This window comes from Perognathus longimembris, chromosome 22 (assembly GCF_023159225.1).
Source record: "Perognathus longimembris pacificus isolate PPM17 chromosome 22, ASM2315922v1, whole genome shotgun sequence".
In the NCBI taxonomy this organism is placed as follows: Eukaryota; Metazoa; Chordata; class Mammalia; order Rodentia; family Heteromyidae; genus Perognathus; species Perognathus longimembris.
Window position 1 is genome coordinate 6,383,751 of NC_063182.1, and position 69,982 is coordinate 6,453,732.

General features: G+C 55.0%; 1 protein-coding gene across 2 annotated transcripts; it reads left to right on the forward strand.

Annotated features, from left to right (window-relative positions):
• The first annotated feature begins 12,287 nt into the window (after positions 1–12,287).
• Positions 12,288–38,304, forward strand: Pcdh1 (protocadherin 1). 2 transcript variants are annotated; one of them, XM_048331158.1, is made up of 6 exons: positions 12,289–12,516; positions 20,819–21,681; positions 25,220–27,415; positions 32,467–32,686; positions 33,648–33,686; positions 34,838–34,971. In XM_048331158.1, the coding sequence occupies exons 1-5, from the start codon at positions 12,468–12,470 to the stop codon at positions 33,671–33,673; spliced, it is 3,354 nt and encodes a 1,117-aa protein (XP_048187115.1). In that variant the 5' UTR covers positions 12,289–12,467; the 3' UTR covers positions 33,674–33,686; positions 34,838–34,971. The 2 variants fall into 2 exon arrangements, with proteins under 2 accessions (XP_048187114.1, XP_048187115.1); XM_048331157.1 differs by lacking the exon at positions 33,648–33,686 and having other exon boundaries at positions 12,288–12,516; positions 34,838–38,304.
• The last annotated feature ends 31,678 nt before the right edge of the window (positions 38,305–69,982 follow it).

The window sequence follows — 69,982 nt, forward strand, 5'->3', positions numbered from 1 at the left end:
TGGCCCTTTTCCTATTCTGGGATTCTGCTTTCCGGCAGCACCAGAGAGCCGTGCTCCAGGTGAAGGCATAATTGCTCCTTACTTCCCCCGGTTCCCCCAGTGTTAAATTAGCTTTATGTCAATACCACATCGGCAACTGGGATGAATTATTGAAGCTCATTCACTGCAATGGGCCTCAGTTCCACTTGCTTTATGGAATGGAGGTGAATGTGAGCATATTACTTCTGTTTGTCTTATTGCAGTCAGTACATCTTCAGTCTGTGGTTAATTCAAAGGGACTGGATACTGACGGGCAGCTCTTCCCACCCTCTTCTATCGTGAGAGAAGCAGAAATGGGCAACAATAGGAGGGCAGAGCTCCTGAGTGAGAAAGGAGCTGCCCAGGGACACAGACACTGGCCCCTAAGTCCAAGGGGATCTTAGTTATCACAATTCATACTGCAGGGGGCTGGGGATATGGCCTAGTGGTAAAGTGCTCGCCTCGTACACGTGAAGCCCTGGGTTCGATTCCTCAGCACCACATATATAGGAAAAGCCAGAAGAGATGCTGTGGCTCAAGTGGCAGAGAGCTAGCCTTGACAAAAAGAAGTCAGGGACAGTTCTCAGGCCCTGAGTTCAAGCCCCAGAACTGGCAACAAAAACAAAACCAAGCAACAATTCATACTGCAGTCCCAAACACTCGTTCAGATATACACAAGTACATGCCATCAAGACACACACACACACACACACACACACACACACACTCTTAAGTTATACTTTGCAGGGCTGAGTGTAAAGAATGGTTTATGAGGTTTTTGTTTTGTTTTGGGGGGGGGTTGTTTATTTTTTGTCAGTCATGGGTCTTGAACTCAGCGCCCAGTTGCTGTCCCTGAGTTTTTTGGGGTTTTTTTTTGCCCAAGACTAGTGCTCTACTACTTTGAGCCACAGTACCACTTTCAGTTTTCTGATTGATTGGAGATAAGCCTCTTGAACTTTACAGGCTGAGCTGGCTTTGAACTGCAATCCTCAGATCTCAGCCTCCTGAGTTGCTAGGATTACAGGCCTGAGCCATTGGCATCTTTAAAGAAAGGTTTCCAAAAGGTTTTAAGTGTTTAAGCCTTTTCCTCCTTCTCCTTCCTTCAACACCAATGCTTCTGTAGAAGTGCTAGCTAATTTGCATCCCATATTTTCAGGAATGGATGGCCTGGAATTCAACTGCTAGAAGCTTCTGTGTGCATGTGAGAGGACGAATACTCCTGAGATTTATATATATACACACATACATACATATATATATGTATATGTTTATTTATTTTTACAGTGCTGGGAATTGAACCCAGAGAACCTTGCATACTATACAAGTACTCAAAACCACTTCAGTAACATCCCTAGCCCTTTTGTTTATATTTTGTCTTTGAAATAGGATCTGATAACTGCCTCAAATTCCTCCTCCCTCTGCCTTGAAAATAGTTGAGATTACAGACATGCACCACTACACTCAGTTGTGTTCCTGAATGTCAAGATGTTTCTGTTCTTGGACTGAATGAGGCAGGCTTCCTGGACTTACAGTGTGGTTGGAAGGCTGATGAAATCTCTTCCTGACTCTATCAGCTGGCCACCTGCCTCTCAAAAATCCCATCATTAAATATTTATCCCTTTGGGAGTTCCCAGTTGAAAATCAAATGCCTCTGGTTGAGGCAACACCCCATAGGTTATCATTTAACAATTTGGCAAGCACTCAATTCTGCCCAGAAAACCTCCTTTGCTTTGCTCTGCAGACTCTTACTCCTTCTTCAGGTCAGATCCAACCTTTCCTGCCCGCCATCTTCTCCTGACTCATAAGGGAAGGGAAGTTCTTCCATTAATACACTCCATTATTCCCTACCATGTCCTCCAGCAGCACCTGTTACAACTATAACTAAATAGGTATTGGTGTGGTTATACTGGTATAGTTTGTGACTTTGATCATGGATGGAGGCCTTCGATGAGCTAGCTGCTTTTTTTTATGTTATTGTTTTGGCGTTGGTACTGGAGCTTGAACTCAGGGCTTCGTGTTGTTGCTTAACTTTTTTGTTCAAGGCTGTTGCTCTACCCCTTGAACCACACGTCTACTTCTGGATTTTGGCAGGTTAATTAGAGTTAAGAGTCTCTTGGAATTGTCTTCCTGGCCTGGCTTTGAACTGGGACTTCTGATCTCAGCCACCTGAGTAGCTAAGATTATAGGTGTGAGCCACCGACACCTTGCCATTAGCAGTTTTTCTCTCATTTTTCACTGTCCCCCCAGTGCGATCTACAGAAAGATTATTCAACAATATCCATCTATTTGAGGAAGGGGGATGGGGACACAGGTGATCAGGGCAGATCATTTTAAACCCTGCTGATCTGAACCTACAAACATCATGTCTCTGCCTGTGTCACATGGTATCACTTTCCATATGTCATGTTAAGAGACCTCAGGAAGAGACCACACTAAGATGGAAGGAGACAGAGATTTCTCAGTTCAAGGACACAGGCCCAAACAGCACCCTGGCCGACTCTGGCTCCCCTCTTTTCCAGAATATAAAGATCTCATAGTTCTAGAGTAAGTAAGTCTTATGTGAGAAACTTTCTCTTTGAGATATTTCCTGGTAATTAAAATCAAGGTGACTTGTTGCTGAGGATATGTGGTATTGATAGTGTTTGAAAAAAAATTATCAACTATCATTTATCCAAAATTTACTATATGCTAAGCATTTGGGTAAGAACCTTATACTTATTTATATATAATAAATATATGTAAAATCATCTCAGCTGTCTTACACATTGGTACACAGTAATTCTCATTCTACAGCAAGGGAAACAAGCTCAGAGAGAAAAACTAATTGGCCTAAAGTCACACCATAGGAAACACCTGAGCCAGGACAGAATTTAGAGCCTAAACCTTACTACCAGGAGAGGCTGCAATCCGTTTAAGCTTTCAACAGAAACTGGTGCCATTTAATGGATTGGAATATAGAATGGGATCTTGGGAGATGGCACTATCCCTCTATCTTAGAATTACCCCTACTGGCTCCTGACTCCTGGAGCCAAAGATGAGAGATGTCAAAACGTCTAGAATTGCTTGAGAAAGAAGTTATCAACAGCTGAAAGGTGCTAGTTGCTAGATGTTCCCCAGCAAAACAGGTCCTATACTCTTGGTCCCCTTGCTTGAAAGAACAGCCACTATGAATCTTTTCCACCTATACTTCTCTTCTCTCAGTGGTAATCCTGGAAGCGTGTTTCAGAATGATGGAGGCAGGTGACAAATGAGTCACGCAGGGTCACACAGAGCAAAATTAGCTAGTGGGAGAGAAAAACTGCCACTGTAGATGGGCCCTATTCTTTGGGGGCTACATTCAAGCCCTAGATTTCTGTGTATTGCCCCTTGCAGGAAATATATATTTTTTGGTGCCAGTTTGGGGGCTTGAACTCAGGACCTGGGCCCTACCTGTGAGCTTCTTTTGTGCAAGGCTAGAAGTGCTCTACCACTTGAGCCACAGCTCCGTTTCCAGCTTTTTTTTTTTTTTTTTGAGTAGTTTATTGGAGCTAAGTGTCTCACGGACTTCCCTGGCCAGGCTGGCTTCAAATCACAATTTTCCGATCTCAGCTTCCTGAGTAGCTAGAATTACAGGCGTGAGCCACCGGCGCCTGGTGAAGTGAAGGTTTATGACACGGGGGTGGGGTGGGGTGGGGGGGGAGCATGGTCTCTTCTGTTTCCTTTCTTTCCCAGTATACTGACTTTAACCTCATGTCTTCAGTGATTCTCAGAACTTGGCCTTCATAGCTCCAAATCGGATGTGGAAACCCTATGACATTGTGATGGTCCCCGCTCATGGCCCTGAAACTTGGTCTGAACCAGACACGTCGTGGCTGAACCTTTTCACCTGCAGGGATTCTGATGTTATCTCCTCGGGCCGGTGGGCTCCTAAATGGTAGGATCCCAAGTTGGGGTTGACTGTGGTCCACCGGCATGTATCTTCTTTCGCTACTTTCTCCTTGCGTGTTCCAGAGCCTGGAGAGCTAGCGTGCATTCTTCTGCCTCCCTTCCCCTTAGGTGCACTTGAGTGACTGGATGGCGGAGAGAGAGAGAAGAGGCCATCTTTCTGCTATTTTGGTCATTTTGCTAGCAAGTGGGACCCTGGAGACCTGGGATTCTCTTACAGCAACCATCTCAGCTTGCTGATCTCTGCTTCCTAATCCCTGGGTGGCAGCTCGCAGACAATGTGCTCTTTAAATCAATAGTTCCAGCGGTGGCCTTTGACTCTGCCTCAGTGGTGATGGCAAACATGTTAGTACTCCTCGTGCACTTTCTGGGGAACGGAGCTTACTCCAGAAGTTATTTCAGTGATTCCCTCTACTAGATTCCCTCCAGTTAAAAATGCCTCGCGTGCTTTCTGGTTCCTGGCTTGCACCAAACCTTCACATGGTTGTAAAAATAGGTCCTAAATTGAAAGAAAAATAAAGCCAGTGTTAAGGAGAAAACATTTCTTTTCTCATCCACTGGAAGGCTCATGGCTGAGATCTCTAGGACAAAAGACAGATTAACAAGAGAAAAAAAATCCACATTTATTTAATATAAATTTTATATGACATTGCCGGGCTTAGCTCTACACCCCCCCCATCCACGTTGGGGGGGGGGGGTCCTGGGCTTGTCTGCTTCTTCTGTGGGTGGTCCTTTCTTGCTCTCTCACGTCCCCTGGCCAGTAGGGATTAATCGCAGAAGCGGGGACCCCAAGTAGCCTCAGTTCGCGTGTGGATGCGAGACCCCTGTCCCTTCCCCATCTCAAGGAAGACACGGACACGTGGGAGTCCTGGAGAAGGCCTCAGGGCGTTCTGGTTTATTCAAAGGAGGAGCCAACAATTTATACCCCCAAAGGCGGGCACAGGAGAAGGGCTACTGGTTGGCTACAAGGACTGTCCCTCAGGTGATGTCACCGAACTTCCTCTATGGGTGGACACCACAGCCCCCAAGGACCGGGTTTCTGGGGTCTTCGCCATTGCACACGTGCTCGCCCCCAGGGGCGGGGCCTTCTCTTCAGGTTGAAGCCGGAAAGGTGGGAGGGACGGGCTAAGTGAACCATCCCCCCTTAAAGGCGCAGCTGTCCCCAACATGACATCAACATCTTCATAAGGATACTAAATAGACCCAAGGAAACAAGGACATGTGTAATTTTATGCTTAAGTTTAATGCAGAGTGGACAGTCATGCACAGGTATGATTGGACAGAGGAAGAGATGACCTAATGGAAATAAAATGGGGTTAGGGCTTAGTAAGGCTTGTTTGTTCAAATTCTTCTTGATAATTCTGTCTTTGAAGACAAGGTTGTTCCTTCCAGGGGTATCTGGAATGAGAGTTTTATGACTTATTTCAGGAGAGAAAGGACAAAGTCTAAGGTATGATGGCCTGCTTCAGGGAAAAAGAAAGATGGGGGCAAAAGGAGCATGGGAGAATAACCTTCCTTGTTGTGAACAAAATGCTATGTTTTGGAGCAGCGTGTCTTAAATCCATTACTAGAATAATAAAAAGATAAGAGGCCAGTGCTAAGTAGACATAAAAATACATTATCACAGAGCTGAGGGTACGGCTTGGTGGTAGAGTGCTTGTGTAGCATGCACAAAGTCCTGGATTCTATCTCCCCACTCCCCCCCCCACCCCCGAAAAAAAATCAGCCTCTCTTACTAACAACTGGTACGCTTTCTCATTCAGATTATAACAGTGTTATCCAAACTCCTCAAATAATACATATTAAATGTTTGCAGTTTTTGGTATATCAGTTATATCTCAATAACAATGACTAAAACAATAATAAATCCCAAGTAAAGATACAGCTAGGGGCAGAGGAGAATGATAGGTAGGCAAAGAAATTAACATATTTCAAAACTGGATGGCTTATTATAGGAGTTCATTTTATGCAGATAAACAAGCTCACTCTTCACCTATGAGAGTTCAAAAATATACTATACATTCAGTTAAATGTGAATTAACATTTGTCTCTCCCTCACAGACACACACAGTGTGACTTTTTCTCCCAAACATTTTCATTCTGAAGGCCACAAATGACATGAGGTATGATATAGAAGGTAAAACACATGTGTATTAGAGTCAGAATCCAAGTGATAATCCAAGTGATAAGCCTTCAGTGAAAAAAGGAACCATGGAAATGAACAGTGAAGGGACAGCTAGAAGTAGATGAGAGGTATACTGGGAATGAATTAAAGTTGAAGGGATGAAGGAAGGTGAATTGAAGGGTGTTTGAGGGACAGAAACAAATGGGAGGAACTACTCCCATCTCCCTCACTCTTGGCTAAAAATTGTAATTGCACATATCTGCAAAACACAAAGCCCTAGACAAACATTTACTGAACCAAAGAACAAAGTCGGGGAGAATGAGAGAATCGGTATGACACCGTGGAGTATGTGTGCATTAATAACTGCTAACAGCTACTAGGATCTATCATGAGACAGGCACTTTACTAAGCATTTTTAAAGCATCATTACTTCAATTCCTCAACAACACTTCATGGAGAAATTAGTAGCACACCCATTTAAGGGGCAAAGAAAGCAAGGCTCAGATACTTTAAGTAACTCATTCACATGGGCAGTAAGTGAGCATCCAGATTTGAATTCCAACTTGTTTGATTTCAAAACCACTCACTAGTTTATTTCTCACTAGTTTCTCACTAGTATATTGTGTATGTTTCTCACTAGTATATTGTACGTTTTTCCCTTGAGTCAAGTCTTCCACCTCTCCTCATCTGTGTACCCAAAAGTTTAGAGGAAACCCCCAAAAGATATGGTCTCAGACCTGACCAATCAGTGCTAAGAATAGTAAGAGAAAAGGGATAGGGGGGTAGGTGCACCCCGCCTGAGGAGGGACCATATTAAAACCTCATCTTCCACAACAGAAAGAAAAACAATTTGAAACTTAATCATCTCCCAGAATTATGATCCCTCCCCGCAGCGGGGAGCACATTAGCAGAGCCGAGAAATGATAATTCAGCAGCCCCCCAACCCAGCAGGGAGGGAAGAAGAGGGAGGAGAGAGGGAGGGAAACCGAAGCAGGCTTGGAGTGATATGAAGGGGGAAGGGGGAAGAGGCAAGGTCTGACCTTCCTCGTTCTGTCCCCTGCCCAGGTCTAAGTCGAGGTTCCCCGGGATTGGTCTTAATGCTTTGATTCTGCTCAGATAGGAATCCGTTCTTAGCAGGAAGTAATCCCCACGTCCAGAGCTGCATCCAAGTCCCCTCAGGCCAGGTAGGGTTTGAGGTCTCAGCCGGCCTGGGTGGGGAAGAGCTTCGGAGGCACTGGGGCTGGCCTTGTGCGCCCCTGGTCCAAAGGCACCTAGGCGAACAGGGGCCCGTCAGAACCACAGCTGCTGGACAGCTCCCGGCCCCTGCCCGGCTGTCCCGTGGCACCCAAGGGGTGGGGCGGGGCTTCCCAGCAGCCCCCCCCCCCAGGGCCCCACCCTTAGGGGAAGCGCAAGGGCTGCTGGGGGAAGGCTGGGGTCACGAAGGGGTCCTGATGGATATCTGGTGGGGACTTTGAGACTGCAGCCCCCGGGGGCAATTTCTCCAGACACATTCCTTCCTTCTGAGTCGAGACCCCCTTACTCCCCACAACACACTCCCCCCCATGCGGGGGACAATGGTGCCTTCAGCCCCCAGACATGAATGGGGCCTTTGAAAGCAGCACGCCATGGGGTCAGCGCCGGCCACTGGGTCCATGGGGCCGCCCAGCCTGGGGAGGGAGTGGGGGGAGCTCTGTCCCTGTCTGGTGGGTCCTTGGGAAGAGAGCCACCCCGAATCAGACAGTTCCTGGTAAATATTCTAAGAAATATTGAAGAGGCTGAGGGAGAAGGAGTACCCCCACTGTGCCAGGGGAGGGGACAGTCCTCCGTCCCCTTCTCAGGAGCAGCAGATCAAACTGCATGAGGAGGGAATCCACCAAGATTCTGCTACCTCTTCTCGCCTCTGCCCTAATCAGGGTTCCACCGTTTGGGGTGGGGGAGTCCCCCCCCCCACCTCCTCTCGTGCTCATGTCCCTTCATCTGGGGCTGTCCCTGTGGCCTGGTCCCTTCTTCCTTCTGTCTTCCCTCTGGCTCCTGCACTGTACAGGCCTATCACGTTTCTATGGAAACGGGCTTGGAAGGCTCTGCCAGAAGGCCAAGGCCACTACTGTTCTTGAGGGGAGGGGAGGTTAGAAACTGAAAGTGGGGAGCAGGAGGTGAGTTCTAGTTATTCCCAAAGCCGATGGACACGTGTGGGGAGTGAGACTTTGATGGAGGTGTGGGCCTGGAGGAGAGGGTCGGTCGTTGGGTAGGGAGAGGAGAGGCACAGGAGCAAGGGACAAAGATGAAACCGTATGGTTGAAAGGTTCCTCGGTCCCTCACTTTCCAGTATCCCAGACATCTACACGAGCTCCCTCAGAGGGGAAATCAGTGGGTGACGGAGGGAGAACTCTGACCATTCCTCCCTTGCATGAAGCTCTATGTCTTTGACTCCTCTTGGGGAAGGAGGCCCCCCAGGAAACTAAAAGGTGCCTAAGAAAGGGGAGAGGAAATCAGGGTGCGGAACAGGTTCAAGAGTATTGAAGAACTTCCTCTGGTCGGGTGATGGATGCCAGGTACTTTAATGGTATCTGTCCCTGGAACTTCCAAGTGAGGGAGACCTGGAAGGTGTCCATTCCCTCAGGATATAAAAAGGCTATAAAAAGAAGCAAGTGGGGGTGGCAAAGTGGGGGGTTCAACAGAGAGACAGGAGGGCCTGGGGAGGGAGGTGTGCAAGGGTGGGTGCGGACAGGCCATCTCTAGGATGTGAGCCCTTGTCCTCGCTCCTTCCCAAAGTTCCCTCCTGAGGCTAAGTTGCTTTTTGGCCAGGGACTGTTGGAAAGTCCTAAGTCCTGGGAGAGTGTGCTGTGATGCTTTGGGAAGGGGACTCGCAGGTTATCAGGAGGTTCAGCCACGCTTCCCAGGGGGGAGAGGGGAGCGAAAGGGATCTCCTGGGAGGCCAGGGTTCCCTGGGTCAAAGCCACTGGCTCCTCTCGGCCACAGCCCCTAGCACAGTCATCTTGGTGTTTGCTTATTTTGGTTATTTTTTGATCAGATATTTTGGCACTGTGCACACTGCCTCCTGTTACCATGGCAGCCGTGACAGGGGCTGAGGCACCGTGAGAAAAATACCAAAATTAATGAGTGAGCGAAAGTGCAGCCGAGAGAAAAACAAGGTTAAAAAAAGAGTTAAAACGGTAATGAAAACAGGCTTCCCAGCTCCACAGCAGAGCGGCTGGGAGGCCTCCCTGGGGCAGCAGCCCCCACCCACCCTGGGGCTCCCCGAGTCTCCCAGACCTCAAGATTCGCTCTCTTTCCCTACCCAGCTAGCCTCAGATTCAGCCAAGCCACTGGGGGACCATCCTAAGCAGATCAGTTCCCATCACAAGTAGCATCCTGCCTGCGGGAACAGCATCTCAGGGAACAGCTTCTCATCTCCTAGACAACAGAGTCCCAGATACAGCCCCCACACAACAGTGGTCCAGCTATATTACCAAGAAATGGCCTCCCAGCTACACCCGAGCGTCGGAGCTTTCACTGCAGGCATAACAGCATCGCAGCTAGAGTCCTGCACATAAGAACAGCCCAGCTACAATGCTGGGCAATAGCATCCTAGCTATAGCCAATCCCCAGTATGCTGTCATCACAGCTATAGCTTTAGGACCAATAGAATCCTAGCTACAATCCTATACACAATACTAGCTCTGCTCTTATCCCAGGTAACAGCCTGCTTCCTAGGTACAAGCTCCTAGCAACAGCCTCTTATCTCCTAGGATCTGGGCAGTGGATTCGGCTACAGTTCCACCTACATCTTGCTAGCAGAGAACAGCTTCTTCGCTACAGCTAGTCTCAGGTGTGCCAGCCTCACACCTATAGCTTCAAGCACAATGGCATTTCATTAGAGCCCTCCCTCATGCACCTACATACATGGTTTGGCAGTAGCCTATGTGGTCATTGGATTCGCCATAGCTTAGGCACATCAGAATCACATCACTGCAACAGTGTCCCAGCTGCAGTCAGAAGCAACAGACTTTCTAGTAGTTTCAGGCCCTACAAGTACCCCTGTCCTCCGAGCTACAGCTCATCCCACATACCCACGCATCTCCACACCTGATATCACCCAGACTCCATTCTCTGGATAGCGTCCCAGCTAGACTCTCAGTCACTGTCAGATTCAGGAGCCTCCCCCATGGCTTCCCTTGCCAACCAGTCCTCCTCCCAGTTTGGTACTAGGCCAAGAGCCTAGCTTCTCTCTTCAGATGCCACCTCTTTAATTCCCCAATAATCTTCCTCCCAATCCCAGCCCTCTTTCCCAGTCCTCCTTCCTAGGGAAGACAGAACCCCCCACCCCCACCCCATACCTATATCTACATTGCTCCAATCAGGTCCCCACACAGAGCCCAGCCTGGTAACTGGAGCAGGAGGGGGACAGACAGCAAGGAAGACGGGTGGACACACCCTGATGTGGCTGCCTTGGCCCAGTTCTGCACCAACCACTTGGTGCAGGATTTGGGTTTGATGGTGATGGAGCAGGGAGGACGGAGGAGAACATCTGGGAGATTAGCATTTCCTGCCAGGCTCTGTGGCGGCTGAGCCTGCTCAGCCCGCTCAGCCCTGAGCAAGGGAGGAGAACAGAGGAGCCTTTGAATGGCTCCCAGCAAGCAGCCCGGGGAGGGTTTGCTGCAGTGGGCAGCAGGCACATACTGGGGGCAGGGAGGCCGGGGCCAGCTCTGCTGTGGAAGAGATTTCTCCTCTCTGGGCCACTGATTTCCTCCTTGGCGCCATATCCTCAGCCACAGGAGCAAGTAGGCTCTTTGCAGGGACCGAGAGGCCACTTAGAGGGCAGATCCTCCCTTCACGAGCCTATGGCACTGCCCACCCAGAGTTCTGCTAGGACTGAGGGTGAGGCTGGAGCGAGAGACTTCTCGGGGTGCGATCTTGGGCAAGTTCTCGCTCGTTTCCTTACCTAGCCCCAGAGTGCACCCTTACCTGGAGGCCGTCCAGAGAAAGGCCAGAGAGCTGGGAAGAGGTGGAAGCAGAAGGAGGAGGCAAGGGATCTTGGAATGGTAGGGATGGGGCACGGAGAGAGGAGCTGTGGCGGCCACCCCAAGGCGAGTCCTCCCGAGCGCCTTTTCCACACCCAGTACCAGGCCTGGCTAGCAGATCGCCCCCGTCGTTGTGACCTGGAACACCCTGCCGGGGACCACAGGTGGCACCGGCAGGAGGTCTGACTGAATTGGGGCACTTGGCAGCCCGGGGTCCAAGCCCGGAGGAGGAAGGCGCTCCCGATCCCGCCTCGAGACCTCGAGATGGCGCCAGAGAGCCGGAGCTGAGCGCGAGGACGCGAGTGCCGGGGTGCGTGAGACACTGCGTGTGACACCGTGTGTGACTGCCGAGTGTGAGTGTGTCACCGCGAGGGCGGGGGGGGGGCACGGCCGTGACACTGCGCGGCCCCGGGGGTCACGGGCCCGCGGGCCCCGCCAAAGGCCTGCGCGTCCCGGGCGAAGGCGCGCGGTAGACCGAGGGCAGGTGATGGGGGGGGGCGACCCCGGAAGGACCTGCGATCGGGCGCGCCACTCCAGCCCCGCACTCGAGCCCCTTCCTCCCCCTCGCTCTGGAACCCCCGGAGCCCACCCCCCCTCCCGCGACTCCCCCCCTATCTCCCCGCCCCACGGTCCCCCCCCCCCCCGCGGCTGCGGGCCCCGGGGCTGACCGCGCTGCGGCTCCGGCCGCAGGGGGAGGGGCGCGCTTCCCCGGAGCGCGGCGGGGAGGGAGGGCCGCGCGGGGGGCCTGGGGTGGGGGGGTGAGCGGACCTGGAGGGCCGGGTGCCCGGGCCCGAGGCTCCGGGGGAGGCGCTTTCCCAGCCCCGACTTGGCCGGGGGAAGGGTGGGGGACAGGTGTCGGCGAGCGCCGGGAGGGGAAGTCGCCAGGGTCCAGGACGGGGCTGGGGTGGGATCCGAGCGAGGTGAGGACGGGACGGGGGTGGGGTGGGGTGGGGGGGAGGACGCGCGTCCCCCGCCTCCCGCCAGGGAGCCCGCAAAGGGGAGGAGGAGGTCCGGCCTGCGGGAGCGGGGCTCAGGGTCCCCTCCCAGCGGGACCCGAGCGGTCCCGAGCTCCACCTCCCGGCCGGAGGGGGGGGGCGGGAGGCGGGCGGGAGGCGGGCGGGCGGGCCAGGAGGGAGGGGGAGGGAGGGGGCGGGCCGGGCTGTGCGCTCCGCTCGCTGCTGGCTCCGCCACCGCCGCCGCCGCCGCCGCCGCCGCCGCCGCCTCACACACTCGGGGAGCGAGCGGGAGCGCGGCGCGGACGCGGAGCCGCCGGGCTGCTGCGCCCACCGCCAGCCGGAGCCGGAGCCGGAGCCCGAACCGCAGCGCCAGCCCCCGGCGAGCAGAGCCGCCGCAGCCCGGGCCGGGGCCGGCAGCGGCTCATGGACAGCGGGGCCGGCGGGGCCGGCGGCCGGTGCTGCCCCGAGGCGGGTAAGGAAGGATCCGGCCGCGGAGGCGAGGGCCGGCGGGAGCCGAGGGAGGGGCGCTCGGGGGAACGGGGCCGCGGTGGCCCGGTGGCCGGTGTCCAGCGCGCCCGGGCTGCGGGTGGGGGGTAGCGGCCGAGGCATCGCGGCCTCGGAGATCCACGGCGGGCGGGCGGGAAGCCGGGAGGAGGGGAGGTGCCGCCGAGCCCGACCCCCCCCAGCCCGGCGTCGGCTCCCGGGGCGCGCCGGGAAGGAGCCGCGAGCGAGGGCGGCGAGGCTGCCCGCGCGCGCCGGGCGGAGAGGGTCCGGGGGAAGCGCGCGGCCCTCCGCTTGGCGTGGGGGTCTCCTCGGGGACGGAACCGGCCCGGAACATTATCCACGACACACACACACACACTCACACACACACACACACTTGTTGGGCGACTGGCTGGGCTCACTCCGGCGCTGCCAGCCCGCCGCGGGCACCTGGACGCCCCTACCACCGACACGCGCGCACACACACACGCATACGTACACCCGTGCCTAGAGGAACACGCACCCACCTCCCGCACACCCGCGCCCGCCGGGGGACCCCCCCCCCCGCCACCAGCCTCGAATCCGCTTCGGCGTCGGGACGCACGACCCGCGGCCAGCGAGAGCACCGCACCCTCGGGGTGTGACACCGGGCAACTTAGACACATCAACAACCCCCGCGCCCTGACGGGTGAGTGTGACAGCTACAGCCAGGCACACGCACCCCCAACACGCTCCTGGAAGGCACACACCCTAACCATGCACGGTTACCCCGAGCCCTTGGCCAGGGCGCAGGTACCCAGCGCCGGGCTCGTGGGCTGCGGGCACACACACACACACACACACACACCCCAGACACATGCAGCTCGGTGTGTCAGCACACGCCTCCATGGCACACACCCTACCACACACGGCAGGAGGCACCGACAGCGGCAGGCGCCTCCCGGTCACCACCACCCGACGCTTCACGCTTCTCACACGCGGGTCGCCACGCACCTTGCACCGCCCGTGTCACGTTACACCCGGCCGCGCGTGCCCACGAACTCACCGGGCCCCGCTCGGCCGGGTGTGTGTGTGGGGGGGGGGGAGACTGGGTCGTGAGGAGCCCCCGCCCCGCGGGGTCTCCTCGCCGGGCTCCCCCCCCCCTCCATCCACCCTCCCCTCCCCCCCACCAGGCGCTCAGTCCCCGTCATGGGGACATTGTTATGGTCCATGTGGGCGCCGCGGGAACCCCGGGGCCGGGCGGACCGGCTTCCTGGCGGGCACCTCCCCCACCTCCAGCCCGGGCCCCGGACCGGCCGAGTGTTCCCGGAGCCAGCCGGACCTGGCAGGCCGCGCCGGGCCGCGCACCACCCGCCCGCCCCGGGGCTCCCGAGCCTTGGGCACCGCCGCCCTGGGGGGCGATGATTGCAACCCCCCCCCTCCTCCATTCCCCGCTTTCCGGGCCTTTCCACGGAATTATCGGAGCCGCCGAAGTGCCGGTGCACCTGGGTGCAGCACACCTGGGTCCCCCACCCCCCTCTCCAGGCCCCAGGGCTGGATGGAAGGGAGGTCGAGGTGGGCTCGTCCCCTCTCCTCACCCCGGCGACCCCTCCGGTAGCTCAGACTTCTGGCCTTCGTTTCCCCCGGGGTGGTCGGCGGCGGAGGCCTCGGCCGAGCGCGGGGCCGGTGGGGACCCCGTCTCCCCCACTCCCGCGGGGAGCGAGCGAGCGAGGATGGGTTTCCTGGGAACGTCCCCGCCCGCCCGGCCGGGCTCGCGCTCTCGGCTTTGTGATTCCGGCGCCGGTTTCCTCCCCACCCCCTTCCCCGGCGCCCGCTGCGCCGCTCCGCGCCGGCGCCGGCGTGCGGGGGGAACCTAGGCCGAGACCGGCGGCCGCGGGCGGGCGGGATTCCCCGCGGCGGCCCCGGAGGCGCGGGGCGCGAGTGGCCGGCTGGCCCGGGCGCGTCCTGCGCCCCAGCGGAGCCGCGCCCCGGGCTCCGGGAGGCCGGGCGCCGCCGGGGTGGGGGTGGGGACACCCGGCCCCCGCACTGGGCATCCTCCGCGCGCCGGGTGTGTGCCCCGAGCGCCCGCCCGCCGACCGAGGCCGTGCGTTCCCGGGCTGCTCGGGCCGGTGGAGCCCGGGACTTCAGGGTGGTGGGCGCCGGGCTCCTTCCAGTCCCTGCTCCGGGGCAGCCCAGGTGCCAGGGGTCGCGGGGCGTGCGTGCGGGCAGGTGTTACTTTCTCTTTGTGGGGGGGGGGTCTTCAATAGACTCTGGCAGGTAGTGGAATCCAGGGGAGAGGCGGAAGGAGCGGCCTCCTCCCATGGCCGGAGCCAGGGTGGTAGGGGACCAGGCCTCTGTTCTGGTCCAGCAACGTTTAGTTTTCTCCTCACACCCCCTCATTCCCAGTTCTGCTGGAAAGGGGGTGTCTTGCTGGTCTGGCATCTTCCTAGCAGAGGAGAGGCTTGCTGTGGCTACAGAAGCTTGCTGTGGTTACTTCAGCCCAGAGGTGGGCAAGAGGCGATGGGCACGGCTGGAAAGAGTGGGTGGCTGGTAGCTAAGAGGGCCTGGTGAAAGGAGTGGGGGACAGGGCCGGCCCTTTAATGCAGGGGTGAGGGCTGTCCACACCATGAGCAAAGATTCTGTTTACCTTCTGTCTGACAGCGTCCATGGCAAATGGTGAAGGTGCAGTCTCTCTCTATATGTGTGTGTGTATATATATGTGTGTATATATGTATGTATGTATGTGTGTGTTTATGTATGTAATTTGCTTTGCTAGACTTTGCTTGCTGCAGGGCATTGCTTCATAGAGTCATCGAATCAGCAAGCACCTACTATGTGCCCACTGCTGGAGGAAATAAAATGCTCTTTTCTGGGGTTGGAAGACTATTTTTACATCTGTTCTTCACAGTATAACAGATCTTACTTAATCATCAGATTGCATTTAATCCTCCCAAATAACTTCAAGAGGCAGGAATTATTTCCATTTCATCACAGAAAATGGGTTTAGAAAAGTGACTTCATGTGGGTAAGGTCAAACACACACACACACATACACACACACATGCACACGCATCTAGGAAATGGTGGAGCAAAGGATTCAAATCCAACAATCTGGCTCCAGAATGCAGGTGCCCAGAAGCTTGCAGAGGCTAATGGAGGGTTGTGGAAGATCTGGGAGAGGAACTGAGGGCTGCTCACTGTGGGAGGCCTCTGAACAGCTCCACCCCACACAGCCCCTCTTGCTTCCCAGGCTCTCAGATGGTCCCTTTGCCCCTTGGTATTTTCTGCCTGCAGCAGCAGTGGCTGTTGTATAATAGTGCTGGAGTGAGGATAGGGGCTCAGAGCCAACCTGGTCACTAGGGCAGTGCATCGCTCTCATCGTACCCAGCAGGGAGTGAACCTTGGACCCCCAAGTAGACTGGAATTGAAGATTCAGAGAGAACGCACCTGTCCTCATCCCTGGTTAGACGTGGCTTCCTTGAATGTCTCGGACTCCTGTCTTTAATGGATCTTATGCTTCTCAGTCCTGAGAAAGATAGGTCACCGTGACTGCCCTTGCTTAGGTTCTGTTTCCTCAGGGTCTGGGCACCCTTGCCCAGGAAGGTAGGCAGGCCTTGACAGGGCTGATAAGGCCCTAAGGTCTTCAAAGGCAGCCGCCTAAGCCTAATGACTCCCTGTACCAACTGCTGGGGACAAAGTTCAAAAATGGTGGGGGTAGGGATGAGGAAGGCCAACTTATTGCCCTTCCTGGCCACGTGACTCTAGCCACGTGCTCTTTCCTGGCCCTGTGACTCGGTGAGCCCCTGGGTGAGCTGGGGCAGAGCCTGGATTCTGACCTGGACGGCTAAGCCCTCTTTTCGGCCTCCTGGGAGCCCCTAACAGACATCATATGACGGGCTTGGGGATTTCTGTTGATTCACTTCCCTAACCCAGCCTTTTCCAGATCCTAGTATTCAAAGTGGTACTCTATTTCTTACATCCTGGCTCTTTCTCATATCACTTCTGCTACCTAAGATGGTTAATGTATTTTTGAATCTCAATGTGATCATCTGTAATATGGGAGGGAAGCTGTAATAATAAATATATCCCTTTTGGAGGGCTGGGAGGATTCAATGAGGTTTTGTGCGCGTTCCTTTCGCAATCTGTTAGTAAAACCTTAGTGTTCACTGAGATAATGGTGGTGCTGAGTGATGGCGTTGGAACAGGTGTTGGAGATGCAGTTTGCAGGGCCTGGGGCTAGTGTAGGTCAGCCTTGTTCTCAGGCTTTCTGGGTCCTTTATATCATGGTGGCCTTGAGGTGTTTTCCAGATTCCTCCTTCCAATCAAAATTCCTAAGGGTGGGGCCAGATAATCCGTATTTTGAAGGTGCTTCTAAGGCCTAAACCTTCCTCAACCTTTACCCCACTCTAGACAACCTTCCCTCCAGCCCTGTTTTCCTCATTCTTTCTGCCTCTGAGGAAGCTCTTCCCACCACCCCCCCCCACCTTCCTAGTCTTGGTTTTTACTCTGTAATTCTTCAAACTCAAAACTGGATACTATAATTCTTCCATGACTCCTAGCTGGAGGTAAGGGATTTCCCGAAGGGGCCAGGGCACTGTCTCAAAGCTCTGAAGGGTTAGGCTCAGGTTGTGACCTGAGATGGAGAGAAAGCCCCAAGATAGCAGCTCAATCTATCTCTCTTAGAGTAGACACAAATCAGGGTTAGCCTGACTATGCTAGGCATGGACCCCAAAATCTGCAGCCAAATTTCTGAGTGAACATTCTTCTTGGAAAATTCTGCATAATGTTCTCATAAGATTCTTAAAGAGGAATATAACCACAAAAAGTTAACTCTTCTTGGCCTGGAGATGGTGGCTAGAAGTGAGTGGCTTTGCCTTATTTCTCCTCTGGGCTTAGGGTAATTCCCACAGGCATTGCATAGAGCCACTAGCCTGGCTCATACTTACACAGAGAATCAGGGTGCCAGGGTGAGTGGGAGAAGCAGTAAGACAGGTACACAGAAGGGAACAAAGTTCCTTGGGGCTGTGTTTGGGTTGGGGTTTAACGATGAGCCCTGTACCAGGTACCAGTGGCTCATTCCTATAATCCTAGCTACTCAGGAAGCTGAGAGTTGAGGGTCTCAGTTTGAAGCCAAGGCCGAAAGTGGAGCTGTGGTTCAAGTGGTAGGGTGCTAGCCTTGAACACAAAAGCTCAGGGACAGTGTCCAGGACTCACACACACACACACACACACACACCCGGAATGAAGGCCTGTGCCAGGTTCGTGCAGGAGAGAAGGGGGTGGTTATAGGGTGGATCTGTATAAGGCACCAGATAAATTACTCCTTCCTTTAAAAGAGATTAAGGTTGCAGCTGAGAATAAATACATACACTAACCTGATAAGGGCCTCACTGGTCTTGCGGAGGTACCTGTACTTGAGGAAGGTTCCCAGGAGGAAGGGAAGCATTTGACTTGTGTAGAGAATCTGCATATTCAAGGAGCATTTTCTGAGGTCTGTTCTCTGCCCAAAGTGGAGAAGGCTTACGTTTTACCCCAGCAAGGTCCCTGGTAGAGCAGGGAATCTGTAAGTAGGCAAGTAAACAAGCAATGACTGTTGGCCAGTGCCAACAGGGGATAAACACAGGAAATTAAAATAGTCAGTCAGGCAAGAGTTATTTATTGAGTGTCTACTGTGTTTGGGTCCAGTTCTAGGTCATGGGGATGGAGGCGTAAATGAAATAGAAGCTTTCCCTTTTTCTGCTCTTATAAGAAGCACATTTTCCAAATCGGCCTATGACAATTATGCTACGTTATTTATTTATTTATTTACTATTTGGCAGTACCGGCGTTTGAACTCAAGGTGTTTGGCTTGCCATACAGGGGCTCTCCTGCTGCACTAGCTCTCTAGCCCTGTGCTAAGTACTTTGAAGCATTTGTTGAGTGCTGACAGTTTTTAGGCATTTAGCCTGCAAACCCACGAGGATATGGGTAACTATTTGACAGATAGAGAAACTGAGGTACTAAATCATTTGTTGCAAGTTATACAGCCTGGGATTGGGCAGCTAGGGTTTGTCTCAGGCCAATGCCACAGTCAGGGTCCTTCACCCCGTCACCTTATGACTGTCAAATGGGTGCCCAGAGGTAGCCCACCAGAGTGGACACACGACCATTGAGCTAGAACTGTTATCATGGCAGACTGGGCCAGTCTTTACTGCTGGATGCCCAAGTTACCAGGCATCTACTCCTGGCAGCTAGGCTAGAGTCGGGCACATAATAAGAGCTTAATTTACTTCGTATAGGAGCACCTACTTCTTCCGCCCAAGTGCCCAGTTTTACCAAGCCGCAGCGGTGGAGGTGGGAAGTTGAGTGCGTGTACAGAGCTGTGTCGCTTCCTTCAGGGTGCTCAGGATGTGGAGAGACAGAGGACACTGGACTAGGTGTACAACATCAGTTGAATAAATAACAGGGCAGGTGTTATTCCAGGCCACCCAGTGATTCATTGCCTTGAGTTTGGAGGAGACAATAAGAGGCTGAGTTAAGAGGAAGGAGAGGTTACCGCGAGAAGGAATCACGGGGTGGCTACAGCATGCCTTGTGTGGGAAGGGTGGGGTTGGTGGCAAGCCTGGGGTGGAAATTCCAGGAGTGAGAACCCTCCCTCCAAAGACAAGGCTGGGCTGGAGATTTGGGGTTTGAATAGAGGAAGGGACAGTCAAGACTGGATAGGCAACTGTCAGGCCTGGCTTAGGTGGACAGATGGACAGCCACAAAGTCAGGGGCGGTGGTGGTGGTGGTAGAATAAGGTTATTGTAGGGGAGGTACAGTTGTGGTTGGCTAGGCATTTGTAACTAGCTACAAGGCTCTAGAGGAGGGCAAGGAGAGGCAGGCGCCAGATAGGACAGGACCAGTTAGGGAGGGGAAGTAGGAGTAGGAGTGGACCGTGGGACTAGATGTAGAGGGTCAAATAGAAGCCAGAAAGGGCGTGGAAGTAAGTGCATGTGTAAGGTTGAACGTTCAAAACCAGGCTGAGCTCCCTACCAAGACCCTGTGTGTCTCGAAAAATCAAGGGTTAGAGGTCTAGCTCAGTGGTAGACAGCTTGCCTAGTAAGTCCACGTAGGGCCCTAGTTTCCATCCCCAGCCCTGGAAAATAACAACAACAAACAAACCCCCCAAAACCACAGAAGCCAGAAGACCATCTTCTAGAGGCGAGGAGGAGAGGAGGAGGAGGAGGAGGAGGAGGAGGAGGAGGAGGAGGAGGAGGAGGAGGAGGGAGCCAGGAGGGAGCCGGGGAGAGAGCTGGTGTTGTCATCCCAGCTTTGCCCCAGTTAGACCTGCTGGGCTCCCCGTTCCAAGGACAGGCCAGGGCAGCTCCCAATAGCAATTTGAGGGCCAGTCAGTCCTGACCACAGTCCTGACCCCACTCTTGACCTCGGCTTCCTTCTTCCACGCATCTTGCTCGCCACAACAGGCAGAGGAGAAGAGCCTTAAGAGCAGTCCGTGTTTGGGGGTGGGGGTGCATGTTTGTGGGGGGAGCTGGAGAAAGCTAACACCCACTCCTCTTCGATGCTGGCTGTTCTTACAAACCTTGGATGGCGTCCAGTTCCAGCTGTTGTTCTTCAAGGTAGAGGCTGTTGGCCGGTATGGGTGATTACTGTCAGAGCAGGTGGGTTTGAGATGCCCGATCTCATACATGTACACTGATGTGACATTTTAAGAGAGAGAGAAATGAGAGACTTTTTGCTGTCTCACTCCAGTGTGGTCAGTAATGACCCCAGGGTCTGGGGTACCTAGGGGCACACCTTTCTCCTACAACTGTAGGAAGTGGTGCTTCGAATACAAGTGTCCAAGGCCTAACCTTTTTACTTCTCTCTCTCTCTCTCTCTCTCTCTCTCTCTCTCTCTCTCTCTCTCTCTCTCCCTATCTCAGTATCAGGGTAATTACCATGGGTGACTAAGGCAGGATGCTAGTGAGAAGGAGGTGTTGTGCAAAGCACAGAGCTGAGAACAGGGAGGGAAAGGAAAAGAGGGAGGGAAGGCTGGTACCCAGAAAACGTCAGGTGGATCAGGGCGTTCCATGGGCGGGAACGGCTCCAGACCTGCTAGGCCTCTTACCAGCTCCTCCAGCTGGGCCAGACACAGCTGCTACACCCCACTGTGGGTGAGATTCAGGGTGCTGGGTTCTGGAATCGGGTTTCTGGGGGTGGCATTTATTGACTTTTCTGGCGGAAAAACAGTGTCGAGGAGGGAGAAGGACAGGGCGGCGTTGCTCTGGGTCGCCCTCAGGGGTCAACTTCCCGTCCTAGCGAATGGCATGTGTGTTGTGCTTTTTCTTGCAGTTCTCCTGATTCTGGAGCCTGCCAGGATGGGGCCCCCGAGGCCCAGCTCAGGCCCTGGGGGGCAGCCGCTGCCGTGGCCCCTCTGGCTGCTGGCGCTGCTGCTCCTGTCGGCTCCGTCCGCGGGCCAGGCCGCTCGGGTCGTGTATAAGGTGCCGGAGGAACAGCCGCCCAACACCCTCATCGGGAGCCTCGCCGCCGACTACGGCTTCCCAGACGTGGGCCACCTGTACAAACTGGAGGTAGGCGCCCCGTACCTTCGCGTCGACGGCAAGACGGGCGACATCTTCACCACGGAGACCTCCATTGACCGCGAGGGGCTTCGCGAGTGCCAAAACCAGCTCCCCGGCGAGCCCTGCATCCTGGAGTTTGAGGTGTCCATCACAGACCTTCTCCAGAACGGCAGCCCCCGGCTGCTGGAGGGCCAGATAGAGGTCCAGGACATCAACGACAACACCCCCAACTTCGCCTCGCCCGTCATCACCCTGGCCATCCCCGAGAACACCAACATCGGCTCGCTCTTCCCCATCCCGCTGGCGTCCGACCGCGACGCGGGCCCCAACGGCGTGGCTTCCTATGAGCTGCAGGCCGGGCCTGAGGCCCAGGAGCTCTTCGGGCTGCAGGTGGCTGAAGACCAGGAGGAGAAGCAGCCACAGCTCATCGTGATGGGCAACCTGGACCGGGAGCGCTGGGACTCCTACGATCTCACCATCAAGGTGCAGGATGGCGGCAGTCCCCCGCGGGCCAGCAGCGCCCTGCTGCGGGTCACCGTGCTGGATACCAACGACAACGCTCCCAAGTTCGAGCGGCCCTCCTACGAGGCCGAGCTGTCTGAGAACAGCCCCATCGGCCACTCGGTCATCCAGGTAAGCGGCCCCCGCATGTAACGTATCAAGAGACCCACCTTTAGAAATAGGAGCCCTAGCCCGGTGGTTGGTGGCTCCTATCTGAAACCCTAGCTACTCAGCCAGCTGAGATCTGGGGATTGTGGTTCGAAGCCAGCCCAGGTAGCAAAGTGCCCATGAGACTCTCATCACCGATAAACTACTCAAGAAAGCTGGAAGTGATGCTGTGGTTCAAGTGGTAGAGGGCTAGCCTTGAGCACAAAGAGGCCCAGGGACAGTGCCCAGGCCCTGAGGACTGGCAGAAGAAAGAAAGAAAGAAAGAAAGAAAGAAAGAAAGAAAGAAAGAAAGAAAGAAAGAAAGAAGGAAAGAGAAACCAGAGTCCTCTTGAATCAGGTGAGAGTTCTCTTCTTCCCAGGCTCAGCAAGGTGAGGCCTTCCCACCAACCTCCCCTCCCCCACCAGGACAAGCGATATTATCTTCCTCTGTTAAGCTACTTAGGTGATTGTGATAACACTGGAATGGTACCCCTTTTATTTGTTCACCCCCACCACAAGGCAGACTCCAGTTAAGGAATGCTTCTGAACCCTCCCCCTCCCCCCCCCCCCCCCCCCCAGTTTTAAGGAGACCTTCTCTTTAGACCAGGGGAGCTGAGACTGCACAAGAGATCAATCACCTTTGATCCTGTTGACCCTCTCCTGAGACAGTGGGGGTTTTCTAACCAGGGAGAGAGGTTCCCTGTAGCCACATTATTAGATTTTCCTGAAGCTGGGGCCTTGCTCCTCAACCAAGTCAGATGAGATCATTTTAGCCAAGGGGAATCCTCAGAGTTCTAACAAGCCACACTACTGGGGTGTTTGTACACCTGCCTCTTCCCCTGGGCCTGGGGCACTCCTGGGGTGGGGGTGGGGGTCAGTCAGCTTTGTGGAAGTTCCCAACACCCCTCTCTATGGGAACTGCCCCAGGGGCTGGGTGGCTTGGTGGGGCTGGGGCCTGGGAGGGAGCAAGGAAAGCGTCCCCACAGACAGGTGGGTGTATCTCCCACTGTCATCTCGGCCTGGCCTCCTGCCAGCCCCAGCTCCTTTCTCCTTCCCCATGGGCCGAGGCTGCCTCGGTCTGTGGTGGGAGGGAGCGAGGAGGGCTTCGCTGCCCTGGATACCATTACCCACCCCGGAAGACCCTTTGCCTTCAGTCCGGGAGCTGAAGTGGGTGGGTGGGAATTTCTACCATTTGAAGCTAACTGGTAGACTGGAATCTGGAAATGAGGCTGAGAAAGAAAAGGGAGACAGTCAAGATAGCAAATAATAATAGCATAGGTCCTGGGCACTACTCTAAACATACTCTGTATAGTGTATCATTTATTCCTTGATGTATAAGTAAGCATTATCCCCATCTTACTGGTGGGGAGCTGAGCCCATAGAGGTTAAGAAACGTGTCTAATATCACAGCTGCTCTCAGAGCCCACTGTTACTCATACCCCACAGTCTGACTTCAGAGCCTGTGTCTGGAATGGCTTTACATCCAGGGCAGGTCAGAGGATGGGCTGAGACTCACAGGGCTGAAAAGAGAGTCTGAGAAGAGAGGCAGAGTCAGAATTGAGCAGGGACATGAGACAGACGGAAGTCAAGCGTCGTAGACTCTTGATAAAGATGTATGACAAGGAGCAAACAAGAATCCGGGTACCCAGACCAGAGGCCGGAGATGGTAGGAGCATAACATGTCTGGTTTAGCAAATAGGCTGGAGTCAGGGCTTGGAGAAACTGTTAGGATTTGGCCCTCACAGATGTGAGAGAACACTGTGGTAGCTCAGGAGTCTCCTCTGTAGAGAAAGCCCTAGAAGGTATAGTTGGCGTTTTCTTCCTAAGGGGAAGAAGAGAAGACTGGCGCTGACTTGAGGGCCTACTAGGTGCAGACCTCAGTACGGTGTTAGCTGCGCTGCCTGACTTTCCAGAGACAGGGAGATGGATGGATGACAGACAAAGGAGCACTTTCCCCCAGTCAGACGTTGTTAAGAATTTTTATGTATTATCCATTGAGTCCTTACTACAGCTCTGTGGGAAGTTCTTTTATGAATCCCCATTTTATAGGCTTGTAGACTGAGACTTGAGCAGGTTAAGTAATTAGCTCAAGGTCACGACATTCATTTGGGAAGTGGCTCAGCTGAGAGTTGAACCCAGGACTTTGGGTTTGCTCCCCACAGATTCTGCCAAGTTTGTCCGCGCCCCCCTTCCCGCCCCCCCTCCCCCACTCATCCCACCATCCCATTCTGGCTGGCTGTGAACTAACTGCAGTCCCTGGAGTTCTTCCTGACCAGTGGTGGCTGGCGGCCGTTCCCACCTGGTTCCTCTTGCTCCATCACTGTCCGTGTTGGCATGGACTCGGGCCCAGTGAGCGTCGGCGTTGGCGTGGGAGGGCGTGCCCACTGAAAAGGGACAGACAGGGCATTGTTTGATGCTGGGAGCCCAGCCTGCTGCCGGCAAGCTCTGTGGCCTACACCAGCCCCTCCCTCCTGGCCGCAGGCTCAGGCCGGATTCCTGACACTGGTGTCTTGCCAACAGTCAAGGAGCCGCTGAAACAGGTTTCCCCAGTTTGACAGAGCAGCGGCTGGGACAGTGGCTGAGCCAGGCTTGCTGGGCTTCCTCTGACCCACATCCCTGGCTGCTGTCAATAGAGGTCCCTCGCCTGTGGGGTCCAGGTGGACACAGGAGTCTTCACTCCTGCACGCAGATACCCATGCACGAGCCTGCCTCTTCCCACAGTTACCTGTCACACGGCCCGCACCGTCATACGTGTGTGTGTGTGTGTGTGATGCATGTCTGCACACATGGTATGTTCGCAAGTGCATGCAGGCACACTTCCTTATTAATGCACCATTTCGTCGCTTCAGAAGGTTACGTCCGGGCTGATGGAATTTCCTGGAAGGGTTTCCCTGGTGGTTTATTGTGTCCTTATGACCCTATTTGGGAGGACCGGTTCCGAAACGAGGAGTAGAGCCGGATGCCAGTAGCACACGCCTGTCATCCTAGCTACTGTGGAAGCTGAGATCTGAGCATCATGGTTCAAAGCCCGCCCAGGCAGGAAAGTTGGCATGACTCCTACCTCTCCAATGGACCATCAAAAAGCTGGAAGTGGAGCTGTGGCTCAAATGGTAGAGCAGTAGCCTTGAACAAAAAAAGAAGAAGAAAAAGAAAAGGCTTGGGGATAGCACCCGGACCCTGAGTTCAAGCCCCAGGCCAGAGGGAAGGAAGGAAGGAAGGAAGGACGGACAAAGGGACTAGTGGAGCTTCATTTTGCCCTGTCCTGTCTAGTGGTGGGCTGTATGACCAAGAAGGATTTATAGGTTGCATCTGGGCTCTTCAGGAAACTAGGTTGCTAATATCTGCTGGGGTGTCAGGACGGGGGAGACGCCATTACATGTGCTGATTTGGAAAGGGCACTGGGTTAGATGCCCTGTGTGTGCCCTGCTCGCTGGGCAGAACATTGGCAGCACACGTGTCTGTCATTTGCCCTCCTTGGCCTAACCTACGGCTGTTTCCCTTGTGTTTTGCTCCTCCTCTATAGGTGAAGGCCAACGACTCGGACCAAGGTGCCAATGCAGAAATTGACTACACATTCCACCAGGCACCCGAAGTTGTGAGGCGTCTCCTGAGACTGGACAGAAACACCGGGCTCATCACGGTCCAGGGCCCCGTGGACCGCGAGGACCTCAGTACCCTGCGCTTCTCGGTGCTTGCCAAGGACCGAGGTGCCAACCCCAAGAGCGCCCGGGCCCAGGTTGTCGTGACTGTGAAGGACATGAACGACAACGCCCCCACCATCGAGATCCGAGGCATCGGGCTGGTGACCCATCAAGACGGCATGGCTAACATCTCAGAGGACGTGGCCGAGGAGACAGCCGTGGCCCTGGTGCAGGTATCCGATCGGGATGAGGGAGAGAACGCGGCGGTCACCTGCGTGGTCGCGGGGGACGTGCCTTTCCAGCTCCGGCAGGCCAGCGAGACGGGCAGCGACAGCAAGAAGAAGTACTTCCTGCAGACTACTACCCCGCTGGACTATGAGAAGGTCAAGGACTACACCATCGAGATCGTAGCCGTGGACTCCGGCAACCCCCCGCTCTCCAGCACCAACTCCCTGAAGGTGCAGGTGGTCGACGTCAACGACAACGCGCCCGTCTTCACGCAGAGCGTGACCGAAGTGGCTTTCCCGGAGAACAACAAGCCTGGGGAAGTGGTGGCCGAGGTCACCGCCAGCGACGCCGACTCGGGTTCGAACGCAGAGCTGGTTTACTCTCTGGAGCCGGAGCCGGCTGCCCAGGGTCTCTTTACCATTTCGCCCGAGAATGGCGAGATCCGGGTGAAGACGTCCCTCGACCGAGAGCAGAGAGACAGCTACGAGCTCAAGGTGGTGGCAGCCGACCGGGGCAGCCCCAGCCTCCAGGGTACGGCCACCGTCCTCGTCAACGTGCTGGACTGCAACGACAACGACCCCAAGTTTATGCTGAGCGGCTACAACTTCTCGGTGATGGAGAACATGCCCGCGCTGAGCCCCGTGGGCATGGTGACCGTCATCGACGGGGACAAGGGGGAGAACGCCCGCGTACAGCTCTCGGTGGAACAGGACAACGGCGACTTCGTGATCCAGAACGGCACCGGCACCATCCTGTCCAGCCTGAGCTTCGACCGGGAGCAGCAGAGCACCTACACCTTCCAGCTGAAGGCCGTGGACGGCGGCGTGCCCCCCCGCTCGGCCTACGTGGGCGTCACCATCAACGTGCTGGACGAGAACGACAACGCCCCCTTCATCACCGCCCCCTCCAACACTTCCCACCGGCTGCTCACCCCGCAGACCCGGCTGGGCGAGACCGTCAGCCAAGTGACAGCCGAGGACATGGACTCCGGTGTCAACGCCGAGCTCACCTACAGCATCGCCGGCGGCAACCCTTACGGACTCTTCCAGATCGGGCCCCACTCGGGCGCCATCACCCTGGAGAAGGAGATCGAGCGGCGCCACCACGGGCTCCACCGCCTCGTGGTGAAGGTCAGTGACCGGGGCAAGCCCCCGCGCTACGGCACCGCCTTGGTCCACCTGTACGTCAACGAGACCCTGGCCAACCGCACGCTCCTGGAGACCCTGTTGGGCCACAGCATGGACACGCCGTTGGACATCGACATCGCCGGAGACCCCGAGTACGAGCGCTCCAAGCAGCGCGGCAACATCCTCTTCGGCGTGGTGGCGGGGGTGGTGGCCGTGGCTCTGCTCATCGCCCTGGCCGTGCTCGTGCGCTACTGCCGCCAGCGGGAGGCCAAGAGCGGCTACCAGGCCGGGAAGAAGGAGACCAAGGACCTGTACGCCCCCAAGCCCAGCGGCAAGGCCTCGAAAGGGAACAAGAGCAAAGGCAAGAAGAGCAAGTCCCCGAAGCCCGTGAAGCCGGTGGAGGATGAAGACGAAGCCGGGCTGCAGAAGTCTCTCAAGTTCAACCTGATGAGCGACGCCCCCGGGGACAGTCCACGCATCCACCTGCCCCTCAACTACCCACCCGGCAGTCCCGACCTGGGCCGCCACTACCGCTCCAACTCCCCGCTGCCTTCCATCCAGCTGCAGCCCCAGTCACCCTCGGCCTCCAAGAAGCACCAGGTGGTGCAGGATCTGCCGCCCGCCAACACGTTTGTGGGCACCGGGGACACCACGTCCACGGGCTCTGAGCAGTACTCCGACTACAGCTACCGTACCAACCCCCCCAAATACCCCAGCAAGCAGGTAGGCCAGCCCTTTCGGCTTAGCACACCGCAGCCCCCGCCCCATCCCTACCACGGTGCCATCTGGACCGAGGTGTGGGAATGACGGAGCAGGCCTAGCTTGGCCTGCCTCACCCGACCACTGGGGCCCAGCACAGTTAGCCCGGGGAGGCGGGACCGCCGATCTGGGGAGCGCGGAGGCCTTGGTAAGAACCCCTGGGCCTAGCCCAGGCATGGGGGCTTAAGGCTGAGTGGGAACGGAAGGAACGGATTCTGTGTTCTCCTCCCTGTCCCCTCCCCGCTGGGGAGGGGGAGGCCTGTGACTTTCAGGTGTGGGAGGCTGAAGGTCAGGTGAGCAGAAAGGTTTAAAGCTAGCAGGGGGAGAGCAAGGAAAGCGGGAACAGGTGGAATCCAAACCTAGGTCTCTGAGACCAGCCTTAGGCGCTTCTCGGGAGGGAAACGGACAACCTGAGGTCCTGGTGGGCAACTGGATGGGGGATCTGTGGGGGGAGTGACCGCCCCTCCACTTTGTGCCTTCTGTGTGTACTGTGTATTAACCTCTTCCTCGTGCCCAGGCTCCTGGGGCTGAGCCCCAACCCCCCCAACCCAGCCCCACACACTTGTCCCTGATAATAAAGTTCTCTATTTTTGGAGTTTTGGCTTCTTATTTTTCTGGAACTGAGAGAAGAAGTGAGAGAGACTGAAAGCAGCTCTTTGTCATCTCCTAAGGACCTGTTTCCCATTCCTCATCTTTACCTTTCATTCTCCGCCACCACCGCCCCCCGCCACATACCTCTATTCCCGGCCTGTTTTAGCCAGCTATTTTCCTATCCACTCCTGTACCACTTTCCATGTTTGGGGGAAATGCCTTCCAGACCAGGAGGTATCTGTAGCAAAGTCCCCGTACTCCATGTTCATGAGACCTCCCGAGGAGTGACCAAGAAAGAGCAGGTAGAGAGGCACTCCATCTTACACTGTTTCCAAGGGTCAAGAATGCATTGTTCCAGTCTGTCCACGGAGTAGCCCCTGACAGGCCTCGGACCAGGGCACCTCTGGTGGCAATCAGCCTGCCTGCCTGCCTGCCTCAGGTGAATCCAGAAAGCCTGCTGATTCCACCAGCCACCTCCCCTCGGGGAAGATCTTCCCCTAAGTCCCTTTCCCAGCTGTTGAAGGAAGCAGCGATTAGTGGGCCCTGCCCTTTATCTCCCCACCATGATCACCGGGGCTGCAGGAAGGAGAGCCCAGGATCCTAGGCGTAAGACTTGTGATCTTTTCAGTGACCTGCTTTGCACCCTAGCTCTTGAGTTCTCCTTTCTGAGAGGCTGAGACCCTTCGTCTGCCTCCTCTACATGAGGCTACCTTTTCCCCCTCGCTTCATTCAGCTCCTTGCTCTAGCCATCTTGGGCTGCTGGTTCTCACTCTCTCTCTCTCCGTCTCTCACTTCTTGCTCTCCTGGGTCTGCCTTGTCTCTGGTTGTGCCTAGGGGAGGCTAAAGTATGGGTTAGGGGCCTCAGGTCTTGTGGGAGTCTCAGAGGCCGGAGGCAACCCATCTCCATGGTGACCGAAGAGGCTTAAGACACTCCCAGGAGGTCCAAGGTGCCAACTCTCCTTGATTTCATCCACACACTTCCCAATGCCCTGGTGTACCCCCAGTGTGCCAACTCCCAGGATTTTGGAGGCATAGGACATGGGTAAGTGAGATTTAGTTACACCTCATTTTTTTCTGGGCAAATCCGGTATCGGTAGAGTGACCTCCAGCAATTCCTGGAGAAAGTCCATTTCTTCCCTTATATCCTTTTCTTCTTACTCCCATTCCACTCTTTCTTCTTTGGCTCCTGTATAGCTCCCCCCAGCCCCCAGGATCTGAAAGACGGCTCCTTACTTCAGTCCAATCCAACCCCAGCACAGTATAGAACCACACCAAATACCCCCTTCCAGTATCTGGTTATAATCAAACCACACCACCTGTTACCATCAGAATACACAAGTTAAGTTCCTACCATGTGCTCAGCGTGATACTAGACTGATGAAAAAATGGTCTTACTTGTCTAAAACACAAGTGAAACAATCCCTAAGTATCAAGTGAGAAGCCGTCATAAAGCTTTCCCCAAATTATTTCCTGACTATGTTTACAGTTATGATGACTTCTATTCCTTGAGATCATGCTTAGTGCAAGGTACCATGCTAATTACTTCCTGTGAATTGTTTATTCAGTGCTTGTAACTCTGTGTGCTGTAGATCATTTGACTACTCATTTGATAGAAGTGAAATCTTAATGACGGAGCCAGAATTTAAACACAAAGCACCAGGAAATCAGATTTCCAGACTCTGGCATTATCTACTATGCTATTTTAAAAATGCATGATTAAGTTGGGTATTGAGAGTCACTATCGCATTGGCCGATTAAAGGTTCTGCATCGCCCCTGTAATAAAGGGGAAACCTGCAAACTTGTATAATTCCTGACTTTCTGAGGATTTCCTTTTGTTCAGTGGCCTGAAAACTTGCATAGGACATGGCAGTGGTCTTCTGCTAGGAGGGAAATGTGAACGGAGAACCAGCTCGTCAGTGATGAGCAGAGTTTGGGCAGTAAGTAGACTGCCTCAAGTCACCGAGTGAGCAGACCCCTGAGGAGCCGGCCTGATGGTGCTGGAGACAGGGAGAGGCAGAAAGGGGTTCTGCACGGAGTGGCGGGGGTAGGAGGCAGCTGTGATTGGAAGAACTTAGGGAGCACAGCACATGGAGGCCTTGCCAGAAGTTCCTCCACAGGAAATGCAAGTCCTTGTAAGCTCAGGAGTTTTCTAGATGAACTGAGTTTAAAGTTCACTGGAATGTAGAGTGCAGTTAAAAGGGAGCAAAGATTGAAGTCCAGTATTAAGGCGCCGAGACGGAGAGTAGGAGTGAGTGGCAGTGGGTATGGTAGGTGGGTGGATACGACTGGATGTAGGCAGAAAGGGCTACCTGGACGGAGCGTTGGAAGACAAAGAATGATGGAGGGTCTCCCAGGTAGACGTCCATCCGCCTTGTGAGTGTGGGTGAGGGGAGAGTGATGAGATCATTGCCTGGGAGTAGCTGAAGAAGGGAAGTACAGTTCCGTTTCAGACAGGTTCAATCTGAAGAATCCGCGAGGGCAAACCAGTTAAAAAATGTCCTGCAAGGGCCCAGAACTTTGGGACAAGGACGAGACATTTTAGATCTCGACTTTTAAGATAGGATAGTCCCAGAATTACAGGGAGCAGTACGTGTTAAGTAGAACCCAGCCCTCTATTTCATAGAGAAGAATCATAGGAATAGAGCCCTTGGGACTTGCCTGGGAAAGGGGACTAGTAATGCCTTCCATTACCAGGCTGGAGTCTGCAAGGAGGGAGGGCTGCTGGCCGGAGTTGAGAGAAAACTGAGAAAAGCACCAACTGCCGGGCTACCCGGTGCCTCTTACAGCCCTCCTGGAACCTATTCGCCTCAACACCAAGTGAACTACGTAGCATAACTCCCAGCCCCAAATGTGTATGTCCTTTCTGGGGAACCTTGTCTCTGATCACCCAGGTCCTTGGGATCACAGCATGAGCCCCTGAAGATGGGAGACAGCTCTGGGGCTCTCCTGCCAGCTTCAGAGCTCCTTGTCCTGAGAGCCACCTTGCTCCAGCTGCCTGCGGTAGCATGGAGATTGGGGGCAGGAAGATCGGCGGGGGGGGGGGGGGGGGGTCTGTGAACCTGGGACCACGTCCCTGGCCATTTTCATCATGACCTGTTATGGAGGCTTACAGAGTACAGGAAAAGGAGTCTTGAAGGATTAGAAGAGCCTGGAGACCTACCAGCAGGGCCTGGGCCTTGCTGCTGTCATCGCTGGCCTTCAGGGACCCTGGGTCTGTACCCTCTGCAACTCCTCATTTCTGCTTGTTGGCAGGAAAGCCAGTCGCAGTCCCAGGTGGATGTTTGGGTGGCTGGCTGGCTGTGCCAAGCGCCAAGCCGAGGTTGCCAGGTTCCTGGGCTGATCGTTAACCTGTGGCAAGCAATAATGCTGGCTGGGATCGGCCTCTCACTACCCTCCCAACCCCAGCACCGAGTCTAAGCTCCGAGACTGGCTCCAGGAAGCCAGCAGCCCCTCAGAGGAGCTCCTTGCCATCTCCTACTGGGAGTCTCCATTGATGAAGATAACCCTCCCAATCCTTGATGGGTGCTATGCCCCCCACCCACCCACCCACCCAGTGGGGCTCCTCACAGGGTTCTGTCCTCTGCAGTCCAACACTGGTCAGTTTCCACATCTGCCCCCTCCCTCACGCGCCCTTGCTTGTTACCAGGCTCTTTCTCTTCCTTCCCTTCGCCCTCTTCTACTCCCAGGCCTCTGTGGATGGGAGTGAAAGGGGGCCGCGGAGACAGAGACGGGGTGGGAAGGGGCCTCAGCCGAGAGTCCCGAGGCTGCCTCGGATTGCACACCGGGGCTGAGGAACGGGCTGAGGAGAGAGAGGTTGGCACCTCATTTGGATGGAGGCGATGGGCGGTTACAGATGAGTGAGACAGGTGAGGAGCTGGAGCTTGGAAGGGTGCTGCCGGGATCTCAGGGGACTGCCCTGGTGTTCCGGGGACAGCGGTTTGGGAGCTAGGAGTCTACTGCTTCGAGGAAGCTGTTTCGAGGTTGGAGGCTGTGCTAGGGTGTAGAGGCCATGCTAGCCTTTCGGAGTGGGCTAGTACTGTGCTCTTCTGCTGTTGGGCTCTGCTCCGGAGGCTGTTCTGGAACGAAAGGGCAGCTGTGGCCATGATGGGAAGCTGACTTGGGACAAGAAGAGCTGTGCTATAACAGGTGGCCATGCTGGACGTAGGGGCCTCGTGGGAGCGCCGGGGCTGTAATAACACGGGGGCATGTGCTGTGTGGGGACTCTCAGGATGTGGACTTGGCTGTACTGGGAGCTGTCTTAGGATTGAGGGATGGTCCTCTCTAGAGCCTGTGCTTTCCGGGATCTGTGCTACGCTGGGGGCTGAAGCCGGGGACGGCCTTGCTGAGGCCGGGGCCTGGTGCGGTACTGGGCCTCTCAGGGCTCGCCGGCCAGCCAGCCGTGACACACCCCGTCTCTCCACAGTTACCTCACCGCCGTGTCACCTTCTCGGCCACCAGCCAGGCCCAGGAGCTGCAAGACCCATCCCAGCACAGTTACTATGACAGTGGTCTGGAGGAGTCTGAGACGCCATCCAGCAAGTCGTCCTCGGGGCCCCGGCTCGGTCCCCTGGCCCTGCCGGAGGACCACTACGAACGCACCACCCCGGACGGCAGCATAGGCGAGATGGAGCACCCGGAGAACGGTGAGGAACGGCAGCGCGGTGAGGTCCTCTGGGGAGGCGCAGAGAAGCCCAAGAATGGTGACGAGACCTTAAGAACACCCTCCACCGAGGAGTCCTCACGGGCTCAACCGTAACCACCACGCGGAGTGCTCCCAGTTGCGTACTGGGTTACTCCTCGCCACCACTCTGTAATCTGAAAAGCTGTGTGCGCCCACTTCACTGTGGGGGAAACTGAGGCTCGGAGAGGTTCAGTCAGTTGCCCCCCCAAATCACATGTCCAGGAAGTGACCGTCCCGGGAGGGATTCGAAGTCTCTCTGACTCCAGAGCCCTAGCAGGCAACATTAGCTCACGCGGCCTTCCCGGGAACAGGGACTCTGAGCACGGAGGCCCGGAGGCTCAGGGAATGGCAAGGAAACCCTCGAAAGCAGATGGCGGTCCCCAAAGAGGGTGCGAGGGTCTCGTGAGGAAAGAGTGGCCCCCCCACCGATGCTGTGGGGAGCTCAGAGAATGAGGGGTGGCCCTCGGGAGCGGAGCGGGGAAGGTCTGGCTGGGGGGGGGAGGCGGGAGAGAGGTGTGGAGGGGGACTGTCGGGGCAGGGGTGAGTTTGGGAGCGGATGGTGAGGCGTGCTGTCGGAACGAGCCTGTGCTGAGCGTGTGTGCGTGGAGTGTGGGCCCGAAGAGGGCCCCGGAGCCTCGACGGCCCGGCCTTGGGGTTGGAAAGCCCGTCTAGCTTGGAGCTGTCCTCGGGCCTCATTCTGTCTCTCTTTGCAAAGTAGAGCTGTCCTTGGGTCTCATGCGATCTCTCGCTCTCTCCGCGAAGTTTCTCTCCCCTCGAAAGATGAGAAAGCTCCCCTCTCCGCCCTCCCGCCGCAGGGCCCTGTCTAATCTCCCAGGCCCGAGGCCCCGAATGCCCTCCGCCCCCTGCCCGCCCCCCTCCACGCCTGATCTCATGCCCATCTCGTCCTTTTTGTGCCCGCGCAGAGCCGGCTGGCCGGAGCAGGCCCTGAGGCGGAGTGCCAGGTATGTGGGAGCCGCTCTGGGGTCTGGGGTCTGTGGGACTCTGCCCAGCACCCAGCCCCGCCCACCCGGTGCTCCGTGCCACACTGGGTCCCCCCCCCCCATCCTGCCTTGAGCCAAAGCGCCTCGGCACCGTGAGGGTTAACGACAGAGCTGTCCCCTCCTCACCTGCACACGCGGTGGGTGGTGCTAGGGGAGCCCCCGCCCTAGGCAGGGCTGCTCAGTCACGTCCCTGAGGAGGGGTCACTGCCTGGGCGGGACAGGGACAGCTGTGACAGGAAGTGCTCGTGGCCCAGCCGTTCCCATAGCGATCTCCGCTGCCCAGCAACCACACCGGCTACCGCTGATGTCGCGCGGCCAACTCCTGTTCCCGTGGGTGTTCTGGGCAGGGAGCCGGGACGAGGCCAAGGGTGGCGGTCGGTGAGGGGCTGGAGTGAGGCGGGCAGGGGCTGCATGAGCGTGCTGGTGGGTGTGTGAGTGTGTGCTGGTGTATGAACACCCCCCCCCCCAGAGATCTTTATCCCCTCCCTCTGGCTTCAAAGCAAGGCTTGGCTGTGGGAGGTGGGTGGGGTCGCAGGACAGCCAGGCGCATGGAAGGCTTGAGATGGTTCTAGAAGGAAGATGCTTATCTTTGTCTGAGGACAGAACTGTCCAGTGGTGTCAATTTGTGTGTCCATGCCTACCTCTTATCTGTGTGTGTGTGTGTGAGAGAGAGAGAGAGAGAGAGAGAGAGAGAGAGAGAGAGAGAGAGAGAACGCGCCAGTTGTGTCCTTAATGAGGAAGCGAGATCTCTCTCCATGCAGATCGCATGTTGAAGCCTGTCCGGAGACAGATGATGGAGTGCGGTGACGTTGTGTGTTTGTGCCCCTGTCCGAGGGCACATTTGGCAAGCACGTGAGACGGGCACTGGAAGAAATGTGTGTGTGTGTGCGCACACTCGAGTGTGCGTGTGTGTGTGTGTGTGTGTGGTGGGCAGGCAGGTGGGTAGTAGGAGTCTGTGTCTATTTGAGGTGCTGCTTGCTTGCCCGTGGTCGGCGGCAGGAGTTGTGTTGCACCTCTGTTCTGAGGCGAGGCATGGATGTCCGTGGGGGACCGTGGAGCAGAGCTGTTGGAGGCCGCCCTGCCTGATGACCGTCCTCCTTGCTGTCTGGCAGACCTGCGCCCTTTGCCCGACGTCGCCATGACGGGCACGTGTACCCGGGAGTGCAGCGAGTTCGGCCACTCTGACACTTGCTGGATGCCTGGCCAGTCGTCTCCCAGCCGCCGGACCAAGAGCAGCGCCCTCAAACTCTCCACCTTCGTGCCTTACCAGGACCGAGGAGGGCAGGAGCCTGCGGGCGCCGGCAGCCCGAGCCCCCCGGAAGACCGGAACACCAAAACGGCCCCCGTGCGCCTCCTGCCCTCCTACAGTGCCTTCTCCCACAGTAGCCATGACTCCTGCAAGGACTCGGCCACCTTGGAGGAGATTCCCCTGACCCAGACCTCGGACTTCCCGCCCGCGGCCACACCGGCGTCCGCCCAGACGGCCAAGCGCGAGATCTACCTGTGAGCTCCCTTCTGGCCGGCGGCTGCCCTCCCCTCCCTCCCCACGCCGCCGCCGCCGGGCCAGCTCCCAGCGGGGGGGGGGCGCCCCGTGACAGGGCCCCCCCTCACCCTCCCACCCCCCGCCCCCCCAGCATGGACGACGCGGCCAGGGCCCCAAGTTGCGGGAATACCGGCCTCATGCCCACGCTGGTCCCTCCCTCACGCAGGGTCCAGGTCCCCTCCCAGCTCCCAGGAGCCCCTTCTTCCCCTTTATCGGGCTCCTCCCAGCGGATGCCCAAGGAGGGGGGGAGGTGTCCCGTGCAATGACCGGGCTCCCCTCCATCGGTTTCCAGGGAGCACCCCCTTGCAGTCGGGCGAGTGGTGGAAAGAAGGGTGAGCAGCACACTTCAAATCAACGTTTCCCGCATGGCCGACCAGGGCGGGGATCACCGGCCCCTTCTCAGCCCCCCAGTGAAGCAGGGCTGACCTGGGGACCCCCCCCCCTCTCCTTGGACCACCAGGGGTGCCCTGAAGGGCTTTCATTACCAAAGGTGGGGTGGGGATGGGGGCGAGGACATGATGGAGGCTCCGTCTTCCAGTACTGCTCCTGGGCTGGCCCCTCTGCCTACCGCCCGCCCGTGTGCCCCGTGTCCCCATGCCCGGTCACCTGTGGGCACGCCCCTTTCCTTCTGGTCATGCAGTGTCTGTATATAAGGACCTTGGAATGATGTCCCCATTTCTGCCTGATTTGCAACTTTTCTTGTTGATGTTGTGTTGTCTTGGGGGAAACCCCTCTAGTTGGGGGGGGGACCTGCCCTGTGTCCCCCGCCCCCTGCTCCAGTGATGCCCCCCACCCCAGGCCTCTATTGTTCCATGTTGTAAATACCCCTGGGGTTGCGGTGGGATGGGGGTGCAGGCCAGGGAAACAACTGGGGGGGCGGGGGTGGGGCTTGGGGGTAACATTTGCCTATCAGCAGAGCTGGGCTTTTATTTAATTTTTTTTTTAAGAATACAAATCTCTATTTTTTTGGAACTGTTGCGCTGTGCCCTGGGGTGGGGGTGGGGATCCCCGCTCAGGCTGGCCCCCCCCCACCCCGATGAGCATCACAGAAGGGCCCTGAAGCTGGGGAGGGGGCAGCTGGACAGGGGTGGGATGACTGTGCCTCTGGCCCGGTTGGGTGAGTTGGGAGCAGGAAGGTTTGTTTGCTCAGGGGGTGGCTGGTCGCTGCCTCCAATACGGAGGGCCTGCCCCCTGCCCCCCTCTCTGCCCCCAGCCCCCAGCCCCTGCCATGACTGACCCTTCAGCCTGTAAAACCACCATTGCCTTGATCTCAGGGGGTGGGAAGGGCTGCCGCCTCAGGGCACCCTGGGCTCCAGGCCCCCTGCTTCCAGTTGGGCTTCCCTCGGCCAAGGCCGGGGTCCCATGGGGGAGGGGGTGGGGAGATTGGGGGGGCTGAGAAGCCCTGTCAGCCATGATGAGGTGAAGGTCTCTTCTTCACCTCAGGGGGCCAGGGTGTGAGGGGCGTCCTGAAGAGCCCCCCATTTCCCACTGTGGCCATCTTAAAGCCTCAGCCCCTCTTCCTTCCAGAAACCCCCCCACTGCCTTGGCCCATACCTCTCCGGCTCTCCAGGGGGCCCTGGCTGGGAGGCTGGAGACTCAGGGTATGGCCTTTGCTTGACTTAGTCTAAGCTGGGGGGGGGGCGGGGAGGGAAGGGATGGCCCAAGTGTGGGGGGGGCCGGGTGCAGGCTGCTGGGTTGTCTGGTGCCTTTGGGAGCTGTGCTGCTGGGGTCTTGACTCCTCTAACCCCAGAGACCCCCACTCCCACCCCAGAAAAGCCAGGGGGCTGCAGACTCGCCCTATTCTCTGACCCTTTACCCCTAGTTGGGTTTGGGGTCCCAGTGCTGGGAAGGAGAACATCATGAGGCTGTCAGCTGCGGCATCCACAGTCCTTCCCTGGAGCCATGGGTAGCATGGGCTAGGGGGGCAGCAGCCGGGTCTAGGGGTTGGCCACAGGCTCCTTTCCCTGGGGCAGGCCCGGAAGGTGGGCCCAGGGGCTTGTTCAGTAGACAGCCTCTTACCCCTGCACAAACGGGGCAGGTGCAATAGCAGTGGAGTTGGCTGGTTGTGAGGTGCCTGGCCCGGGAGGCCGTGTCCTCTAGGGCTGTCCTGAGTCTCGGAGGTCAGGATTGGGACACAAAGATTGTATGAGGCCCTTTTGCTTGATGGAGAGGTTGGCCCAGACAAGAGGCATTCCTAGGGCCAGTGGACTCCCTTGGAAGCCTCTGGTCACCTGGGTGCCCTGCCTTGGCCTCGGAGACTCTTAAGCACTGAGTGGAAGGGCGGAGGAGCATTTGCACAATGGAGAAGCCAGACGGAAGGGGATGAGTCCAGGTGGCTGGGAGGACTGAGAAGCACAGAGCCGAAGTCCTTCTACCAACCAAGGCAGAGACCCAGCCGGCCCCCTGGTTGGGGTCAGGGCACTGCATTTGTCACCACCTGGGCACTCAAGAGGTGAAACCAAAGGTGGGCAGGGGATGGGTGACAGCACTGGGGACCACCCCTGTTGGTCCTAAGTCTGTGAAACCCCTCCCAATGCCTTGTGTCGCGTACAGTTTTATGTACCAATAGGCGACATTTGGCCAGAGGAGACACCCCCCCCCAACCCAGCCTGACCCAGTCAGTGTCTTCCTAGAGGGGACCTAGTTGGTCCCCGCCCCCCTACTTCAGAGCCCGTCTCTTGGTAGGGGGAGGGTATTTGGGGACATCGTTCTCTCCTAGGGTCCTTGAAGCATGTCTCAGGCGGCGGGGGGGTTGTCTCTCGGCATCCCTGACCTGGGGGCTCCCTAGCCCCCATGCCGCCTCCCTTTGGGAGTCTCTGGGGAACATGTTTTTCCTACTGGGGACCATGGAAGCATGTCTCCCCCTCCCTACCCCAGGCTCTTTGGGGAGCCTGTTTTCCTCCCGGGTTTCCTGGGAGTCCTTAAGACAAGTCAGTCTTGGGCCATCTCTCTTTCCAGGGAAGGGGGGGAACGATCTCTGAAGTACCTGGGAAGGGATGCTTGTAGCCCTCCACCCCCGTCCTTCCTATGGGGGTGTCTCTGCTCTGCGGCACTCCGGATGGGATGGGGGGGCTCGGGGATACCTCTTCTCCTGAGGGCAGGGCCTCTGGAGCCCTTTCTTCCCCGGCTGCGGGCTGCCTCCAGGTGTTGGGGGGGGGGCTGTGCTGGCCCTGAGGAAGTCCCTTAGGAGGCGGCTCCACTCGGGGCTTCTCTGGGAGTGGGGGGTGTCTCGCCCGTGGGGTTCGGGGCGGGCGTGCCTGCCTGCCTGCCCGCCCGCCCGGGGGGGGGGACGGGGAGGCTGTGTCTCCTCGGGTTATCTGAGTGGGGAGGGGGGCCGTGTCTCTCTCTTGTGTCGGGGGTGGGCTGGGGAGGGGGGGGTTGGGTGCGTGGGGTGCCCATTTTTGGGGTCGTGTTTCTCTTGGTTCTTGCCACTTCCCACCGCCTCGCTCCCCCCGGGAAGGGCCCCCCGCCCCGCCCCGCGCCCCCCGCCACCCCCCCCTCCGGTCCCCGGCGCTGCGAGCACAATCCCGTTGATTTGTAATGATTTCTGTCTCTTTCTGTCTTTCTTTCCCCCGACCGCCCCCCTCCCCTCCCCTCCCCTCCCCCTCCCCCCCGCCGCGAGCATGCGCAGGCACCGCCCACCCCCCCACCCCCCTCCGGTTCGGTTCGTTTCCGGTTTGTTTGCTGAGCTGTCCATGGAAGACCCGTGTAATTATTCCCGAGCTTTACAATAAAAGTGTGAAAACCGGACCCCACTGCGCTTCTTCCCGGCCCTCGCGAGGGTCTGCGTCCGGGGTGGGGGTCCGGGAGCGGAGGGGGGGGCGACCCGACCCGCGCGGGGACCCGGGGGTGGGGGGGGGACCCCGAGCCTGCCGGCCTGCGGGCGCAACCTCCCTCCGCCCGGGGCCCAGCTGTGGCCACCCAGGCCCGGAGGGGGGGTCCGGGCCCTCTGCCCTCCTCCCCGGGGCCCGGGTGTGGTCAGCCAGGCGGGGGGGGGGGGGGGGCGGGCCCTCTGCCCTCCTCCCCGGGGCGCATGGTCCGCCCGGGGCCCGGGTGTGGTCAGCCAGGCGGGGGGGGGGGGGGGGTCCGGGCCCTCTGCCCTCCTCCCCGTGGTGCCCCGTCCGCTCGGGGCCCAGGTGTGGTCAGCCAGGCCCGGGGGTGGGGGTGAGCGGGCCCTCTGCCCGCCTCCCCGGGGCCCAGGTGTGGTCAGCCAGGCCCGGGGGGGGGGGGGGCGGGCCCTCTACCCTCCTCCCCGGGGCCCAGGTGTGGTCAGCCAGGCCCGGGGGTGGGGGTGAGCGGGCCCTCTGCCCGCCTCCCCGGGGCCCAGGTGTGGTCAGCCAGGCCCAGGGGGGGGTGAGCGGGCCCTTTGCCGTCCTCCCCAGGGCCCAGGTGTGGTCAGCCAGGCCCGGGGGGGGGCGGGCCCTCTGCCCTCTTCCCCGAGGCGCACGGTCCGCCCGGGGCCCGGGCGTGGTCAGCCAGGCCCGGAGGGGGGGGCGGGCCCTCTGCCCTCCTCCCTGGGGCGCCCTCCCGCACGGCAGGCGGGGTGAGGAGTCGATTTCGGGCACGGGGACCCCAAGGTCTCCCCGGGGCGGTCTCCGCGCGCCCTCTCCTCCCCCTCCGGGGTTCGAGCGTCGCGGGCCTCCTTTGTCCGGCTCCAGGGTAAACACCGCCGGGCTCCGCCGCCGAGGTCGAAGCACCGAGACCGGCTCGGCCGGTTCCCCGGGGCCCCGCCTGGCCCGGCGCGCCTCCCTCCCGGGGCGCAGCTCCGCCCCGCGCGCGCGCGCGGCCCCTCGCCGGCCGGTTCCCTCCCGGGCGCCGCCCCGGGCCGGCTCGGCCACCGTGGGCTCGCTCCCGGACCCCGGGGTCTGTTCAGTCACTGGGATTAGCCCCGAGCAGGGACTAATCCCGGATGAGCCTCCGTGTAAACCCGGATCGACTTTGGGAACGCTGGGGCTCGCCGGCACCCCTGCGGGAACTTCCGGGCGTGCGCTTCCCAGTTCCCATGAATTCCCCGAGTGTTGGGTTGGAAGGGTCTAGAGTTCACCTCGGGTCCCCGAGATGCTTTTGGAGACTTGGGGGATGGGGGGGTGGGGAGGGGCCGTGGCCGAAAGGCGGGGCTAAGGGAGCACGGTGAATCAAAGGTATTGCCAGGTCTGGCATAGCGCAGGTATTTGAAAGTGGAGCCGGGAGGAAGGAAGGAAAATAGGAGGCTCTTGGCAACCTCAGATCTCAGTCTAAAATCCCACCAGACCCCCAGCTACAGAGCCACGAACCTGCTCCCTTCCCGTGGCCAGTGTGAAGGACCCTAACCTTGAGGCCCCGCCTCTCCTCTGAAAGGCTGGTGAGTCAGCTTCACCCCCAGACTTGATCAGACCATGGAGAATGAGGAGCCCCTCCTGTTGAGAGCTAGAGCAGGAAACGATGTCAGCGATCCGGGGCGTTGAAGGAGATGGGGGTGGCCAGCTTGATAGCACAGTTCTGACCCTGGTTTCTTTACTCATTCTACAAACATTTCCTCGGCCCCTCCCTTGTGCCAGGCCAGCACAGAGTAACAGGGACACCCCACGAGTGACACACAATCCCTGGGATAGGGACACAGGTAAACAATGACCACATCAGGTGTCCAGCCCTGTCTTGAGCTGGAAATTCTGGCTGAAGAACCCAAGGACTTGACTTCTCCCGAGGCCGGAAGGCTCTCTGGAAGGGTGGTGCTCGGACTGAGTTTCGAAGGGCAAGGCTGGCTCACTAAGGAAGTGACTAGAACAGCCTGGCTGGTGAAAGGAACTGGGATGTGCCAGGGCTTTGAGTGGAAGAAGGGGAGGCCATGAGGCTCAGGAGGGCGAGAGAAGTTATGTTTGGCAGGGGCCAGAACTCGAAGGACTTGCTAGGTTTGAGGAAGAGGAGAGGGCTCTGGGGGGTCTCAAACCTTTGGGATAAAAGGCCAGAGTTCCATTCTTTACAGCTTTTTTTCCCCTTTACCCAAGTTTCTCTGGTGGTGCCTGCGTTGGGAGTGGTGACAGACACAAGCAGGCAGACGGGAAGAGGAACCAGGTGCACTGTGGGTTGGCTAAACCGGCCCCAGCTCTTTCCATCATACCTGGAGTCAAGAGAGACTTTAGAAAGCTGGTTGTACTCTATCGTAGCAGTAGGATCTTGGGCAAGTGAGTGAACCTTAGTTTCTTCATATATAAAACAAATGATAATGAGGGTTATTGTAAGCCCTTAATGAAATCATTTGTCCACTCTTTAGTTTAATATATATTTTATAGCAACCGTGTGTCAGGCCTCGTGCCAGGTGCTAACAATAGGGCCCTGAAGGAGACAGGCAGGGTCCATCCTCTCTCGGCTGGAACTTACATTCTAGTGGAGAATAGACTGTAAACAAACAAACCAATGAGATAATTATAGATTGTGTTCCAGAGTACTGTGAAAGAAACAAACAGTGGGACAGGAAGGAGGAAAACTGGAAGTGGGGTAGGGGAAGGGGATCTGCTTTGTTCAGTAGAGCCAGGGGAGCTTCTTTGAGGAAGCCCAACGATTTGGAGCTCAGGAAAGACCATTGCAGGTACCAGGAATTGCAGCTACAAAAGCCCTGGAGAAAGTTCTGCCTGAATCCTGCTAAAATGCTAAGCTTCCTGAAGGCAGCTATCCGACTTTCTCAGTGCCAGCCTTGTGGGTAATTCTGCCTGCAGTGACTGGAAGAGGAGAATTTCTGGTTTGCTGAATCATCTCTCATATGCCCCTGCCCTAGAATGGTATTGGGGTTGTTGCTGGCCTCCCATCAGCCCATCTGTCTAGCTTAATCTTCATTCCAGCTGTTCAACCGCCATCTCCCTCCAACCCCAGGGCCAGTTGCCCTCACCCACTCCTATTTTTTTTCTTCTTCTTAGAGTTCTGTCTTCTCCTTAGGCAAGAGGAGCAGATTGAGCCCTTCCAGAATCTGCCATCTCAGAGCTTGGACAGGACAGAGTTTAAATCTGACCTGCAAAGGCCCAGCGGAAAAGTAGGCCCTGAAGAAGGCCAAGGCCTATAGAAAGGTTTTAGGGCTTTGAGAACGTCCCCCTTCCTTTGGGTCTTCCTTCCAGGGAGGTGACCTGGATTCTCATCCAATTCCCCCTAGAAAAACCCTTCCTACACACAGATCCATCTCCCACAGAGCCACGGTCCCGACTGCAGAGCACACACAGCTCTTCTCACACCCTCACTATCCAGCTGCACACGACATCACCATGGCAACCGGGAGGCCTGGTCCACGGATGTTAGAAATAAGTGCCAGAGGAGGAAGGGGAGAGGGGGAGGAATTCCAAGAGAAACATCAGAGACAAGGAGAGTGCGAAAGACAAGACTCCTGAGGAGGCCTCTGCCCGGCCCATGCACCCTTTGCCAGGAAGATGGGAGTGGTCGTGGGGGCTGAGGATGGAGCCCCTCGAGTGGCTGTATGGATGCAGCGAGCGAGGAGAGGAATAGAAGCAGGAGTGACAGTGTGGAATGGGGGGGGGGGGGGATGAGAATACCCAGTCTGGGTTACAGGCAGGTAAGTGGGGTGGGCAGGGGGGGAGACTTGGGGGAAGCTACTTTCTTTCTTCCTGGCCTAATTGGCTGTTCAGGCTGAAACCACCTCTTAGTCACTTAGTCTAATTAGAATTGTTTGGGAGAAGCTGGTGGGGGAGGGGGAAGCGAGGGGTTTCCGCAGGGGGAGGGTGGGTAGAGACAGAGAGCAGAGTCGGGGTGGGATTTCCTTCTCCAACCTTCATCTGTTCTCACACCGCCCAGTGGAAGGGGTGGGATGTACCTGTTCAGTCCGGTCACCCTCACCTTGGCCCCTCTGGCTGTTCTCCAGCTCACCCTCTTTCTACTTTGCCCGCCCCCCACCTCTCCTGTCTCCATCTTATTCTAGCTCTCACTCTTCTACTCTGCTTGGTTCCCCTCCAGTGCTTTCCCTTTTCCCTTTCCTCATGATGTCTGGCCACCGATGGAGTTTACTTAATGAACAGGTACAGAACTGGGGCTAATCTACCAGGAGGTGGAGGCGGAGCCTGATCTGGAGGGAGGAAGTGGGAATCAGGCAGACCCTGGCCAAGTAGGATTTCCAGGCAACACATGCGCGCGCACCTGCAGCCCCCAAACGAAGCTATTTCACCTCCTGGAGGATGCTGGGATGTGAGCGCTCAACTGCTGGACTGTCCACCATGAGCAAGTTCTGTGAGCGTCAGTTTCCCTAGCAAGGAAATGGGCTTCATAAATCCTAAATTTGTCCTGCGGACTTGAGGCCTTACTGTACTCCAACGACTTCGCGTTATAAAGGCACAATAAATGGCAGCTCTTATGGCCCCTTCAGACTCTTTTCCTTTTCCAGGACTCTTCTGGGAGCCAAGACATAGGAACCACCCAAATCCCTTCGCCCGGCTGCTTTCTCATTCTTGGGGGGCCAGAGTGGCCTCTTCCTAGACCCGTCTCCTCGCCTTGCTCCTGAGTGAGGCGAGAAGGAGGGGTTAGGAGCTAGAATTAGACGCAAGGACCAGAGACGTGAGGGCCATCGCTGTGCGTCCACAGGACCTGAAGGACAGACCCTTCCTGCAGCCAAGGGCCTGCTTTTCCCTTCTCTGCAGGCTTTGGAGGGGGGAGGAAAGGGGACAGCCTTAAATGATGTAGGGGAAGCAGACTTGCTGAGGGGGACAATAAGAGATGAACAGCGTCCAGAAGTCTAAATATTTCATGCGGTTGCAGCCCTGGGAAGGACAAAGTCCCTGAGCTGTGTTTGCCTGTGTGGGGGGGACTCTTTCACGTGGCTTGGAGCTGTTCCATCTACCCAATGCCCTTTGTGCCCCCAGCCCCGAAACCCCTGCACCCACAGAACGCTATCCATCCCCCATGAGCCTTTTCCTGGCCAAGATCCCTCTGAATACCTCCCAGCACATGCATATTTTATTTTATGTTTTATTTTACAGCTGTAGGAATTCATACAGCATTTAGAATGTATTTCACCTGGTTACATCTCTTTTTTTTGCCCATGTATTCAGTACCCTCCACCCTTTTTCTTTTTTCAGTACTGAGGATCAAATCTATGGCCTTAAGCATGCTAGGTAAATACTTTACCACTGAGCTACTCACTACCCAGCCCCTTTGTTAGATTCCCCTTACCCCTCCTACCCTCCACATCCTCAGAGGAGCCTGAGAATGCTGGACAAGGTGGTAGGTGAGGAGCGTAGGCAGTGGGGCTGGTGGGGAATAGGCTGGGGGGGGGGGTGTCCATTGGAACAGGGAGCAGGTTGGAATGGGTGGATAGCAACAGGGCCCAGTGGCATCCATGCCTCGCTCACAGATGAGCTGGGCTCTGCCTCTGCCTCCTTTAGGTGACTTCTGTTACCACCGAGGGCTGCTCTAGGACAGCTTCCCAACTCCACGCCTGAGAAGCAGCGCAGAAGACACCTTGGTTAACTGAGGCCTCCTTTTGGGGCCTTGTCCTCAGCTTGGTCCCAGACCATCGTTATTTTGCTTACTTGTTCACTTTCTTGTTTGGTAGAATAAAAACGTGTAGGAGGCAAGAACCTTGTTTGACTTATTCACCACCAGAGCCAAACAGGTTTGCTGAATGAATGAATATCTGAGTGAATGAATGAATGGGAAGAAATCTTGGGGATTATGCTATGAGGGAGGCCGTGGAGGAACTGTAAAAGGATTGTGGGTAAGCCAGGTGCCAGTGGTTCATGCCTGGAATCCTAGCTACCCAGGAGGCTGAGATCCCAGGGTAGTTGTTCAAAGCTAGCTAGGGAAAGAAAGTCCAAGAAACTCTTATCTCCAATTAACCACCAGAAAAAAACCAAAACAAAACAAAAAGCCAGAAGCAGATCGGTGGCTCAAGTGCTAGAGTGCTAGCGTTGAGCTACGAAGCTCAGAGACAGTGCACTGGATCTGAATTCAAGCCCTAGGACCAGCACCAAAAGACAAACAAACAAACAAACAAACAAAGGGGATGTAGCTGAGGTCTGTGTTGGAGGGGGCGGGGAGGGGAGGTTGTGATGTCCCTAGGAGAGGAAGGACCTGGGATGGAAGCAGATGGGATGGATCCAGAACCAGGAGGCCTGAGCGTTGTTTGGAGGAAAGATCCAGGTCCCCAGTGGGAGGAGGAGGAAGAGGAGGAGGAGGAGGAGGTCCCATTTGGAATAGAGAGCCAAGGACTGGGTCTGTCCTGGGCAAGGCTAAGCCTGAGACTGGGGTCTAAGGCTACAGCTGGTGTAGTGCAGGGCCCACCAGGAGCAGCTGAGCCTCAGGGGGGCTTCCCAAAGCCTGCTGCTTCCGTCAGGGTCCATCCAGATCACCCTCACCCTCAAATCTAGACGAGATACTTCCACCAAGTGCCATCCTCATACACAGAAATGCCCGGGCTGCCCGGACCAGCACCTGTCCCTAGAGGAAAGACCCAGGAGTGTTCCTCTAAGTGGGGGACGCATGGAAAGCCAGCAGGGGTCCTGACCCCCTTCGTCCCCCCTGCTATGCTCTTTTATCCCCATGGAAGCCTTTGGGAAGCCTCCCTTCTCCCAAATCAAAGGTGACAGCAGTATTAACTCATTAGCACTAAGTGCCCAGAGGAAACTGGGTTGGAAAGAATAATTGCTCACAGGACTCTGGTCACTTGGCACTCTCCGCAGCTCAGGGGCTTCCGGAAAAGGCCAGTGAGGGACCAGGGCAGTAGCCCCGAGTGGAACTGGGGAGGAGAGTCCTATCAAAGAGACCCTGTGGGTATGTGTGTGTGTGTGTGTGTGTGTGTGTGTGTGTGTGTGTGTACTGGGGTGTGTGTGTGTGTGTGATGGTGAGCAAAGAGACTGGAGGTGAGCGCCTGCAGTAGTTGTCATGGCAACTCAACCTGGATCCCAAGGGGGTAGTCTCTTCCCCCAAAGCCCCGTGAAGCTGGAGACACACACACACACACACACACACACACACACACACACACACACACACACACACACCTTTGCAGAACTCTATTCTTAGGACCGTGTTGGCCATTTCTCCGTTTTCTCTAGTCTGGGAGAGATCAGAGAGGGGGCCACGAGGGAGTTCCTATCTGCTGAGTACTAGACTAGGGGAGCCTCGCCAAGGGGGTGGGGTGGGGTGGGGTGACATGCAGTGTGGGTAAAGGACAGGTACATACCCCACTGACCCTCCTCATCCCGGCAGCCAGGCTACACAGGAGGGGAAGCGGGGAGGGAGGTGGTTATTAACCAAGACAACAATAATCAGTTAACCTTAATTGAGAGTTTATTAAATCCAGCTTTATAGTGACGGTAAGCATTTACAGGCAGTGTCCCCTTTCATTCTCTGAACAGCACTCCGAGGCAAGAATTCTACGCCCTATTTACAGATGAGGAAACTGAGCTTTGGGGTTGGGGGGGGGGGTAGGGTCAATGACTTAAGTCTGTGGGCTGGAAAGAGACAGAGCAAGGCTGCAGGAAGGGAGGAGACAGGACAGGCCGTGAACCCCATCCCTCTCGGGTCCCTCACGCTCAAGCGCCCCTCCTCTTCCGTGGCAGGACTCACCTGGTGCCCTGCCAAGAGGCGAGGCCTGGGAACGTCAGATCTCGTGCCCGCCCGGGGCCGGGCTGGGGCAGCCGAGGGCACCTGGGAGGGTGGGGGGGGGGGGTACACTGAGCAGCGGGCATCGTGATTGGCACGAGCCAGGGGAGCGGCTGGCAGCCTTGTTCCTGGTAAACACGAGGAGAGGTTACTTCACAAGGAAACAGTAATTAACTTTAATTAGCACCTTGCATCTCGGAATATTATTAACATCTCAATTTCTCTAATCAAGGCAGCAGGAGAGGGGCGGCATCTGCTTTGCCGACTCCTTCCTGGCCATGCTCTTCTGCTGGGCTGGGCTTGGCAGAGCCCCCCCCCCCCCCGGGCGGTGCCAGGCGAACCTCCTGGGGGGGGGGGAGGGCTGCCAAGGGGAGCCACGAAGTGACTGATGGGAGCAGGGCAGGCAGCAGGTTGGGGCTGAGGATTCAAAGCTGGCCACCAGCTTTGAACACAAGCCCCGGCATGGCTTGTGTTCCCTGGCCTTCGAGAACAGACACAGTTGCCTTCTTGCTGGTCGTCATGTTTTTTTCTCCGTCTTTGCTCCCTTTCTCCCCTCCCTTTATCGTTCTCTCTCTCTTTTTTTAAACTAGCTCCTTTTCTCTCACTTTCTTCTTTCTCTCCCTTTTCCTTCTATTCTCTCACACACACCGCCACCACCACCACCACCACGACTGCTCTTTCCCAACAATCTGTATTAAGTCTCCCTGACCGTACAGAGGCTCTGCTACCACGTGAGCGGACACGAAGCGGACCGAGGTGAAGCCCACTCTCGGGAGCTTGGAATTCCACTGGGGAGGTAAAGCTTAAGTAGGGGGAAAAAACACATTAATTCGGCCTCCATCCAACCGATAGGCATCATCAGGAACTATAGACGGATAAAGGATTCTCGGAGGGAGGCAGGATCAGGAGAGGCCCAGGGTCCTAGTTTTGTGGACCCTGGGCCCCAAGGCAGCTTGGACTCTTGGTGCTGCTGTGCCCTCTTCAGAAGGCCACGATAGAGGGAAGTCCCTTAGGGCACAGGAAGTGACTCCCTCTTCATTATCCCCACCCTGTTAACCCTGCCTGGTGTGCCTGATATTAATAACTGACTGTCCTCCTCGGTCTAATTACAGCAGCCTGCTGCTTGCACAATTTGTTATTTATTAGGCAGTGTCCTCAGGGCTAGCTCTCTGGCCCATCTAATTTGTATTTATTGAGCACCTACTATGTCTCAAAGGCCTGAGAGGCCCAGGAGTCGGTACCAAGTGCTAGAATTCCGCTCTACAAGGGATGAAAGGATGGAAGGAAAGCTCTTTATAGGCCAGGGCAGTTCAAGGAAACAGCTTGTCAGTGGCAGTACAGCGCTCCCCAAGGGAGAGGCTGCGTCCACATCACCGACTGCTTTATTTGTGTCTACACCCACTCTGATTTTATGCCCTCTACAAGATAAGAGTCCAGACTGGTGTGGTAGCTCACATGTGTAATCCTAGCTACTCAGGAGGCTGAGGTCAGGAGGAGCCAGGTTCAAATGTCAGCCCTGGCCAAAAAAAAAAAAAAAAAAATCTGTGAGACTCTCACTTCCAAATTATCTACCACCATCAAAATGCAGGAAATAAAGCTGTGGCACACGTGGTAGAGCGCCAGCCTTGAGGGGAAAAAGCTAAGGGACAGAGTCCAGGCCCTGAGTTCAAGTCCTGACCAGCACAAAAATAAATAAATAATAGACTGAGTCTGATGACTAAGTTTCAATGGGAAATTCTATCCAACCCGTCGATCCGGATCACAGTGTAAGTGTTCAGTGGAACACCAGTGGGGGGGGGGGGGACACGGCATTTGACTTGGTTTACCTTGGCTCAGGAAACTGATCACTTATCCAGTGTAGAGGGGCAACAGCTAGACTGGACTGCCCTGGTCTTGGAGGCCACTGAACCGGGCTGGGTATGGGTCTTTCCTTGGCTGATGCTGTCTGTCCTCCTCTGTTAGCATTGCCCTTCACCGTGGCCTAGGGGTTCACTGTGTTCGACAGCACAGCCTGAAACCTTGGACCCATCGTGTAGTTGAGGACAGAGGATAAGGTCTGTGTGACTTCAAGCATCTGAAGCCCCCTGGAGGCGGGCTGGGGGAGGCCGGGGTGGGGTCCCTGGCACCGGGGGGAATGCAAAGAATCGCCTCAATTCCCCCCCACCTTCTGGCCAGCTCCGGCTCCCCGAGGGAGGGCGGGGGAGGGGGGCTGGGCCTCTGTAATTGTAGAGTAGCCCGCACAGGGCGGGGAAGGATCTGTCGTTTCTAAAGGCCTTTTTTGATGTGGATGATTATGGCGACGATGATGACGATGATGACGAGGCTGTCCTTCACCACCCACCAACACTGAGCCTTTCTTTGTTTCTCCCCGTCGGGGTCTCTCTCTCTCTGCTCTGAGGACCGAGGTGGTTGGGGGGGGATCACCAGCATTGGCTTCTCTTTGGGGGAGGAGGGGGACGGTATTGATCGAAGTGAAACTGGCCAAGTCAGCCCACCCTTCACCTTCTCCTCTGCCGGACAGCACTGGGGGGGGGTAGGGGTGTTGGTGCACAGCCACGCTCATTAGCATAGCATTTGCATAAGGAACAATTGAGGAGATTGGAATCAAGCCTCCGAGGAAACACCTGCAAGGATCTGTGAATGAAAGTCCCTCCACCCCCACTGCAGATCCCCGCTCCAGTCCTCGGCTTCCAAGGAAAGTGGCCAGCACCCGCAGGACGGTGCTGTCGTGGGTGTAGACGTTGTTTCTCTCTCTTGGTCTTCACACACGACCCCCTTCCCCCCACCCCCACCCCGAGGTGAAACATTTTATAATCCAGTTTTACCGAGGAGGGGGCTGAGGCTCAGTCGGGCCTCCTGGCCCCCAATAGACTCTGCTAGTGGCAGCGCTGGGTTCTCAGACACCAGGCTCGATGGCTTCTAGGAGCCCCAGGGGGCTTGGAATCAGGCCTGGGAGAAGCTCCTAACACAGAGACACACATGCTCACGCACGCACGCACGCACACGCACGGTGTCCCGCCCCTCCCCCACGCCTGCTTAGGGAGGCAGAGGAGCTGGCTGACTTGGCCCATAACCATGTTAGCCAAGATCCAATTAACTAGTTAGCGCAGGCAGAGCTGGGGGCAGGCAGGGCACTCCGGAGAGCGGACGGATGGGTCGGGTAATGCGCAGAGACAGCCAGAGACAGAGGCTCCACTTTAACCTGATAAGCAGCTCCCAGCATCCATGTGCCCTGCCCGGCAGGCCGAGCCACCCCAGCCAGGGCAGCTGGCCGGGGATATTAGGTTGGCCTCTGACCCTCGGCCTGTGGCTTCCCCTCAGACACCCTGCCTCCCAACTTGGTCTCCTTTCAAGGCAGGCAGCTTCTGTGAGAGACATTTCTATCCAGATGGATGAGGCCGAAGTCGGAGGCTGGGCCTATCTGTCATTGTACAAGGAAGGTATGAGGTGCAACAGTCACCTCTAGGAGGGAGGCTGGGGCCGGAGCGCCTGGAGGATTTCATGGGGGAGGGGACAGGAACAATAGCCAATATAAATGGAGTTCACCCCGTGTCGGGCGCTGTACAGGCCATTTACGTGTCCTCTCTCATTTGCACTCGCAGCAACCCTTCGCGGTAGCTGCAGGGATTATTAGAATCCTATTTTGCAGATGAGAAAACAAAAGCCTAAGAAATTTGCCCAAGGTCACACACATCAAGGTCAAGCCACATCAGCCTCAGAACAGCCATGCTTTATACAATTCCTGAACCCCGCCTAGGAGCGACAACCCTTCCAGTGCCAGCTGGTACACTGCTGTGGTACATTCCTTTAGTGTTTGCTGAAGCTTCCCGGATCTAGCTTGAATAGTTGATTTAACGTAAGGGTTTTAAGCATTGAGTGGTAGGTAGCACAGGACCTGTAATCCTAGCATTCAGGAGGCTGAGGCAGGAGGATCACGAGTTCAAGGCCAACTTGGGCTATATAGCCAGCCTTTCTCAAAACAAAAACAAACAAGTAAAAAAGACCCGAATGTATAGTCTCATTTTACGCACCCATCACCACTTCTCTCGAGAGGTAGAGACAGGAGACTCTTGACTGGAGGCCACCTGCGGACAAAAGCAAAAGACCCTACCGGAAAAATAACTAAAGCAAAAAGGGCTGGAAGCGTGGCTCCGTGGTAAGTACTTGCCTCAAAAGTGCCAAGCACTAGCTGGGCTTAAGTGGCTTACACCTGTCATCCTAGCTACTCAAGAGGCGGAGATCTGAGGATCGGAGTTCAAAGCCAGCCCAGGCAGGAAAGTCCATGAGACTCTTATGTTCAATTAATGTACCAGAAAACAGGAAGTGGCGCTGTGGCTCAGAGTGGTAGAGCACTAGCCGTAAGTGAAAAAGCTCAGAGAGGGACAGCACCTAGACCCTGGGTTTAAGCCCCACAACGGATTCCCCACCCCCCCCCCCACCCCGAAAAAGAAGTGCCAAGCCCTGGTTTAAACTCTAGTTCCACCAAAAAAAAAATCAAAGAAAAGGCAAAGTTTTTATTTCTGACCTCCATTTTATGAACAAGTGGGACTGAAGTTTAAAGGGGCAATGTGACTTGTTCAAAGCCTCCTAACTAAGAAGTATCTGCCAGAACTTGAATCCAGACCAGTTCTGACTTCTAGCTAGTGCCCTTGAGAGAACAATAGGGGAAAAAAATAGACGTCCCATCCTGTAGATGAGTCGTTAATCTATTTTAGTCCTAATTTGTTGATTGGAAGCCCCGTGTGTACAGGTACTCTGTGCACTGCACGGGAGGATTTGGGCGTGAGGGGAGGGAAGCAAATGGCTTCTTGCCTTCGTGCAGCAGGAGAGCAAAAACCCTGGAGTTTATTGTCTGCAGAGTGGGCGCTGCTTTGGCTGGGGGATTCCAGGGAATAAACAACCAAAAGACATCCTTCCTCTTGTGAGAGGCAGCTCGTTTTTGATGTCTGTTTTCCAGAGGCTGCACTTGAAGGACCTCTAAGAAACTCCAAGGCCACACACTGAGCTGACCAGGTCTGTCAAAGTTGAGGCTCATTTCCTGTCAGCCTGAGCTCCCAGTATTATTATTATTATCATCATCATCATCATTTATGCGCTGGTCCTGGGGCTTTAAACTCAGGGCCTGGGCATTGTCTTAGCTTTTTCCTCCCAATGATGGTGCTCTACCACTTGAGCCAGGGCGGCTCCACTTTCAGCTTTTTGGTGGTTAGTTGGAGATAAGAATGTCCCAGACGCTCTCCTGTCTGGGCTCTCTTTGAAGTGTGATCCTCAGACATCAACCTCTTGAGCAGCTAGGATTAGAGATGTGAGCCACCATGTTGCTTGCTGCTCATTCTTGGCCCGAAGAGGACTTCCATAACCCTGCCAGCTCCTCCCTCCCGTTGGTTCTGGGGTTCTGGCTCCCGTCCCCTCAGAACCCAACAGGGAAGGAACGTGGTGTCTGGGTTCGGGTGGCTTGCATTCTGTGTGTGTCAGACCCCAGCAGCTGAAGAGTTAAGACGTCCCCAGCTCAGGGGGGACCAGAGGAGCTGTCTGGACAGGAAGCTACGGTCCTAGTCCCCAAGGCCTCTGGGGAGGGGGGAGGGGAGAGCCTTTTTTAGCTCTTTCCCAGGCTCCTAGGCCTCCCTGGGGATCCAGCTACATGCCAGAGAAATGACCCTTGACCCGTAGCCTTCCACACGCGCTCCCCAGCGGGGGAGAGACTCTGATCCCCCCCCCCACCCACTCTGGGGGCCCTCAAGGCACTGGGAGAGTGGGACCCTCCTACTTCCTCACCTCGTTTTGTTTTTTCTTTTCCTCCCACCATCCCATTTATTCCCTTTGGTCCCTCACTCCTAGTTCCAGTCACCCATATTCAGATTCCTGAGCTTCCCCCCCCACCCCAAACACTTCAATTCTGGGCTTCCCCCCCCCCACCCCCGCCGCCCGTCCCCTGGTCCCACCCAGCCCCTATGTTTGTAATCTTCTAAAAATAAAGAGCCTGTGATTCCAGTAGGCAGCTCCGGAAATATACAATCCAGCCCAGGCATCCGCCAGGTGGGGGACAAGAAAGGCCCTACCAACAGGGACAGGAACACTGGAGAAAGAAGGCCTGGGGGTGGGGGGGTTGGGGGAGGATGGGGAAGGGAGGAAGAGGGGGGTCTGGGAGCTGTTGAGCTAAGCCTTCTAACAGCGAGGGGCTGGGGGCTCTTTATGGCCTCTCCCGCTTTCTCGGCAGTCGCCTGGAGAAGTGGGAGGCGGTCCACCTGGAAGGTGAGTCCCGACCATTTCCGGGTCGCCACCGACAGCCTAGGAAACCCCTACAGATTTGCATGTGTTCCCCTGAGGACTTGATGCTTTGCTTCCCAGGAATGGGAAGAGGGCAACATTGGGCCAGCTGTTCAGAAAAGTCCCTTTCCATCCGTCTGCCTCCTCCCGGGCCTGCCGCCAGCTCAGAAGCCAAAGGGGGTTGGCTTATCTCTGATCTGCCTGTGTTTCCAGTTCTGCAACCTGGTGGTCATGGGAAAGGAGGGCTGTAGCGTAGCCTGAAAGGACACCCAACTCCTCTGGGAGGCCTGGGGTCATAGCCTGGGGGACTTACCACACTGACCTGGGGTATCCTTCCCGTGCAGAGCCCCAGCTGGTCGGTCATTCCTGACTTCCTAGAGTCAGGAATGAGGAGCACAGTCTTCAAGTACTTGCCACGAGCCCCGCCTGGGCTAAGGGTTACTTCACAAATGCATCTGTTTCTCATTCTCGATTGTGTGTGTGTGTGTGTGTGTGTGTGTGTGCGCGTGCGCACGTGTGCACGCGCACGCACGCGAGTCCTGGGACTTGAACTCAGGGCCTGGGTGCTGTCCCTGAGCTTCTGTGTTCACTTTACCACTTGAACCTCAGCTCCACGTCTGGCTTTTCAGTGGTTCATTAGACATAAAAGTGTCATGGACTTTCCTGCTCATGCTGGCTTTGAACCATGACCCGCAGCAGATCTTAACCTCCTCTGAGTAGCTAGGATTACAGGAACAATCGCCACCCTCGTGCAAGAAGTCATTTTTATCATCTTTAATTTACAGATTGAGAAACCGAGACAGATTCCTCACAGAGCTGAGCCTGGGGCCCTTGGGTAAATGCCAAAGCTGGGATTGGAACTCAGGTCAGTTTGACTCCACAACCATTTCCCCATAGCTTCAGGCTACTGGACATGGCAGAAAAACAAAGACATCTGGAACGCAAAGTTGTTCCCGAACTCTGGTGGCTCTGATGGTGTCCCCAGGGTGGTAGCCTGCTAGGAGCTGCAGTTTTCTTCTCCTCTGGCCAGAGCATCCCCTCTGACCTGCCTGGCGCATTTTCTGGGCACCAGACATGGGGGTCAGGTCCTCCCTGGTGCCTCGGCTCTTGGCCACCCTCCCTTTGAGCTTCTGGATGGCCAAGAGGCGGGCTGCAGCGGCTCTGGAAGGCTGCCCTGCTAGCCTCATCCCAGAATCCTTCTAGCATCCTGGACCGCCTGGCACCTTGCAGTCTGTAGTATCCTGCAGGGCCAGCTGACCCTTGCTGACCCCAGACAGGCAGCCTTTGGTGGGTGGCAGCCTCCCAGGAGCAGAGATCCTGTTTTCCTTCCTGTCTCCTTCAGGGCCGGGGCTCGATGAGTCTGGTATCCCTCAGCACCATTGCAGAGGAGAACAGACTGATTTAAGAGGCGGCCTGGCTTTCTCCCCGTAGTCTTTCCATTCCTGGCCACAGTCAGGCCAGCTCTGGTGCTGTTCTGCCACATCTGGCTTTTGCATCCTAGGGAAGAATTAGCCCTTAGGCCCTGCGGAAGCTGCTGGGCTCTTCCCATACCACGAACAATTCCCAAGAGCAGATACCCTGGATTGCAGTCCTTTTGGTTGAGACTAAATTAATCTATCACATGGGAAATAGTGTGTACGGAAAGAGCCCACCCTTAAAGTTGATAACATAGGAAACACCCCCATATATACATATGTACTAGTACATAAATATATGTGTGTATGTGAATATATGTATATATTTGCTTAAAACTGGTAACATAGGTAAATACACGCACATACATATTAGTTCATACATATGGATGCGAAAATAGATATATCAACCACATGTCAACATAGATATATCAACCACAAGCCTGATACTTGATATTCATCTTCTTTCTCCTCTTTCTCTTTCTCCTCCTCCTCTTCTTCTTCCTCCTAGTCTCCTCCTCCTTTTCTTTCCCTTCCTCTCTCCTCTCACTTGTATTTTTATTCTTCTTTGCTTGGGATTACTGTATACTCAAGGCCTCAGGGATGCTAGGTAAGTGGTTTTACCCCTGAGCTACATTTTATTTATTTTTTTGTGCCAGTACTGGGGCTTGAACTTGAGGCCTAGGGGATGACCCTTAGCTTTTTTCTGTCAGGGCTGGTGTTCTATGACTTGAGCCACAGCTTCATTTCCAGCTTTTCACTAGTTCATTAGAGATAAGAGTATCAAAGATTTTCCTGCCCAGGCTGGCTTTGAACCAGGATCCAATCTTTGAATCAGTATCTCAGTAGCTCCTGAGGAGCTAGGATTACAGCCATGAGCCACCAGTACCTAGCCAGGACATTTTTATTTAGTATTCATAACGACCCTAAGACTTAAGTACTATTCATCTTCATTTTAGAGATGAGAAAACTGAGACCAGGGCTGGGAATATGGCCTCGTGGTAAAGCGCTCCCCTCGCATATATGAAGCCCTGGGTTTGATTCCCCAGCACCACATATACAGAAAAAGGCCAGAAGTGGCGCTGTGGCTCAAGTGGCAGAGTGCTAGCCTTGAGCAAAAAGAAGCCAGGGACAGTGCTCAGGCGCTGAGTCCAAGGCCCAGGACTGGCAAAAACAAAAGAAAAAGAAAACCAGAGTCTTATCATTAGTAAGTGGTGTAGCTGAGATTTGAACCCAGACTGTGTTTGCTTAAGAATTTTTTCAACTTTTTTCTTTTTTTTTGCCAGAGCTTTCTCACTCAAGGCTAGCACTCTTCTATTTTGAGCACAGCCCACTTCCAGTTTTCTGGTGATTAATGAGAGATGAGAGTCTTACAGGCTTTCCTGCCCAGCTGACTTTGAATGGCACTTCTCAGCCTGCTGAATAGCCAGGATTACAGGTGTGAGCCACCAATGCCTGGCGTCAGACTTTGTTTATATTTTCTTTTATTATTATTCCCCTGCTTGATTGGTTTGGGCATATCCCCCCCCCTCAGGTAAAGTTGTCATTTCCTGAAATTCTGAAACCGCTCCAGGCAGTTCTAATGAGATAAACCATGTCCAGTAACCTGGTTCAGGCTTTGCTTTAAGCCTCTAATTGGCTGCTAGCCCGCACCTACTTTCCTGCATCCAACTCCTCTGATCCGTGGATGCTTTTATGCCCGTGAATCACCGTTAAGTCCATCTCATTACAGCAAGGCTCAGAGTTGCCCCCTACCTACCAAAGGCTCTTGCTCCTTTCATGATTCTCATTTAAGCTATTAATTTATATGCTCCTTTTGTCTTTTTTTTTTTCCCCCCTGTGCTTGTCCTGGGGCTTGAACTCGGGGCCTAAGCACCATCCCTGAGCTTTTTTGCTCACAGTTAGCTCTCCACTACCTGGGTCACAGCTCCATTTCTGGCTTTTTGATGGGTAATTGGAGGTAAGTCTCACAGACTTTCCTGCCCACCTGGGCCTCAAACTGTGATCCTCAGATCTCAGTCTCCTGAGAAGCTAGGATTACAGGTGTGAACCGTCCGCACCCAGCTCCCTTTGTCTTTTGCTGTTAGGATCTTACCTGACCCTCCCATTGTAACCTTAGGGTACCGGAAAAAATGCCACTCTAACGGTCCATCCCTATTCATCCCACGATGGCCCTGATACATAAATTGAACTCTAGCCCCTTCTCTGCCCACGCTGTCCTCTCTGCTGTTTCTCTGGTGTGATCTCTCTCGCCCTCCTCTGTCTCTGGTGTCTCTATCACTGCTTTCTTTCCCCGAGCTGATGCCGTGGAACCACCCAACATGTGTAAGTGTGACTGCCTGGAAAATGTAACCTTCAAAGAGCCTGAAGTTGAGTGACAGCAAACAGAACCTTGGAGACCCAGATGTCACCTAGAGCTTATGGGGACTGGGCGGCAGAAAGCTGGAGACACAGCAAGATGAGAGGGTGTGTGTGTGTGTGTGTGTGTGTGTGTGTGTGTGTGTGTGTGTGTGTGTACGTGCACAAGATCAAAAGAAACGAGGTAGAGGGAAAACGGGAAACGGAGTAAGTGATACCGATTGGGCTAGGCCGAAAGAATCCTTGCCTGTCAGCGTGGGAAGGCCCTCCCAGATCAGCGGGTGTAGGAGGAGCAACCAAGCTTAAAGCCCACAGCTAATGTGGAACAATGAGCAGCAGCAGCTAGCTGCCTGGAGGACATCCTGAGAAGAGAAGTGCAGGTGTTGATTAGCAATGTCTGCTATAGCCATTGGATCAAGTAGAGTGGCCTGTGTGCTAGAATTCCTCCCCGCTAGCAACTTCCTTTACACACTCTCTCTCTCTCTCTCTCTCTCTCTCTTTTCTGGGGCTTGAACTCAAGGCCTGGGAGCTGTCTCTGAGCCTTTGTGCTCAAAGCTATGGCTCCACCATTTGATCTACAGCTCCGCTTGTGGCTTCTTGTGGTTCCTTGGCGATACGAGTCACAGATTTTCCTGCTTGGAGTTGGTTTCAAACTGTGAGCTTCAGATCTCAGGCTCTTGAGAGCTGGGATTGTAGGCGTGAGTCACCAGTGCCTGGTGGACGCGTGAGCTTGCAACTTGTTTATCGCAGAGCCACCGAGGAGCCCAGGAAAGAAGGATTTGTTGAGGGTTCACACAGTGAGCTGCAGACAGATCCCAAGCTGCTTGCCATCTCTGAAAACCCAAGTGGAATCTCAAAACGAGAAAGAGACAACCGGCTCGGGGAGGAGTGGGAAGGCCCACATGGGGGAAATGACAGGAAAGGATCGGGTAATGGACGTAGGGGGCAGATGGTGGGTGCATCACAGATTGGACCGTGGCAAATGCTCTGTGTTCAGGGGGTGGTGAGCTAACTGGATCTGCCCAGCACCCCGTACCTCGGCCACCTTCTCTTTCGCCTCATCCTGGTGGACCCACCAGGCAAAGGCCTTGGTTCTCTTTCGAGACGGCCGGGAGAGGGGGAGGAAAGGCAGGGAGAACGGGCCCAGGGAGGGATGGGAACCGCAGGGGTAGAGGCCCCGGCCTGCTTGGCAGACGCTGCAGTGAGGGGGCCCTGAAAGAAGGCAGCAATTAGGGGCTGATGGCTGCGCAGGAGGTGAGCCGGCAGCACCTGCAAGGTTTGGCCCGGGGGCCAAAGGAGAAGAAAGAAACTCCAGGTGAGGGAAGCTCGGAGCAGGGCTAATGACACCCTGACAAGGAAGGCATCAGGAGCTTGGAGTCCAGCCCAGCCAGGCTGTGGGCGCAGCGAAGCCATCAGGAAGCCGTCCACGTGCCCCCCCCAAGGGGCTGGGGACTCGGGCAGGAGGGGACGGGACGGAGGCGTCCAGGCTCCGCACAGCTTTGGGGGTTTGTCGGGAGCTTCGTCCTCTCCCTTTTTCGGCCTCTGGGAACTCCTTCAAACGGAATCCACCATCCAAACGGGCAGCTTGGGAAAGAAAGCGGGTTCTCAGACTGTCCCCAGAGCAGAGATTCAGGAGTGCGCCTCATACCAAGTTTGCCACACGAAAAAGCAGACCTGGAGTCGGTGCACCGGGTGGACACGGGTTTGCTGTCCCACCCTCAGCTTGCTGCTTCTGGTGAGCACTACCACAACACCCACTCCCGAAGGCCTGGACCCCCATCTTCACCCCTTCCCTGAGTCTGCTTACAGAAGACTGACAGTTATGACCTTCCTTACCCCAAGATCTAAGCTGGGGACATCTGACTGGATTTGGTCAGTCCGTGCCTTCATCTCCAGGCCACAGTGACTCAACAAAACTAGATGATCAGCCCTTGATAATGAGGACAGGCTGCTTTCTTTCTGTGGGTTCTGCTGCATTGGATGGTGTAGGCCTGGGGCTACTTAAAGCACTGGGAGTAGGACTACCAGAGAGCAAAGCTAATGCAGAGGAGAGCGGGCCCAAGTGAGAGAGTCAAGTGCCAGGTGACCTTGTCTGAGTCCCTAGAGCCAGGTGGCCTGGTGTCTATCCTTGAGCTTTCAGCAAAAACGCTTAGACCAGTTGGACCTGTGTCATTTGCATCCAGGAGACTCTAAGTCAGATGGGAACACAGATGGAGAGACACAGAGGCAGAAACCAGCGCAAGGAGGAGGACCCGGTGACGGGAGCCCCGATGTGTGTGGAGAAGAGTCCATGAAGATCACCGAGCCGGCACGTGGGGGTGACGCGGGAATACCCAGACTCACCGGGAAGAACACCCAGCAGAGCATGCTGAGGTGGGTAAGAGCTTTGTCTCCCACCCCCGCTGTCTGTGTGTGGACATCTCAACAGTAATCAACGCCTAATCGGTGTAGGATGAGGGTCTCCGTGGGGACTGGGAGGAAGGCACAGATCAGTTGGAATTTATCTGGAGGATCGGCATCCAACGGATGTTCCCAACCAACAGCTCTCACGAGGTCAACCTTATTCTAAGGCCCATTTTTAAAGATGAATGAGCACATTCAACAAGCCACTGCTTCTCTCCCGCCCGGGATCTTTCCTCCCCTCCACCCCTTCCTTATCAGATGTGCCCAGATCTCATCGGACCACAACACACAGAACTCAGTGATAAACAAGAGACGGAAGGAAGAAAGAACTAAGCAGACGGGGGGGTCGCTCCGCTGTACATGTCATGGAATGCAGGCCCCGAGGGTGACCTCCAACCCCCCCCTCATTCTCTAGGGACAAGATGTACACTCCTCCCCCCCCCACCCCGTGAATTATAAACCTAACGAATGACCTCCTGAGCCCCTCACCGGGGCTTCGTCTGAGGATACTGTGGGAGGTTCGGGCCAGGGAAGGAGATGGTAGAGATGGTGTAAGGAAGTCATGCCCAGCATTGATAAGAAACTCCCTTCCCGGTTCCAGGCACTGCGATGTCGGTGCTGGCTGTGGGTCCTGAGAGAGAGAGAGAGAGAGGAGAGAGAGAGAGAGAGAGAGAGAGAGAGAGCGCCTGAAGAAAGAGGGTGAAGGCTCTGGCTTATGGCAGTCCTCCTTCCCCTTCCCCACCTTTTCTTACTTCCCTTCACTGGGAAACAATCAACACCTTAGGAAAAAAATCAGCTATGTTAAGTAAAATACATATGTGCACCATACTTGTGTGTAGAAACTATAATGTATGTAAATGGGTACAATATCCATAGTCAAGGTAGTGTAAATTCTTTCTTCATATAGAGCACTTTCGTGGCCACAAACTAAGTGTGGCTCACCTCTTCCTAGAGCTACAGAGTAATTTATTTACTTCCTCTTGATGGGCATGTACGTTGTGTCTGATTTTTTTTTCTATAGCCAATAAGAATATCTAATAGACATCCATGAGGCCTTCTTGATTGTTCATTCCTAGAAGAGAAGAACCAGGAGACACAAAATAATTTTTCATTTTGGTTGTTTGGTTTTTTTTTTAACTGTGTTTTTTTCTTTTTTGGTACTGGGGATCGAACCCAGGACGTTGCCCTTGCTCGGCAAGGGCTTTGCCAGTAAGCTACATCCCCGCGCTAATTTTTCATTTTGAGAGAATCTAAATGGAGATGTGGCTCAAGTGGTAGAGCACCAGCATGGAGCACAACAAGGCTCAGGGATAGCACCAAGCCCTAGGACAGGTTAAAAAAGAAAAGACACAGAGAGGAGAGAGATGGCTTCTCATTCAGACACAGTCGAATGCAAGTCTAGCTTCTTCCTGTGTGACATTGGTTAAGTCACTTAACCTCTCTGAGCTTGAGGATTGAGAATCCTAAGAACTGTTTCACATAACTGTTACAAGAATCAAATGGTGCCCCGAGAGTCTCGCCCGGAGCTGGTATGCAGGCTGTTGGCCAATATTAGCTCTTTCCCCACTAGCTCTTTTCTTAAGCCCCAGGACCAACACACACAAGAATGTACACTATTACTTTTGAGGAAGACCAAATGCATCAGACTTTACTAAGTGATATAAGCAAGTAAATACAAGGGGCAAGTGTTTCGTATTATAAAATAAAAGTAATACTAACCACGGAAATATCAAAGTACATGATAACTATTTATAAAGTTGGCGAAAGGGATCTCACGGGGCCAGGTGTCAGTTGTTTATGCCTGCAATCCTAGCTATTCAGTAGGCTAAAAGCCAGAGGATCATGGTTCAAAGCCATCCTCGTCAGAAAAGCCCCCGAGACTCCATCTCCAAAATAACCAGCAAAAAGCCAAGCTGGAGGCATGACTCAAGAGGCAGAGCACTAGCCAAGCAAGCCAGCAAACTGAGGGAGCATGAGACTTTGAAATGCAAAAGGAATCTCACTGGAAGCTGTTAAACAGTAGAGGTTATAGGCTAGAAAAAGAGGAAGCAATAGAAGAGGTTATTCTTTAGAGTCTTATTTTGTTGGTGGTGGTGGCCTTGAACTTAGAGCCTGGGCACTATCCCTGACCTCTTTTGCTCAAGGCCGGCTCTCTATACAGCGCCACTTCCAGTTTTCTGGTGGTTAATTGAGGATAAAGTCTCACCGACTTTTGGCCTGGGCTGGCTTTGAACCGTGATCCTCAGATCTCAGCCTCCTGAGTGGTTAGGATTACAGGTGTGAGCCACTAGCACCTGGCTTTTGTTTGTTTGTTTTCATTGGGCTGTACTAGGGGTTGAAGGAAGGCTCTGTGCTGGGTAGCTACGCATTTGTTTTTATATTTGAGATAGAGATTACAGCTAAGAGCCGCCACGCCCCATCCTCCATCCAGTACTATCTTCCCCCGTGCCTTGGAAAGCAGAGGTGCATCAGGTGTGTGCTTTCTTTGTTTGTTTTGCAGTGCTGGGGAGGAACCCCAGAACCTTCTGCGCGCTGGCAAATGCTCTTGCACTGAGCCAGTCACACGCCACTCCAAGATGGAAGTCTTGAGAAGGCCTAAGGGGAGGAGTGAATTCCAGGGGACGGGTTCTGCGCGCAGCAGCCCCGATGGGGAGGAGAGGGCTGTGCGGGACGGGCGCTGTTAGCCGCACAGTGCGTTCTCATGCTTCCCCAGAGACGCCAGTCTCCTGATGATTTCCTGGTGCCTGCTTCCTGGATGCTGGGCGGCTGGGATCCTCTCGCCTCGTTCAGCTTCTCCCAGGGCCAGCCTGGCTTTCTGCCCAGTCTCCACTCCCAACTTCTGCTGCTGATCCTGAAGGCGTCCTCCCATCCAGCCCTCAGACCCGGCCCAGGCTAGCAGAGGAACCGACAGGAAACCTGCATGCAAGCCAAGCACTCTCCCCGGTTCCACGAGACAGGGTGGCTGAGATGAGGGACCTGCTAGTCTCACCCAAGGGGCACCTCTCTAGGATCAAGACAGCTTTTGCTGTGTACCTGAGCAGGACTGAGTGAGAGGAAGGAAGATGACAGACCATGGCTTGCAAAGATTCAGGAAGGGAGGAGCAGTGTGGGCTAATGAACTCCGACGGGGGGGGGGGGGGGTGCAACAGGAAGGCAACTACTTTTCCTATGGGACTTGGGAGATGCCACAAACAGTATCCCTCCCTCCCTCCCTCCCTCCATCCCTCCATCCCTCCCTCCCTCCCTCCAACCCTCCCTCCATCCCTCCATCCCTCCCTCCCTCCCTCCATCCATCCCTCCAGCCCTCCCTCCCTCCCTCCCTCCATCCATCCATCCATCCATCCCCTCCCTCCTCACGAGTACCTTTTGGAGAAGTGCTAGCTTCAGAGCCTCATTTAAGGGAGGGCCTGGGAGGTTTTCAGTCCTGCTTTAGAAAGAGGCAGGCTTGGAATGGAAACGAGGATTGCCTGCCTGCTAGATCAGTGTTTTGCCTTCCTCCTCAGAGCTCACCAGCACCCTGCAGCACACCCACCCCGATCTTCTAGGCTGTGCATCCCTGCCCCAGCTTCACCCCAACATCGGGCCTCCACCCCCACCTCCCAGCGGTGCTCCCTCCTCACCCGGCTCGTAAACCAGCCACAGGCTTTTTCTTCCTTCCATGTGAAGGAGAGAAAATGGTCTCATTGCCCCCCTCTCATCTCCCCATCCTCTCATCCATCCAAACCTAAGCATCTTCCTCTCTTTCCCCTCCCTCCTCTCTTCTTGTCCCCCCCCCCTGTTTATCCATCACCACAATCCAACCCCCCCCTTCCTTCTTGCCTGTAGGTTCTGTGGCTATAATCAAATCATAACTTTTATTAAATTTAAGATTACTTTTTAATGGAATCAATTTCTTGTGTGGTGCTTCTCTGCCTGCCCGCGGGCTCTGCCGGCTCTGTGCTCAGCACCCCCACCCGCGCGATTGTCTCTGCCGCTGGCGGTTCTGGCTAAGCTGCCTCCCAAGGAGGGGCAGTTCTGCCATCTCTAAACATCCACACAGAAGCGCGCGCACACACACACACACACACACACACACACACACACACACACACACGAGGTTGCACCTTCTAGCAAATCCGCAGGCATGCAACCATCCGACTCCAGGTGCCCCCCAACCCCAGGGGTGGTGGGTGTGGGGAGCCAGGCAGGAGGGGGAGGAAGACAACAGTGGAAAAACAAACAGGAGCCGAGCAGCCATTTCTCAGCCTGTTAATTTCCTACAGTTCTGTTTTCCAGCCTCAGAAACAAGCTGGTTTCTGCGCATCTACCCACTTCCCCCTGACTGCATTGCACAGCTGGTGAGCCCAAGTTGTGGGAGGAGGGGAATCCAGAGGATCCCTAGGAGACGTGGGCCTTCATTTAATTTAGAAAAGTACAGGCCTAGGCCCAGTGCCAGTGCTTCATACCTGTTATCCTAGCTGGTCAGGAGGCCGAGAATCCCGGTTCAAAGCCAGCATAGGCAGAGAAGTCCGGGACACTCATTTCCAATTAACAACCCCAAACCCAGAAGTAGGGCTGTGCTCAAGTGGTAGGGCACTAGCCTTGATCAAGAAAAACTCAAAGACAGTGCCCAGGCCCTGAGTTCAAGCCCCACGAATGGCACACATGCACACGCGTGCACGCACACACACACACACACACACACACACACACACACACACACACCACACAGAGTACAGGCACAGTGATGCAGAAATACATCTGATGCTGTGACTCCTCCCAACCTCCTGAAGCAAAGCCCACTTGGGTTTTTCCAGCCTGGAACAGCCAAGACCAGGAGGGCTAGTCCACAAGAAGAAGGAAGCCCACGGTGCAGCAGGTAGGAGAGGCGCAGAGCTGGGTTGGCTGAGTGGTGAGGTAAGCAGGGAGACACGGTAGATGGTATCTGCTGACTCAGCAGGGACTTGGCCACCTCCTCCCGTTGGCCGGGTGGCACTGGCTTTGCTCCAGTCCCCAGAGGCTCTTTGATCAGTCTCAGGTAGACAGGAGCTCGGGGACGGACAGGTGGATCCGAGGCCCCAGGGTGGCCACCTTGGCCGTGCAAGTGCTCACGGTCTCAGCACACCTAGTTTACTGAGCCTCAGGAGGGAAACCTCATTCCAGTGGGTGGTGCTGAATTTAGTGATAAAAGCTCAGCCTTTGGCGCTGCCGACTCCATGCTTTCAGGGACCGTCGAGCCAGTCTTGACTTTGGATCCCTTCTGGGACCGCATGAGGGGAGAAGCCCCTGCGGAGCTAGCCCAGCTAGCATCTGTTGGTTTGGGAGACTTTACAGAACTCTCTGGCATCCTAAGACAAGGTCTAACCAAGGCAAGTTCTGTTCTTAAAGGATTTAATTAGGCACTATGCATGGGAGACCTTTGCCTCCTATCCACCCCCGCCCCTCCCCCCCGCCCCCAGTCCTGGGGCTTGGACTCAGGGCCTGAGCACTGTCCCTGGCTTCTTTTTGCTCAAGGCTAGCACTCTGCCACTTGAGCCACAGAGCCACTTCTGGCATTTTCTGTGTATGTGGTGATAAGGAATCGAACCCAGGGCTTTGTGCATGCTAGGCAGGCACTCTAGCACTAAAACACATTCCCCGTCCCTCACATCTGGCTTTTTTGTTGTTGTTTTTGTTTTAGTAGTTTATTGGAGATAAGAGTCTTACAAACATTCCTGCCCAGGGCTGGCTTTGAACTGAGATCCTCAGACCTCAGCCTCCTGAGTAGCCAGGATTACAGGTGTGAGCCACCAGCATCTGGCTTACCTCCAATTCTTATCTTCCAACCTAAGGAAGAAAGAAGAGACTAGTAAAGAATATAAAGAAGGGACAGGGGGCTGGGGATATGGCCTAGTGGCAAGAGTGCTTGCCCCGTATACATGAGGCCCTGGGTTCAATTCCCCAGCATCCCATATATAGAAAATGGCCAGAAGTGGTGCTGTGGCTCAAGTGGCAGAGTGCTAGCCTTGAGCAAGAAGAAGCCAGGGACAGTGCTCAGGCCCTGAGTCCAAGTCCCAGGACTGGCCAAAAAAAAAAAGAAGGTTCAGAACCCAGAACAGCTGATTTTGCAGCTGAAACATACGGACCCAAGCTCTACGACCAGGTTCTGCTGGCCATCGTGCTCTGGAGCCTGGTTGCTGCCTCCAAATGAGGGGCTGATGAAGACTCCTCCCCGAGGCAGGAACTTACCTCTCTGGCCTTTCCATCACCCTGGAAAGAGGCTGGTACAACCTGCTCAGCGCTCCCCGCAGCCATCTGACCCCTGCTTACAGTCATACCTGCTGGATCTACACCTGCGCCACATACCTGTGGGGGCTTGCCGGGGCCTGGAGTTCCCACAGGGCCTTGGGTGAGTCACACAGTGTTCCACTGCCCCGGGGGATTTCTGGGGTTTAAACAGCTTCCTCTCCAGCTCTCATTTCACTCACGAGGCAACTGAGGCCTAGATGGGGGTGGGTAGGAGTCACACAGCGTAAGCGATAAAGCCACGCCAAGGACTCCTGCGTCTTTCCAGTGTTGCCCACGGTCCTTTGGGGGCCCTTACTCTGGATGTAGCATCGTGTATACCTTTACTTGTATTCCTTTGCAGAGGGCTGACTGTGAGCCAAGTATTTCTGTGTGTGTGTGTGTGTGTGTGTGTATGTGTGTGTGTGTGCGTGCGTGTACTGGTGGTCCTCAGGCTGGAACTCAGAGCCTAGGTGCTATCCCCTAGGTTTTGTTGTTGTTGTTGTTGCTGGTTGTGGATTTGAACTCAGGGCCTGGACACTGGCCCTGAGCTTTTTCACTCAAGGCCTAGCGCCCTACCACTTGAAGCCCCAGTACCACGTCTGGTTTTCTGGTGGTTAATAAGAGATAAGAGTCTCAGGAACTTTCCTGTCTGAGTTGGCTTTGAACTGTGATCCTCAGATCTCAGCCTCGGGAGTAGCTAGGATTACAGGTGTGAGCCACCAGTGCCCAGCTCTTTTTTATAGACGGTGTCTTGCTCTGTAAGCCAGGCTAGTGAGTTCCTCCTGTCTTAGCCTCCCAAATGCTGGGGATTACAGCTCTGAAGCATCATATTAGGTGTGATGAGTATAAGCCAGGTGCAATTGTGATTCCCATTTTATAGATGGAGAAGCTGAGGCTCAGAGAGGTTAGGAACTTACCTAAGATAGTAGATTCATTTTTGGTGGCTTTGGGGATTGAACCCAGAGTCTCTTGCATGAGAGGTAAGAAGCTCTATCACTGAGTCACACCCTGGGGCTGGAATCTGAAACCGGAACGGAGGCAAATTCTCTAATATTTGAGCTGTGCTCGAGCCATGCCTCTAGCCCAACATCTGGGATCTTTACCTGTTTCTACTGTGTTTTCTGGAAGCTTCACCTTGTGTTTTCCTCCCTTCCCCTTTCTTGTCCTTCATGTTCACATTGTTGCCATCATCACCTTCACAACTCATCATTTTCTCATTTCTCAGTTCAGTGTCAGCCAGACAATCATCCTGGACCCAAGGACAGGCTCGGCACTGCTCGCCACCTCCCCTGTCCCTTTCTCTCCCTCTCCTTCTGCTTCTCCACACCGCCTATCCTCATCAGCACCTTCACCGTTCACTCAGGCCCTGATTGCAATGGCTGTGTAGTCAGAGGCCAGTGCTGACCTAGCACCAAGCACCTGCCGGGAGACAGAAGGAGAGAATCTCAGACTCTCTTTCTGTACACACACACACACACACACACACACACACACACACACACACACACACACACACCAGTGAAGCCACAAAGGCAGAATACGGGAAGATATTCCCTGAATGCAGACTCTGGAAATAAAGTCAGAGATGTGGCGGGGTGGGCAGTGGAAGGAGACGTTTCAAATAGCCGACGAGTATCTGTTGAGGGAAATTAATCAATGGCCAAGGAGATTGCTTGTCATCTTTCAATATCTATAGCAGTAACAAGCCTCCAGAGAGGGGGCCTGAGCGCTAAGGGAACAGAAGACCAGCAGATGCTCTGCCCAGCCTACGCCTCTAAAGACCTGCAGGAGAGCCATAGACAGCTCCTACCCACTTTGGGTGTCGGCCAACGCCCCATCTTCCGCAGTCACAGTAGCTCTTGCGGCCCCTGGAAGCCAGCAGCAACAAGCAATACTGTCCAGGAGTTTTAAAATTGATTATTCCTTCTAGTCCAAACCCCACCCACCTCCCAGCCCACCAAGCTCTCTAGCTGGCTCCTGTGTCAGCTGCTAGCGGTGCCATCAGCTAGCACAACAACTAGGGGGGACAGGGCAAGGCCTTTGCAGATCAGAGCCTCCACCCCAAATTCTAGCCAAGGCCCTAGAGCTCCCAGGACCTGAGGGCTTTTTTCCCCCCTTTGGTTGTGTTTGGAATTGGCTGGTTTTCTGGGCACCAGGCCCAGCTCAGTTTAATTTTTGTTTATTTTTATGTACAGATTCTCTTCTGTTTGGGGAAGAGCTTTGTGTAAATTATTATTATTTATATGATAAAGAATAAATCACACCAAATAAAAAAACCCACAATCTCTTCTTCTCAATAGAATTACTAAATTAGGGGCTGAAAAGAACAGCCGATATACTGGGGTTTGGTTTCAGGAAGACTTTGGACATGGATTCTCACAAAATGTCTCAGTAAATGGATTCTGTTAGCCTGGATTTGATGTTAAGCACAGCCGGGAGAGGCATTCGGGGCCTCCTAGGAAGACTGCTTCAGTTCAGGCACAAGGTATCGGCTTCCTGGAGCTCCACATCCCTTGGGAGATTAGCTGGGCACTTGGAAGTGATTTACTAACTCGGAATAGGGAAAGGACAGGGAGACAGAGGAGCTGGAGATTCTTGCCAGAAGCATAATCAAATGCCCTGAATTGGGATGGGGGTAGGGTCCATGAGAGTTACTTGAATAGTGGCATTATTACATCAGGGGAAAATGAGCCAATCACTTCTTTGCCTATTCGTGAAATTTGCATGCTTCAAATCGATTGGTTGGAATGAAATGAGTCAGGCGGCAGGGATGCAGATGAGCAGGGACCAACTTGGCCCGGAGAGTGTCCCTAAGTGGCCCCCATCTCCAGCCAGGGTAGGGAGAACAGCAGTTGACCAAACTACTATTACCCTCCCCCATCCCTTACCCCTCCCCTCCAGGCCTTCAACCCCAACCATTCTTTCGCAAAGACTAGGGAAAGACACACCCAAAGCAGGGAATCCTTCTGTCTCTGGGACTAATAACCTAAAGGCCAAAGAGAGGAACAGTTAGCATTAGCTGACAAGTCGTCTTGTTGGTTTTCATCTCTGATGTAGAACTTTAGGCTCCCAGAGATTTTACAAAGCACGTTGTGGTTGGATGTATGTTAGTGGTAAGGTGTGTTTGCCTAGTATGTGTGAGGCCCAGGGTTTGATCCTCAGCATTGAAAAAAAAACCAGATAAGGCAGCACTGCCTCCCAGATTTTCTTCAAACGGTGTTCTCCTAGAAAGGACTTTTCTCATCTGCCCATCCAAGTTCCACTTGCTTCAAGACACAACCATGACCACCGTCTTATGCTTCATCATCTACCCTGACACTTAAAAGTTGTGGGTGCAAATTAATCCTTCCTGAACCTTAGCTTGAATATCTGTAAATGAGATTATAATAGCAATTTCTCTCTGTCTCCTCTCTCACTCATACAGGAATAAGTGAGAAAAAACTATATAAAAAGTGCCTAACGCATAGCAAGAGCTCTATCAATGTCGTTATTGAAAACACGCCAGTACCAGTGCTTTCCCAGTGATTCCCAGCTGGGAATTAACCATTAACTACACTTTACCCCAACATATACTCTGGGAACACAACCTCCAACCCACCTATTAGGTCTGAGTCCTTGGGCATGCTTTGCCCTTAGTAGGCATTCAATCATTAGCCAAAGCTTATTTTAAAAGTTGTTCCAGGCCTGTCACTGATGGTTTGTGCTTGCAATCCTTGCTAATCAGATTGTTAAGAGGACCAAAATTCAAAGTCAGCCTAGGCAGAAAAGTCTATGATATTCCATCTCTAAAATAAATAGCAAAAAGCTAGACTGGAGGCATGGCTCAAGTAGTAGAGTGCCAACCCGAGGAAGCAAGCCAAGCAACTACAAGCTTTGAGTTCAAACCTTAGTACCACCAAAAGAAGTAACAAGTTGTGCCAGGCTCAGGTGGCTCATGTCTGTAATCCTAGCTACTCAGGAGGCTGAGACCTGAGGACTACAGTTCAAAGCTAGTCTAGGCAGCAAAGTCCATGAGACTCTTACCTCCAAGTAACCAACAGAAAACTGGAAGTGGAGCTGTGACTCAACGTGATAGGGTGCTAACCTTGAGCTAAAAAGCTCAGGGACAGCACCCAAGCCTAGATTTCAAACCCCTTGATGAAATAAAATAAAATAAAAAGGTATTATGTAAACGTAGAACCTAGCAAAAAGAAAGACCCATCTTGGAGTCTTAGCACAAATAAATAAATAAACTTATTTATTTATTTTAAGTTAAAAATAAAGATTTAGCTGGGTGCCAGTGGCTTATACCTCTAATCCTAGCTGTTCAAGAGGCTAAGATCTGAGAAACATGGTTTGAAGCCAGACTGAGCAGGAAAACTCTTTTCTCCAATTAATGACCAGAAGCCAGAAGTGGAGCTGTGGTTCAAATGGTAGAGAACTGGCCTTGGACCAGGCCCTGATTTCGAATCCTA

Excerpts from the sequence above, each read along its gene's own strand:
- Pcdh1 (XM_048331157.1), top strand. The coding sequence starts at position 12,468 with ATGGACAGCGGGGCCGGCGGGGCCGGCGGCCGGTGCTGCCCCGAGGCG. Across the intron at positions 12,517-20,818 it reads CCGGTGCTGCCCCGAGGCGG|TTCTCCTGATTCTGGAGCCT; the intron begins GTAAGGAAGGAT and ends TTTTTCTTGCAG. Across the intron at positions 27,416-32,466 it reads CCAAATACCCCAGCAAGCAG|TTACCTCACCGCCGTGTCAC; the intron begins GTAGGCCAGCCC and ends GTCTCTCCACAG.